We start from the raw sequence: 72,089 nt of genomic DNA on the forward strand, positions 1-72,089 counted from the left end.
TAACCAGCGTCTTTTCAGTAAGATTTTAATGTTCAATGTTATATTTCCTTTATGAAATGATTAATGAGAAAATGTATAAAAGTTGGGATTTAATCATCGTGAATATGAATATGTGAATGCTTTTGCCTCTGGGGGCGGAGTACGGTGGCCATGACTTCTGTGAAGGCTTCCATTCTAAGAATGGAGAAGCATTATTAAAAAATATAAATGTGCAGTTTTTTTTTCCCCCATGGAATAGGGCTAAGACTTCATGTAATTTAGTTCTCTGAATAGCCAAAAATGGTCTCTGCCAGTTTTTACCATCCAACACTACAAGGCTATTTTTCATAAACATTCAGCAACAGTTTTCCCAGATGGGATCACACAGCTCTCACTCTGTCCTCTCTACACATGGCAAAGAGCTCCATGAAGAATTGACCTTCACTTCCAGTGTGAAAAGCAGGTGGGGCATGAATGTGCAAAACCTCTCCCATAGGCCTAGTGACCAGGATAGTATGTCCTGCAAATGGAAAGCAGTGGCAGGAAAGGGAAAAAGACAATTCGGATAACAAAGATGAGCAGCAGAATTTCTGGTTGGTTTTCTCCCAAGATAAGTATTCAGCAACTACCTCATTTCTACACGTCTATTGTGCTTGGAAATGTGAGGATAATACTAGCCAGCTGCTGTCTACAAATCTTGGCTCTTGGATGTCAAAAACCTCTTCAACTTCACTTTTGCAAACTCACCAACTTACCATAAAAAAATAACTTTTGCCCTCACTATGTTTTCATGTCCAAAAGATTCCCAAAAGTGGATCTACAAAATTATATGCATTTTAAAAATTCATCCTTTTTGCTTTTGCTTTCCTTTTTGTAAAGTGTTGAGCTCATTTTAACAAGTATTTTGTGATATGTATTTTTGGCTTGTTCCAAGCCCTGAAAACTAAAAAATAGTTACTCAAGCCTAGGTTATACTAAACAAATTTTTCTATAAAATTGTCTATCATGAGATTAAACTATTTTGCAAAATTAAGTAATCAAAGATGAGAATCTACAGCATACATTTATTTATGTGCCTGATTCTTTCTTTTATATCTCTGATCGGACTCAAGGATATATTTTGACAGAGTTTGTTCTCCCTAGAGAGATCTGTACACCAGAATTATCCATACGCTTAAATGTGTGTGTTGGGAGCTGGGGAAAAACAAGATACATTCATTTAGTACCTTCTGTGTATAGTCACTATGGTTTATCTATGTAATCTTATTTAATACCCTCAACTAATTACCAAAATAGCTATAAATATTCTCCTCTTACACATGAGGAAATTGACACTTAGAAAGCTGAAGTAACTTCCTGAAGTTTGTGTTCAGTTTGGTGTGAATAAAAGCCTAAAAACTTTTTTACTGCTCTACACTCTAAACCTTTTACCATTTCATTTTATTCTCTCTTTTAGACACTGCAGCTACATGAAGTTACCAGAATATTTATAATACAAGTATAGTACAATAATCTAACTACTTTAATTGGGGTAGAGAGTACTAAAAAGTGCAATGGGTTCTTGGGGCATAGGGAGGAATGCCTAAACTCTGCATGAGAGTTTTCCAATCTGAGATGCAACAGTCTGGGAAACAAATTCTAGAATGAGATAGCCTTTGGGCAACACTCCTGCTCTGCCATTTACTTCTCAGCTTGCAAATTTCGGCAAAGTACTTTATCAATTTAACTTTCAGTTACATCAGTGCAATAAGCACAATAAAACAAAGTTAAATGAAGTAACAAGAGTTGATATTCAAAATATATGAAGACTGGTGCAGAACAAGGCACCCAATGATCAGAACCAGCCAAAATCACCAGCATAGCCCTATATATGTGTACAGGCACTACTTTACTCACTGCCCACAGGCCCCCTCCTACTGCTGATAGCAGTGTGTAAAGTCAGAGGTGCAGCTGATACTGGGATAGATTACTTTCTAGGAATGCAGTGATTGCATCCTAAAGCATTTGGGAGGAGACATAGTTGAAAGATATGTTAATCTACTTTGACACTATCAGTTTCCAAATGGTAAGTTTAACATAGTCATAAAGTGAATGTCTTCACATTTTCTGGTATAACCTAGGTAAGACTTGCATTTGGGGTGACTCTTGTTCAATTAGACACAGGATGAAGAATCTTCACAGGGCCAAGTGAGATCCAGTGATTTGTCAATGAAGATTTAATTATGGTAGAGAAAAGAAACTTACATATTTGTGTATTGCCCAAGCAGTATAAAATACTTCATTCTTACTCTGACCGAGAGTCACCCAAAATAAGCATGTGAGCCTCATTCTGATAACCCAATCTCGCATGTTTTGTGAAAGAATTCTGTGTCAGCCAGCGGGAGGGCTCAGTTTATCAGGGTGGACCACTAGAACCAGGCTGGCTACCAGGCCTTGGGATGACTGATATGAGTTTCAGAGCTTCCCAAGGCATCTGGTCAATACCACACAAGGGGTAGAGGTCAGAGAGTACCCTAAAGAAAAGAAACAAGAACCAGGGCCTATATGGTTCTAATTAGGGCTTGGAGTACTCTGTCTGGGTGGCATTGCCAGCCCTGGTTAATCCCAAGCCCCACAGAAGGCCTAATAACTATATTAGCCTTAGCCAGGTATGGTGGCACTTGCCTGTAGTCCCAGCTACTCAGGAGGCTGTGGCAGGAGAATCGCTTGAACCTGGGAGGCAGAGGTTGCAGTGAGCCAAGATCATGCCACTGCACTCCAGCCTGGGAGACAGAGCAAGACTCCATCTAAAGAAAAAAAAAAAAGAAAAGAAAAGAAATTATGTTAGCCAGGGTTTTCTAGAGAAACAGAACCAATAGGATAGATAGATAGATAGAAAGATAGATAGATGATAGATAGATAGATAGATAGATAGATAGATAGATAGAATAAGATAATATACTATGGCAATTGGCTCACCTGATTATTGAGGCCAAGAAGTTCCATGATGTGCCATCTGCAAGCCAAAGAACCAGGAAAGCATGATTTTGCCTTTGTTCAAGGGCCTGATAACCAGAGGAACCAATGGTATAACTCTCAGTTTGAAGTTAAAGGCCTGAGAACTGGAAGAGTGCTGATGTCCAAAAGCAGTAGAAGACGGATATCTCAGCTCCAGAAGAGAGAATTAATTTGCTATTCCTCAACCATTTTGTTCTACCTGGGCCCTCAATGGATTGGATGGTGCCTGCCCACATTGGTGAGGGTGGATTTTCTTTACTCAGTCTGCTGATTCAAATGCTAATGTCTTCCAGAAACACCCTCATAGACATACCCAGAAATCATGTTTTATTGGGCATCCCTTAACCCAGTCAAGTTGACACATAAAAAGTAACCACCACAGAAATGGTTAAAGTAGGCATTCCCAAAGTGCAAGACCCCTTGAGCTTGGGGCTTTGTGTAAGAGCCTCATGTGCCTGGATCAAAGAGCACATATAAATGGTGTGCCCTAAAAATTAACAACAAAAAAAAACCCAGTATACTTATTGCAGCACTATCATAATAACTAAGATATGGAATCAGCCTAAGTGTCAATCACTAAATGATTGGATAAAGAAAATGTAGTATATATACACAACGGAATACTATTTAGCCATAAAAAAGAACTATATCATATCTTTTGCAGCAATGTGGCTGAAACTGGAGGCCATTATCTTAAGTGAAACAATTCAGAAACAGAAAGCCAAATACTACATATTCTCACTTATAAGTGGGAGCGAAATAAGGTGTACACGTAGACATAGAGTGTGGAATAACAGACATTGGAGAACTATAAGGGTGGAAGAGAGGTTAGTGATGAGTCATTACTTAATGGATACAGTGTATGTTATTTGGGTGATGGATACACTAAAAGCCAAGACTTCACCAATATATGTGTGTAACAATTGCATTCATATCCCTTAAATTTATACAAAACAACAAAAAAGTAAGAAGCGCTTTTGGCTATTATTATCATCACCATCATGATTCTACCAATACTGTATTTTCCATTGGAAATGTGTTTCAACAATAAAAGAAGTGAGGTGCTAAAACAAAAGGTATTAAAAAACAGTTCAGAGTTTGAATTAAAGATGATGGGTTGAACCTATTCATTTGTCTCCATTCCTTCTCACTAAAACAAATGCAAGAGGATTTTTAAAAAATCATAACTCAACAGGACTAATAGAACTGGTGAGGAGCCAACAAAAACAAAATATTGGAAGCTATAACACAGATGGATGAATGGTTAATCACTTAGGAGACTTTAAAAAAAATGGAATCCCAAGTCAAGGAGCGGGAAACTCTGAGAAGCAGTCCAATTTCTACTGTCCTTAGGAATTAGGAGCAACTACTTCTGGAACTAGGATGGACTGAAAACACAAGGACTGGTTGAATGTTAGACTCCCAGACCTCCTCCTGACTCCAGAAACATCACTGTTCAACATTTCAATCAACTTGCTCTCCACTCCCAACAGAAAACTGAGTTATTTCTGGAGAGCTGGTCTTTGGGCTAGAGAACACGTGGTATCATGAAGTAAAAGTATACAACTAAACAATGAAACACAGTTCCCACTACTAGCACTACCACTAACTCAGCTTTTGTGTCCCATTTAATTCTCAGAATTCTGGCATCCAGACTTGTAGCTTTCCAGGCAGGGTTTTGGAAGAATATTTTCTGGGGGATGTAACCAGATTGAGAGAAATCCCCTAGAGGCATGACTGGCAGAGTTTTCTAGGTGTCTCCCAATATCTATTTTTCCCTTCTTCCATAATATAATTTTTTATTAAGCATATGGCTATATGCAGATTGTAAAAAAAATGGACACATTTCCCAACCTCCCTTGCCATGAGATGTGGCCAATATTTCTAGCCAATGGGATGTAAGCAAATGCTGTATGTATAACTTCAAAAGGTGGGATATATATCCTTCCTTCCTTCTTCTTATTAGCTAGAATGTAGACATGGTGCCAAGGCTTCTTGGAACACAGAATGCACAGAAACATCCTAGAGACTGTGCAGCAGCAAGACAGAAGATGTCTGAATCCTGGACACTCTATAGCACTCTACTAGCCCAGATTTACATTGAATGGAAATAAGTGTCTTTCTTGTTTAAGCTTCTCTTCTTTCATTTCTCTGTTACCCAAAACTGAACACACATTTTAACCAGTACAGTAATGTAAGATGTTTCCCACATGAAACAGCATAGCCTAATAACCATACAAAGAGGCATATAGTTGAAGAACTCTGGCCAAGCACATGGAATTAACAAACAGCTTTCCAGCGCCTCACTCTTAAAGTTAAGAAGTCAACCAAGAATTACCAAAAATCTGAGGGATTCTTGAACTATCTTAAGGACAGAGACCAAACAACTGTAATGATAACAACAGAAAAGAGTATCTTTTATAAAAAAGATAACAGCAAGAAAGCAACTTGGAGAAAATAGAAACTATGCAAGAAAAAAAATCCAAGAATTATTAAATCTTTAAATAAATAAGATAAAATATTGGGTCTGTTAAACAAGATAAAGACACTATAAAAATGGAACTGAGATAATTATTGGTTTTAAAAAGCTATATAAATTTTTGTGGAGGAGGGTTGTTCATTTTTTTCTTTTTTAAAAAACAAAAACAAACAAACAAAAAACAATTTTAGTCCGGGCATGGTGGATCATGCCTGTAATACTAGCACTTTGGGAGGCCGAGGCGGGTGGACCATGAGGTCAGGAGTTCGAGACCAGCCTGGCCAACATGATGAAACCCCATCTATACTAAAAATACAAAAATTAGCTGGGCATGGTGGCGGGTACATGTAATCCCAGCTACTCAGGAGGTTGAGGTAGGAGAATTGCTTGAACCTGGCAGGCGGAGATTGCAGTGAGCTGACATCGCACCATTGCACTCCAGCCTGAACAACAAGAGCAAAACTCCATCTCAAAAAAATATATATATACATATAAATTTTGTGAGTTGTTAAAGGTTAAAAATATGCTTACAGAAATGAAAAATTTAGTGAGGATTAGAGAATAAAATTGAAAAATATCTTCCAGAAAGTAGAGAAAAACACAAAGAAATGATAAATAAGAGAAAAATATTTTTAAAAATAATTAACTCAAGAATTCCAACATCCAAATAATAGGGATTATAAAAACAGAGAACAGACAAAACTAAGGGTGGAAAGTCTTCAAATAAATAATTTCTTAAAATTTCCCAGAATTGAAGTACGTAAGTTGCCGATTCAAGCCCATTTTGTACTCAATTCAATAAATCAAAATAGACTCATATCAGTCCATATCACTGAGAAATTTCAGAACACTAGAGAAGAAAACAGACCCTAAGAATGTACAGTGAGGGGAAAAAAAGATAACACAAAGTTCAGGAGTCAGAAATTCACCAGACTTCTCAACAATAGCAATGAACACTTGAAGTAATGAAGTCCTATCTCCAAAATTCTGATGCAAAATTATTTCCAATATAAAATTCTACACAAATTAAAATGATTTATCCCATGTGAGAGTAGAATAAAAATGTTTTACGTCATTTACTAACTAAAAATTTAATTTCCCACATGCTCAGGAAGTTAACAAAAGGTGTCTTTTACCCAGGAAAATACACCAAGAAAGAGAAAGACCTAGATCCAGAAAAAGAGAGAGTCAACTCAAAAGATGTGAAAATAAACCTTAGGATCGTGGTTGTCTTAGGTCAAGTATCCTAGAAGCAGAGACTGAATTAGAAATTCATGTGCTTGTTATTTACAGAGGGATCACTTTCAGCAGAGAGAGAGAGTGAGAGTGAGAGAGAGAGAGAGAGACAGTGGGGAGCAGAATAGGAAAGGGGAAGAAAGCAAGCAAAGATGTCAACTCAGCTGGAGGATATCTCAGCCTGGTCCCACAGGCAGCTTTGGGGCATAAATTGCACCACAGAGATGGTACCACCTAGAGGCAAGGAGAGCCAACTTTTGTATTTTTGTGTCAATCCACCATTGACTGTGGAGAGGTCCCAGTGGGAAAGGTGTAACCTTCTGGTTGAGGTTACTCTCATTGGGCTGAAAGTCATTCCTGAAGAAGAGGGCATCTTTGAGGCATTAGGCATTCACATCAGTGGGAGGGCATGTGCCCCAACCCTATAAGGGGATCTGGGTAGGTTACCAAGAGAGGCCACTTCAATAGTGAGAAACCAGAGTATAAGTGTGCAACAGGCATTAAGGGCAAGATATTCAGACAGAGCAGGTCTGAAGACTCTGGAAAAGGTATTTCAGGAAAATAAAACTGCAGGAATGCTTAATGTGTTTGAACATATTAAGAAGAGATCCATATGATTGAGAGAGAGTTTGTGTATAAATTAGTGACAGGTACATAGAGAACTTTGCAAACATAAAACAATAAAATAATTCCAGGGAAAATAAAAAGTTGTACTGAAAGAGAAATTAATCAAAGGATACTATATGGTTCAACCATGAATAGCATTTCAAGTGGTCATGATATTGAGCAACTGAATACTAATCTAATCAAACGTATTAAAAAAAAAAACTTTACTAGGAGGATAGGGCATTGGAAGTGGGGGCAGTAGAGTGAAAGAGTCCCGTAGGATTGTCCACTAGTGAGCCAGCACTTCTCGTCTCTGGTTACCTGGCAACAAGCCAATGGGACCAGTGCTCCTCTCCCCACAGGGTCTATCAGAACTAGTTTGCCACTCCCCTAGGCAGCTGGTATCAAGCTGCAAGGTGTTGGTCTCCACTGGCAACACCACTTTTATGTATGTAAAAGCCCTATTGTCACATTGCCTGCCTTCCCCAACCCCATATGCAAAGAAAGCAACAGAGGCTACAGAGGCATTCCTCTCCTAGAGTACAAACCTGGCCCAAGTACACCTCTCTATGTGATGCCAAGGGTCTGCTGGCTGGGGTCTCCATGTATTCTGCCCGTTCTTTTGCCTGTGAGTTCCAGCCTGCACTGATTGATGCTTGTGACACTGCCTGAGCCCTTCTCCAAATACTTTCATTGTCGGAAGTCAATATATAGTGCCTAAAACAAAAAAAGTGGGAGTGTAAGCAATTGTTTATGGCTATTTAGAGGCATTGAAATAAATGACAACAGAATCAATCAGTGCCTTGGGGAAGAAGGAAATGAGAAGCTGGGGTGAAGGATTGCTATTTTTCATAACACATATTGTAGAACTATTGTACATACAAAACCTTCATAAAGATAAAAACATGTTTTCAAAAAGGTTAAGCAAGTTGCTTTACCATTGTACTTCTCAAATATTTAGTTAAGTAGAAAAATTCTAATGGTGGAATAGTGTAATCAGCATTCCCCAATCTTATTTGATTCTAGAATCTTTAAAAAATTTATTTCTTAAAACAATTACTTATTAATATCCACAAAGGCAGGAATGTTACCATTTGGCAAATTATCCCTGTATAGTAAAGTACACAACTTTATAGAAAGCAGAAAATACCAAGGTCTATGGGAAAGACATCATCTAGCACTTGCTCTGTGCCCACCTGCTCTTGTCCTGGGCATTGTGCTAGAGGTCATAGTGTGTGCTTGCTCGTTTAATTAGCTTCTGATCATATCTGATGCTTTAATTTTGAGTCAGCCTCACAGCTCACTCATTCAAGAGAAATTCAGTGAGTGCCTACTATGTGTCAGGCACTTCTAGGGGAAATTACACAAAGTACATGTAGTCTCTGACGTCACCAGAGAGATTCCACAGTACTGAAGAAGAAAAGGAGAATGGATACATACATATTCAGACAATCCATCACTGTGGATCATTTTGCATTTCATTTACGCAATCCGTTTTTGTAGGCTCTAAAGTAACTTTTACATTAGCTTTCAGCTGCTGCATGATTTACTATATGCCAGCTCAGCCCAGGTAGGTTAGAGCCAAACACTATTCCCTTAATTGAAGAGGCATGTCCATTTGCATCCTACATTCAGGGCTTCAAGGGTAGAGGGCTTCCACAACTTAAGCTGTAGTCTCCTTCTTTAGTTCTCTGAAGTATAGAAACCACTGCTATACAGTAACATGACTGAGTTGATTTTACCATGAAAGCTCACAAAAGTAACAACGAGACATCTTCAGGACATTTCAGCTTTAGCTTTTCCCAGTGATGGCCCTGAGTCCTGTTTTCCTTAGACTTCGGTAATAGCTTAAGACATAAACTCAGATTTTACTGAACTCCTGAAATGTACTGAAAGGCATGGACTGAAATTATAAAAACATCAAAATTCCTTTTTCTTTGTTAGATAAAGTTTACTCAATTATTTTACCTACAAAAGTTACATTTGTTTATTTGAGCACATTTTTAAAATTATAGCAAATACAATTAATAAGCTACTGTCCCTCATCTAAAAATATCCATCTTGGTGCATTTTCTTGCAAGATTAAAAAAAAAAGCCTTTTCCATATAGATACTTGTCTTAATTTCTAACAAATTAAGAGAACAATGGCCATGTGGGAAGACACTGGTGGAAAAGCTGTAGGTACACACTGGGCCAGTTTTCCAGGCTGTGACTTACAGTGTACTTGATTTCCAGGGAGCAATGCGTGCCTCACCACTGTGTTGTTAGAGGCTATGGACCACTTTATGACTGTGAGCATCTTCCTTTTGGATATAAGTACTGGAGAGAAACAAATCGTTAGAGGGCGAGAGAAGTGAGTTTTGAATGTTAAAATACATGAAAGACATAGACTGCTGGAAATATGCTTTGCTGCATAGAGAGCTGCTCTATCCCAAGAGTTAATAGAGTGCAGGGGCAGAGGCGCGCCTAGGACATCAGCTGTCTGTCAGGTGGGGGAAGGGTGCAGAGCTATATGGATTCCTCAGCTAGGGGTCACTAGGAGCCCTTCATATGCTACAGGAGAAGAACGTTTAGCAATTGAAAACAGCTATGCTGGAAAACATGCCTTTCAATATAGTTCTTTGGCTTTTCTCCTTTGTTTAATGCTTCTAACATGTCATTTGATGTATTGATTTTCTTATTCAAAGTACATGTTAAGCATGTTCATCACAATCTGTGTTCATTTCTTCTTGGCTAAAATAACTCACCATATTTTTAAAATAATAAATGAAGGTGATGTTTTGGGTTTTTTTTCACTTTTCATATTTGAAATATTATAAATGGCTTGTGCCTTTTTCTAGGTTACATTTTAAAATAATCATAGATAGCCAGGGTTGGGAATAAAATTATTATTCTGGGAGCTGCTTTACCATTTTTAAAATATCAGCACCAATTTTAATTTGACTACTTGCTAAACAATTATAGTTTATACTATCATTATAGCTCTAGTTATAATATCATTCAGTTAACTCTTACTCCTCCAACAGGCATCACTATAGCTATACTTCATATAAAGGTGGTAAGAAAGCCAAGACTGAGAAAGGACAAATAATTCTACCTTGACTGCCATAGAAGGATACCTCGGAAAGTCCCTTTTGGGATACTATGCAGGGGGCCCTAAAACAAATGCCTCTGTTATAAAACTTATTTATTTGGTCAGTGAACTCTGCCTTAAATTAGACAAAGCCAGCAGGCCTTAAATATAATCCAGCTAATGTAACTGGATTACAATGCAGCAATTTGAATATAGTCATTAATGCCATGCTTAAAATATGAGTGGCTTCCATCAACATAATATAAAAGGATTACCTCTTCCTCAGTGGTCCAGTTCCAGAACGCATGGCCACATTTCCTACACCAATTTGACACCATAAGCAAAAAAGACCCAAAGGCCAGTGAAGCTCAAGACGACAGGACAAACACTGGGACAGTGCTGCTATTACCGCATATACCAAGAGCTGCTGGCAAAAGTGATGTTCTTCTACTATCCTGATGAGGCAACAGTTTCCACAGGGACACACAGGTTGCTGGAACAATGCTGACACCTCTTTTCTAAGGGAAGTGGATTGAGTCCTTCTTAGGTAGAATTGCCAGTTAAAATACAGGACATCCAAATATTTCATAGGACATTCTTATACTAAAAAATTATTCATTCTTTATCTAAAATTCAAATGTAAATGGGTGTCCTATATTTTTCTTTGCTAAATCTGGCAATCTTATTCCTGTGGTAGGGAGAAATTCCCTTTTTGGGTAGAAATCCTCCATTTTTCTTTGTTTAATTTAGAGAAGACAGGAAGGGATATAAATATTTTGCTCACAAGTCTGTTCTCCACGTGAAGACCCACTTATTTAGAGGAAAAATAACTTAGAAAAATAGAGTTTAGTCAAACTGGTCCAGAAGTCTAAGAACTCAAAGTGATTGTGTAGTCTAAAGTCTGAGAGTTACATATTCCCAGCATCTACTCTTATCCATAAAATCTAACAATAAATAAATCAGCATAATGGGTCATGCAAATGGGAATTAGAAAGGTTCCATGTTTGCCTTGATTTTACTATTGGAAAATAACTTCCCCACGCTTCCATTTTATCTTCAGGGATTTGAATAATGGAAGGGCCACCATATTGGATAACAGTCTAAGATGGAGTTGGGTTTTTAAAAAATCAGACTATTGTGGGGCATCTCAAAAGTGGGTAGTCTTTAAGTAAATATGTAATATTATTCATATTGTAAATGTTCTTTAAAAAAAGTATTACCTTTTTAGGGTCAGGCATATTTATAAATAGGTATCAACGTTAGTTTTCACATAATCTAAATTGAAGAATGCTGGGAAACTCCTCTTATGTCAAATTATTTCCTCTCCCTAAATGCTACAGTGCTTAAAAGATCAGCATCCAATATTCATTTTTATCAGTTTCTTTAAATCTTCAGGAAGGGATCATTACAGCACTAATACTTTTAAGTGAATGATTTTATAGGGATACTGGAGTTCAGACAGCATAAACATAATTAATCTTAATTCAGGTCACCAAATAGTGCAAAAAAGGACAAGAAGGTTGTGGTAGGAGGTGAGGATCATACCCAAGAAAAACATCAGTTGCCCCATAAATGTGCCTGCAGTGGTCCTGACTCATGCTCTTTATTCCACTCCCAAATGTGTCACACTTTTAGTTGAAGAGACAGTCATTTCTATTTAACCATTCCCCTTTTCTCCTGCTCTCTGAGTACAAGCCATTCACTCCTGGCCCTACTCTTGTCCAGTGTAGGCTGCCAAACTGGCTCAATTCAGATAACATAGTAGGGTTCAGAAGAGCTTTCCCTATTCACCACTAACTTGCTGTGTGACTCCAGGCAAATTGCTTAACATCTCTGGACCTTGGTTTCAGCATCATACAATGTTGAAGTGTCATCAGATGGTCTGTCAGTCTTACCAAGAAAGGAAAGAGAAAAACTTACATCACTGAAATCTTGTAATTGGTTCAGCAGGGGAAATATATTATCCCACCCATCATTGCTTGACCCCTTACTAGCCATATGTTCCCGGGAAATTTACTTCATCTCTCTTTGTCTCTGTTTTTGTTTTATCTGCAAACAGGGAAAAATAATGCCTACTAGACTATGATGTCATGATAATAAAAGGAGTTAAATCAGTTGACATGTAAAAGATGCTTAATACATTTTATCTATTATCATAACTAATAATAGCTATTACTTTCTCCAAGAATTATTTTTCTTTCAAAGAAAAAAATTAGTTATGTCAACAACCCTGAGATATTGTCAGCTCTAGAGTGAGTTAGTTATAAATGGCATTTCAAGAAGTTGTAGTTATCTTTGTTTCCAATTAACACTTTTCAATAATAACTTTGTTTTTAGTAAGAATTTTTAAAAAGTAAAAATTCATATTATCATCACCAATTGCTCAGAACAAAGACTCTTTTTTACATATAAGGAATTCAACAAACCAGAAAAAATAATCTTAATTTCTGCTCCCAAGTAATCCCCACATTTTAATACCTAGCCATAACACAGTTCTTATACTATTGAGCAAAATACAAACGAAAATCACACATTTAATTTTGAAATGACAAATTAAAGTTGTTACCTTCCTAGACTGACATAATAAAAACACATCATTACTTAATGGAGTAGATTGTGGATAGACTGTAAATATCTGCGGCATAAACAAAGATTTCAACCACACTTCGTTCTTTTCTTCTTCAACTTCTTTAAGAAGTCTACTGTCTGCTGAGGAGTACTTTTCCCTCTCTGGTTGCATTTATCTCCACCACCACATTCCTGGTGCTGCTCCTGAATTTATCACTTACCCAAACAATTTTTATTAACCTAAGTTTCACCAGTAGTATATTAAAACATTTAAGTATTTTTCTTAACAGAGAATGAAGAAATCATTTATGGTACAAATCCTGCTTTGTGTTGTCATGAATTTTCATTTGTCTGGCATATATCTGATTGTTGCAACTGCATTCTTTCATGTTATCATCTTTTTTCTTTTCTTTTTGGAATGTAGAAAATGTTAGTCCTGGAAATGGTTAATGTGACGACAAGCACATTAGAAAAAAAAAAATCCACCTCAATCCAAAGTGATGGCATTAAGTGGAATCCAGTGTATCATGGAGCACCTAATGCACACAAGATGTGGAGCATGTCCCCTGGTCAGAACTTTTAAATACTAAGTAGCAATGAATGGGAGAAATAAATCAAATGGGAGGATAGCTGGAATAATAAACAGTGAAGATGCTTCATACTCACACTCCAGCAAAGCAAGATGAAAAAGTGATCCTAGCTGTCATGAGCTATTACTGAATGAAGAACTTTGTTTTAGCTCTTCTAACTTGAAAAATGGAAAAAAAGAAAGAAAGAAATGAAAAGAAAAAGAAAGAATGCTGGAGGAAAATAGCTTTTTTTTCCTTGAGTCTCTCAAACTCATTGTCAGTAAAACAAACTGCTATGTATCATCTGTTTAGTGACAGAAAATATATATATATTGAGATCAAAGATAATCAAGGTACACCTGGTTATTATTTGTAAAGACTTAACTGTAAGTTTTTAATGATTAATTTATCTGCCACATAACGCTTTAATAGATCATGTGAAACATCAAGGGAGGAATGTGGTACTGCATTTCTAAAGCCTCCTTCTCTGTCTCTGAATGATAATAGGCATGGGAGTCGTCATTAGTCTTGTTAGACGATGGTTCCTTTAGGAATCTCTATGTGTTACCTTTTAGAGGGAAGGTCAAAGAAGCCACCCCTGGGGACTACCCTGCAGGATACAACTAACACAAGCATAAACTGTATGGAAATGGCTAAATTGTCTTTACTGAGACCTTAGTCTTTCGCATCAATCAAGTCCTTCTGAACTAGTAAAACAGATAAGCACCCTGCTGGCAAAAGTGTTACTATCCTTATGCTTGTCATGACTGGCACTACAAATTTAACAATAAACAGGCAGTTATTTGTCTTACTTCTTTAAAAAAACAAAATAAGTGTGCCGAAAGACATACAGTTGCAAGGAAAACTCATTTTAATGGCGAACAGAGAGAAGAAAAAATTGCTAAGTGGATTCGGTGTCACTCTCTTTCAGTCCTTCCTCAAAAGACCCTGTATCCAGGAGTCCAATTGTAACTGCTATCGTGCACATGGAGAAGGTAATATGAATCCGACAAGCCAAAACAAAGCAAACCTGGACCCCATGGCTGCCATGTGGGAGGGGACAGATTTATCCACCCTCACGTCTCAGCTTCCTGAGTGTGGAGCCTGTGTCAATGCCTCATCCTGACACCTAACTCATGGGGGAATTATAAGTCATCAATACCAATGACTGTAAAACACTTTGTAAATAAAAATGGCTTAGAAGTTCCAATTAACAACAGAAAGTAACCCTCTGGGATGTACTAGAGAGAAATAACTACAGCCATAAATAAGCAATGGTGAATTTAGGTTCACTTCTTATTTCAATGCTATTAAAAATGGATCTCCTTCCAATCTCCAATCTGAAGACTCAGCTATGATTTTTTTTCTCATTTACGCTATACAAAGTCACGCGCATGAGTGGAAGCATTGAGGAAATACAGGATTGGGCATTCCCTACTATTTTAATATGAGTATTACAAGCATACATACTCTTATCTACCTTCATGTCAAACAAAAACAAAAACAACAACAAAACAACCAGAAGTAGTATAACTTAACTTAGCTAACTGTATGGCCACCACAGATGTGCCGTAAACAGGGAGCATAGCAGGCCCAAGAAGTAGCTACAGTGCACACCCTTAGTGTACTTAATGCTTGCCCCGTTTAGAACTTTCACAGGCTGACACGATGGATTATCAATCTGACCCAGGAAGTATCCACTGAACCTGTAGCACTATGTCCCAGGCACTGTGCTAATCACTGCCAGTATATCTCACTTATACCTGTGAGGAAAAGAGGCTTGGGAAGCAGTTTGATATGACCAAATTATAATTAAATTAATAGCCATATAATACTTACTAAATGTCATGAATTATTCTAAATGGATTATAGAAAAATCAACCCATTATTACTCAGAATAGCCCTATGAAGCAAGTACTACTGTTATCCACATTTTAAGATAAAGAAACCCGGAGAGATTGAACAACTTGCCCAAGGTCACAGAGAACTGAGACTTGAACCTGGGCAGTTGGACTCCAGAGTCCATGCTTTTAACCACTTCTCAACCTGCAAAAAGAGCCCAAGTTTTTGGCTCCACACTTAGTGTCTAGGGTCTCTGCTTGATTTTAAAAATTAATAAATAAATAAATATGGTAAGACACGGCAGCTTATCCTTCAGGCCCTCACGTGCCTATACAATGACAGACAGGCAAACAACTATAGGGTGATAGAAGTTACAGGAATGTGCAGAATAGTCAGGAAATGTAAATAAGGGAGCATTTAGCTCAGACTGGGGCCTTCAAAGAAATCTTAGAAGAAGATAATGAATTGTGGTTTCCATTTCCTTAGAAAATCTAGTTATATGTGCCCCTATTTTTTGGCAGGCATTCTTGCAACCTTTGGCCTAAGTATGCACAGCATGTCCACAGGAATAATTTCAAATATAATATGAAAAAAAATTAGCACCAACCTTAGCTTCTATTAAGTCTATTTTAAGATCAGGGTCCATAGTAGCAAAACTCAGGCTGCCATAGCTTGACCAGAAACCAGGGGACAATTCAGGGTACTTAGCTGCCCCTCTGAAAAGATGTTAGCCATGAGACATCTCTAGAGCATCTTTAGCTGCCTGGTGAGTTTGGCTGACTCTCCAATCACCATAGAGGTCCCGATGGGCAGAGGTTCTGACTATCCTGCCCAGATGAAGCATGAGGGGAGATCAGCAGTTGTTCTACCCAGCAGGGACTATCTCTACAGCAAACATCACCTCCAAATCAGAGCTCCAACCTTGCAGAAAGACCCCACTTACAGGAAGACAACTCAGTGGGGAGAAGGTGTTCGGGGAAGATGAATTGTGGGAGGAGGAAGGGAGAAGGGAGTGGCAGACGCAGGCAGCATCCTCAGCTTCTGCTTGGTCCTTGATTTCTCTCTGTAGAGGAGATTGACCTCCAGGAAAAACAGACCTCCCTTCCCCCTCCACCCCTTCAGCACAGCAGTGATGCCTGCACAGGGCCTGTCCCTGCCATACAGCTACCAAGAATACACCAAAGCCATTAAACATACCGATCTTTAGTGACTAAAAGGCTGCCATCTTTTTAGCCTTTTAAAATATATGGCACATGCATACAATGAAAAGCAATGATGTTATAGATTTATTGACATGGAAACATGTTCACTATGTATCACTGAGTGAAAATAAATAGGTTATGAGAAATAAATACCAAATCCAATTTTGTAAATCGTTATATACATATAAAAAGACCAGAAAAATATGCATCAGGATATTTACAATGAAGGGATTATTACAAGTATTTTTTCTTCCTTGTGCTATCTGTCTTCTTTATGAAGACTATGTGTTATTTATTTGCTTATTTACTTTTTTGAAAGAGCTATTTTATTTTTTCCTCGGGAAAAGGGAGATTTTTATTTCTTATTTTTTATTTTTTGGAGATGTAGTCTCACTCTGCCTCCCAGGATGAAGTGCAGTTTTCTGAACACAGCTCACTATAACCCTGACCTCCTGGGCTCAAGCAACGCTCCCACCTCTGCCTCCCAAGTAAAAGGGACCATAGGTGCACACTGGGACCGTAAGTGCGTGCCACCATGCCTGGCTAATTTTCTTTCTTTCTTTTTTTTTTTTTTTTTTGTAGGGACAGGGTCTGGTTATGTTGACTAGGCTGGTCTCAAACTCCTGGCCTCAAGCAATCCTCCCACCTTGGCCTCTGAAAGTGATGGGATTTCAGGTGTGAGCCACTGCGCCCAGCCAGGAAGTAAGAGATTCTTAAATAGGTGATAATAGTATCAGTTATTATCAGTCTTGGTGGTTTGATTTGATTGAAATAGCTCAGGCTAAGGAACAATACTTTAATGGCAGGGAGAGAAGTATGTTGATGAACTGGATTTGTCGGCTCTTTCCTGATGACTAAAATCAAATGTGAAGTGGTTATTGCCATTTAGCTTATCCCCAGAATTCAGACTTTATGATTTCCCTGTAACTCACCAAATCAAAATCAGAGTATCCCAAAGTAGATATGTTAGAAGAAGAAAATCCAAAAGGTTGAGTAACTCAATCAATTTGGGAAATGTTGAGCTAACTAGTGTTAAGTAGTCATCTTTCTTGCAGGATTTCTGAGAGCCTCATTATGCTAATGTACATTGTATATTTCCCACAAAATAACAGTCTTCCCAACTTTATATTTATCCATGGAATTCATTTTTGCCAAAGCATCACATGTGACCAGTGACAAGTGAATGCTGCATTGCTTGGCAACACTGTTCTAAGTAGTAATCTAGAAACACCTGTAAACACATATACTAACTCCGTCAGGAGAATTTTTAAATCGTTATATATTTTTGCAAATATAAATTTTGTTTTGCAAATATAAATCTATTATTTTCATCAATGATGCGCTAATTTCAGAAACTATGAGATTAGTCATGATATTAAGTCAGTTTCACCAGGTTGCTTCACCAGAAGCACTGAAGAGTTTCATATCAGTGAATAAATGTCTGAATTCAAAATCTGTGACATCACTTTCAAGTAAAGGGGACCAGTCTATAGACAAAATAGAATGTACACCTGTCACTGCCATTCTTTTGAGTCATTACAGTTTATAAATTTATACACCATGAAAAGCTTTATTTATGTTCATATGGTGTGAAAATTGCAAGAAAAACTTTAAATTAATTACCTTTTTTTAAAGAAAGCAATTGAAATTTATCACAGACAGTAAGGGAATTTATTTACATGCCATAAAGCTTCTGAAAATACAGTCATGAAATATGAGTTAGGAAAAGTAGCTCATGCCCTCACATGTCCTCAAGATGGAAAAGCAAATTAGCCGGCCATAACTGCAAACCACAGTCTTGTGGCTTTGGTCTCTCTCCTCAGCTTACCTTTTGCAGGATCTCAAAGGCAGACTTGACTCAACAATATGATCTTTTCTTTTGGGTTTACTCAACATTTTCCCCCAGAATCTACATGATCTGCTCTTAAGAAGCTGAGCAGTTAAGACAGTTTATCATAGTTTCCCCTCACACCTCAGGAATAGACACCAGTTGAACCACATCTCAGAATCCATTTAGCTGGGGGTGAGGAGGGGTGCTTCTAGGACTGGGTCTTTTTTCTCTCTCTCTTAGAAGTATCATTTTATTTCACTGTGAAATAAGCTGATTAGTATGTAGAAAAGCAACAGTCCGTTGATTTCCACAAATGTGTTTTGATTTTTTATTCTGGGCTTCAAGTCTTTCCTGCATACATTTAACCGCAGCCCACTCCACCAAAGGTACATTTACTGGGCTGAGGGTTTGGGGGATGGGCTCCTCCCTGGAATTTTGCTTACATTTGCATGTGAAAAGAAAGAAATGCTTTTGAGTAATTAGTCATCTGAAATTCTGCATCATGAGGAAAAAAAATTGCTTTTGGATATTTATGGAGAGAAAAATCCATATGGACAATGAATACCCTATTAATGCGTTGGGGGGAAGGGAGGGATGTAGCACATTATGTTGAATTTCATCCAAATAATGATAAAAATAATATTGCCACTTTCTCATAAACAGTAGCTACAATAGAAAGTAGCACAAAGCTGTCTTATTCACAACTTAAATTTCTTATATTTATTCTATGATCTTAAAAAGCCCTTTCTTTTTGACCTAATATGTTCATGCCATATTGAAGAAACTCATGATCAATATGTATTGATTTGATCACTAATTGCATTAATTTTGCTTTAGAAATTAGAAAGGCTCTAATGAAAATGTGAAGTCACTTCAAGATAGTACATTATGGGCAGGCTAATTTAGCTGGGCTCTGTGCATCAGATTATTTCATTACGAACCTTCAATTACCATACAAATGAATGAGATAAATAGCCTTTTCTGAGCAGATTTACATTTTTGAATTCGTCTATAAATTTCAAGAGCTCAAGTTAATTCATAACCTAACATCATATTTAATATACAAATAGTTCAATCATGAATGCATTATCTGCATAAACCCTTACTCTGGCCCTTCACATTATGCTTTGAACAACATTTGAAACAATCACTGTTTTTTAAATACTTGCTTGTACTACATTTAATCTCTTAAAGAAAAATGTGAAATAAATATTTTTGTTAAAATCTTGCATATTATTGCTTAGCAATTGGCGCAATGAAACCAAGTGATGAAGAGGTATGCTGCTCAAGATTTATAAAACCCTAGAAATGTGAAATAGTCAAGCTGATTTTGCGTTAAGTGCAGATGCTAAAATAACATTCCAAGAAACGAGAACATAGAGCCTTTTAAATTCTTAATGTATTTCTGCTGTTTTAAAAAACCTACCTGTACAATTGAATTAAATAAAAAAGACACCAGAAGTAGATATCTTTACCATAAGATTCTACTTAATTTGGTCTTGGGGTGGAGTGGTATTGTGGTAGATGGGAGAAATGTGGCCAGAAGGCAAAAGTAAAGATAATTTTAAGGGGTGCCCAGAATTCTGAGATATCTTGAAGAAAAACAATGCATCAAAATAAAATCTAGGTAATATTTTGCAAATAAATATTTGAAAGTTCATTCTGTTCTCAGGCTGTGTATGTATATACACTGAAGAAAATGAAATAGCTAGCACTAATGGATATTTCATGTGGTCCTATAAAGTTTTGAAGTGGTGCTGATAATAATAATGGACTGAACATGCCATCTACTTTTGCTGTTTAGTATTTCATGATAAAATCATGAACACACAGTCTTGGCATCTAATTCCTACAGTTATTATTATTGTACACTTAGGAATTTTAAAACCTCTAAAATAGTCCAATGGTTCAATTTATACTTTCATTCATTATTCTTGTTCACTGACATTATAAGACCCTCATGGCATGATAATCAAAAATCAATGAATTATCACATAATTTAGGATAAAGTATATTTCACAAGCAAAGGCTTTATGAGAGAATATCGGGGCTGAGGGCTCAATAGAGATCAACTAGCCCCTTAGCACTCAATGTGCAGTCTTGGATGAGCACCTGGGAACCAACGTGGACTCTCTTTGCAGACCTTTGAATCCAAATCTAAATTTAGTATGATGCCCAGGAAATTCATGTGCATGTTAGAGTTTGAGAAGTACTTGTTTAGTCTTTCATTATCTTTTTATAAACATGGCAACTAAGGCAAAGAAAGCTCGAGAATGCTGTTCAAGGTGGCAAAAATTAACTCTTATCTATGGCTGAAAGCTATGGTGGTTCAAGCATGGTGCTTTGTAGATCCCAGTCATGGGTCAGGTCTACAAAGGATAACTTTGCTGAACTCCCAGGCAGCTTTGGGAATTGCTTGTAATGGTTATAAAGAGCATGTTTGAGAGTATGTTGATGGATGGATACTAGTGTAGCACCATTCCAAGAACAATCATTCTGAATTTCTATTTTTCAGAATCATTTAATCAGTCCAGTTCACGAGTAAGTGCCAACATCCATCTACCTTGCACTACCATCTAGCCAGAAAATTCAAAATAAGAGATAATAGTTGTATCCTTAATTTACCCATTCATAGAAAAAGTGTGAGAGTCAAGCATGACATGTTTGTCAATATTTCACCACATAAAAATTAAAACAGCAAGGGGCGATAACAAGTGGAGGAATTTTTAGTGTGGCTACCTGCAGCTGAGTATGTATAAAGCAAGTAAACAGTGGCCCAGTATAGACACAGCTGAGGGCACTTAATTAGTGACAATTACTACATTGTTCTAAGCTGCCTGCAACCTTGCTCTCTCCCTTTAGATAAACTCATTTAAGTAAATACAATGTCAAGAAAATGGACAAGCCCTTTGACTTGCTAGAGAACCATGAAAGTGCTGTATTCTATCAATTAAACATGATTCTTTCTTTTTATTAAGGGGAATTAGATCTAACATTTGCTTCAAAATTTCATACAGCTATCCACACATTATATATATTAGTTCTTTAGTGTTAAATGTGTAGCAAATAGATTTTTCTTTTCAAAAATTTATACTAATAATGATCACATACTAAATCTTAATGGTTGGAGCCTTTCAGAAATTGCTTACCTAGAAATACCTTTTAAGAAACAGTTTTGCAACTCACTGATAAAAAATATTTTTAAAGGGATAAACAATTTGGATGCTTTTCTAATTCATCACATTAAGTGAGAATGGTGTCCAGGCAATAGTTTGGAAATGCTTTGGAAAAGTCACAGATGAATTACCTTTTAAAAGTTTTTCACTTAACAAACATTTATTCAGAACCTAGTATATAAATCTTTATTTAACAAACCTCTTTTTAGCAACTAGTACATGCTAGATGCTGTAAGCAATAAGACATTGTATCAGCCTTTAATGAACTTATAATCAAAAAAGGCAAAAAGAATAGTGCATAAATAACTGTCATACAAACAGGAAGGCCAAACTACAAGTCCAACTTCTTCAGTTCTATAGCCACAGCATTCTCAAGAGACATTTTGTTCTCCTCTAACCTCTGCACCAAACAACTCCTGTGTCATCTGAGAGTCAGAGGATGGTGACAGCAGCTCCTCCAGCTCCCTGCCTCCTGCAAAAATGAGCAGAACCTTGTGCATTCACCCTGACAGATAAATGTCTTATATTTGCTGCTTTTTTCTGGGAAATGTGGTGCATGTAAAATGAATATACTTTTATTTGGGACATTAGTCATGGAATGTGAGGGAGTAGGAGATGTTTGACCTACTTAAATATACTTAAGTATACAAGTTAATTTCTTCACAAACGATTTCCAAACTTCTTTTGTTTGACTTGGCATAGACCCCAGGTGACACCAGGCAAACACACGAACATGGGAAAAAATGCTTTGTTGGTGGTGGATTCCCTCCTGGTTTCACAAAGGAAAGGCATTAAAACTCAAGGATTGTTTTAAGACTCAGTGTTTAATTTATGAAACCACATTTTAAAAATCCAAGCAGAGTAGTCATTTAATGAGGTCAGAGAGTAAGCTGTAATAACTTTAAGCTGGAATTTTACTGTTCTTCTGTGACATGAAGAAATGAACATTTTCTGTCTGTTAAGGATTTGAGATAAGCGCCTCCCACCAGTTGATACCTGACACTTGCAATCAGCTCACAAGAAAGGGGTGCTGCATCTAAAGCTACATTAACTCTTCAGTAACAGCTCAATCTCACTTATCCATGAAGTTCTGTCCATGAAGTTTACAAGCACTAGGAATATTTCTCCAAGTTACACATGAGAGTCCTGGCCCTGAGCCCTAAATTACACATGAATCTGGAGCTGAGGAAGGCCTCGAATCTCTGGAATTCACCCTCCTCATCTGCACAATAGGGGCTGCAGTGCGTGATCCCCCACAGCTCCATCATGGCCAGGGCAGAGAGTGAGATGTCCCTGTGTCAGTGGTACAGCTAGTGCTCACTGCTTGCTTGACTTCATTCCTTCTCTAGATTAACCAGTCAAGTCTACACGATGTCAGGTTGCTCTCTAAGTCTACTGGCAGGGCAATGTATTGTGGTTTTCCACAGTCTTCACAACCAGCAGAGGGAGCGAAAGTGCACAGTAAGTCAACTTTAATGAAGTATCAAATCTCTTTAAAAATTCTGTTTCATTAAAATAAAATCTGCTAAATAAATGTGTCTGGGTTGAGAAATTTGACTTGCCTGGTATATTTGCCTGCTGTCTGTTAGTGTTTGCGTGTGGGAAGTCAGAATTTAAAAATTATGGCCACTATAGTTAATAACAATATATTGTATTCTTGAAAATTGCTGAGACTGGAAGCTTCCAGCTGCACTGAGCTCTGCCTCTGCCCCAGTCATTCCCCACATTGCCAGTCAAGTCCCTGAGGAACTTGCCTCCTCCAGACGCAAGTGCATTCTGTCCTGAAGAAGTCTGGTTGTGATAGGAGCCCCGTTCTTGTAGGGACAGAAAAGAAAAGGAGTGGAACACGGTCCAGCTGCCAGAAGAAAAGTTGGATTGATGAAAAGGGTCTCCAATTTGGGCTGCTGCCTAAAAGACTTTGGAAAGTTTAGTTTTACTCCAGTCCCCACAGATGAGCTCTTCAACAACCCAGCAGTGAATCTGTGCTTAGTGGCCCAGCCAACCAGCAACTGGCTGAGTTGTTTAGCAGAGCAGTGTTGTCTGGCTACAGCTGCGTCATGGTGAGAGGAGACCCCAGCCTGGCAATTAGTACCATTAGTGGCCATGCCTGGAACTGCCCAGACCTTTGTGTCGCTTGGGTTGATGCCCAGCAGACATCAGTACACCCCTTACCACTTCATCAGGAAATCTCCATGGACTACCTGTTTCATTTCTCCTCAGAGAACTACAGGGAAAGGTACCAGAACTTCCAGGATTTCCCTGGACAAACTTTGTATCTCTTCCCCAAGTATAGTGTATTCTGATCTAGGAGGTGTGGACCCTCTGGAACATTTTTTTAAAGAACAATGATATCTAGTATTTTTCCATGAGAGACATTGATCCACTTGGTACCCAGAAGGTCATGCAACAGAAATTTGATCTGCTGATTGGCAAAAGACAAAGGTCTGTCCATCTGAGTTTTGATATTGATGTATTTGACTCTACTCTGGCTCTAGCCACAGGAATCCCTATTGTAGTGGGATGGACCTTTCAAGAAGGCATCTATATTGCTGGGGAAATACACAGTACAGGGTTGCTGTCAGCACTGGATCTTGTTGAAGTCAATCCTCAACTGGGCACTTTAGAGGAAAGGGCAAAGGCCACAGCTAGCCTGCTAGTAGATGTAACTGCTTTACATTTGGGTCAGACAAGGGAAGGAGGGCAAATTGCCCATGGCCAGATTTTCAGTTTCCCAGCCAGGTCAGAAAATGAAGCGTGTGTGAGAATTTAGGAAATACTCTGCACTGTTTTGTTTCACAATGGGCATTCCAGAGCTGTAAGGCATTTGAGAGGACAGGTATTAAGTGCTTATCTGGGTTAATAGTGCCTTAATGAGAACACTTGCACATTCGCACAATTGTAGTTTCCCCTCTCCATTTTGGTGACTAATAATACTACTGTAAGTGTGTGTGTGTATATATATATATATATATATATATATATTTTTTTTTTTTTGCAGTTCATTGGGTATTAATGCATTGTATGGCTATGTAAATTTAAAGATGCATAAGCAGCATTTGTTACCTTGGTATATCAAAAAATGGTAAGAAAGGAGATTTTTTAAGTGTTTTCACCACAAAAAATAATTATGTGAGGTCATACATATGGTAATTGGCTTGATTTAACCATTCCACAATGTGTACATATTTCAAAACAATATGTTGTGCCCGATAAATATATGCAATTTTTATTTGTCAACTTAAAAATTAATTAATTGAAAAAATAAATACCCAAAAGCCACAGAGGAAGGAGATTAAGTCCACCCACATCTACTATTCTGCTGTCTAAAGATAAAGGAGGAGCCAGAGGATGCTGGGCCTGCAGGGAAGGAGGAGACGTGTATCAGCATCCTGGCTGGGAACAGAACTCAAGCCTCTCGACTGGACCCTGCTTTCCTTTTTTCACTCACTTACATGAAAATGGGCTTGGGATCAATAAGAATAATACTGCTCAAGCTTTCCAACAGAAGAAAAACAGAGTAACCAGCCATGTTCTGCAGCCCTCACAGCAATCCTTCCCTCCAGCTAACTTGCTTCTCATCTGCTACTTTTCATGAAGATAACATGCTCCCGCATCTCATGGTGAAAGGTAAAGTCTTTAAAGTGGTCCGCCAGTCACTACACCACATGGCCTCCCTTTGCCCTTCGGACCTCTGGGTCTCCTCAATTCTCCCACAGCACCAGTGGCCAGTGTGCCTTTCCTGAAGCATGTCAGGCCTCTTCCCACTGAAAGCCTTTGAACTCGTTGTCCCCAGAACACTGTTCCCCCAGAAGACTGCATGGCTTAGTCCTTCTTTGTCTACTGAATGTCAACCCTCTTGATGCCTTATTTTAATTGTAAACTATCTGCTTTTCACTTTTCCTCCTCCCTTATTTTTCTCTACCTGACATTCAGTACATATTATATGTCTTACTATTTTCCTCGTAAGTTTAGAGGTTTCTATCATTTTGCTCACTGTCGTTCAATGAATGAATAAATGAATGAGTGAATGAATTTTAAATTTAATTACATATTCAGCATTTGAAAGAAAGAAAGCAAGTTTCCTTTAATGAAGGTATCATTATGTGCATATTATGGCTCTTTCAGCCTTACTCCCAAATAATTTTTTAATCGGTAGCTCCAAGATTGCTACATTGATTGAAATTCTAATTATTTTGCTATGAGCACAAATGTGCTCATAACTTTATCATGTTGCCATAAATATCAGTTATTTGGTAAGATAATGCTCCAGTCACCTCCTCCTACTATAATGGCTAATTATCTCTCTTGGGCTCTCACATTCCATTGTGAAAAACTAACATTAGCTCATATATAATAGTCATTCATAGTCTTTGCATGTTTGGTATGTGTGACCAAATGCCCTTTAATAGGTTCCATACTAATATTATATGACTATTAGTGAATTATCTAGTATAAATTTCTACAGGGCCTCTTAAGTAAATATGTATTTAGTTGGTTATGTTTTATGCATATTTAGAATTTGTTTGCATTATCCAACTTCACATGTATTATTTACCTGGTGGGAATATTTAGCTTTCTGACACTCTACTTTATCCTATGTATAAATTCACATATGTTTTATAAAATTCGTAACACTAATCCACCAAACGATCTTGATATCTGGTATATTATCATTTTCTTAATGAGGTGTTATCTATAGCAAAGCATTTGCTTAATCACTCACTTTTTGTTTGCTTGGTTTTGGCTGTTCCTCACTAAAAACAAGTATCTGTTGAAAAAAAAGGATGTCTCCAGAAAGTCAATGAGTCCTATAAAGAAAATTGTAGCAGATATTTTCTGAAGAAAAACTAATGTGTCAAAGGTAAGTAAAGCATAATTAATTTCTTGAAAGTGTTTTTTTTATTTTCTTCCCCAGCTTATAAAAAGAAACCTGTCTTGTATGTTGGTCAGGTTGAAACCTAATTGCATAATCTACGTTATTTCATTCTCAATTGTAGTTGAAACAACTCAAATTATTAAGTGTTTGCTTTCTATTTTCACATTTTTAAAATCTGATCTTTTGTTTAAAAAGTTGAGTCTAAAGAGCTAAAATTTGGGACAATTTAGAAGCTAAAGGAGGTGGGTTAATAATTTAGTTACATTTTGCTGTCCAATCAGCATCTCGTGGGAGTTTAGAAATAATTTTAGTTATTTGCTTTTAGCCCTTCTTATGTAACGCTAACATCGTGGACCTATCATAGGCTGTTATTCCATCTAGTCTGATGGTTTGTTTGCAGACTATTTCATTATGTTCTTAATTTTTTTCATTAAAATCTTTATGAAAGCTAAGTGGCAATTTCATGTTGGAGAAATGAAGCAGTGAAAATGGCTATCATATACCCATCATTTAAACACAGTACTTGGGGTGCCATGTTCCAGCACCACAGCTTAGTGCGCCAATACTGTGTAGTATAAACATCTCTTAATAGGTACCTGGGGTTGGAGTTTCTCTACTGTGTTCAACCTAAATGAGTACATGAGATGGCTATTGAAAGTATTTTTATATCTGTTTGGAATCCAAATAAATGTATTGTTATGGAGTCTCTGTCTTAGAAAACAGATATTTAGGGTCTCTAAACTTTTATTTTGAAATATCTGTAGACTGACAAGCAGTAGCTAAAATAGTACAGAGAGATTCTGTGTACCCTTCACCCAGCTTCTCCCATATAAAAAATCCTATGCAACCATAGTGCTTTATTAGATTTTTAAAAAGGTACTATTTTATTAGAACAGTTTCAGATTCACAGCAAAATTAAGAGGAAGGTATGGAGATTTCCCATACGCTTCTTGTCCTCCTCCCACATGCCTTCCCCGTATCAACATCCTCCACCAGGGTCATACATTCGTTAAAACTGATAACCCTGCACATCATAATTGCCCAAAGTCCATAGATTACATTAGGGTTCACTCTTGGTGTTGTGCATTCTATAGGTTTGGGCAAATGTGTAATGACTGGTATCCACCATTACATGACTATTCAGAGTAGTTTCACTGCCCTAAATCTCCTCTGTGTTTTGCTTATGCATCCTTTTCTGCTACCTTCAACCCTTGGCAATCACTGATCTTTTTGTTGTCGCCACAGTTTTGCCACTTTCAGAATGATTTGTAAAGTGAGGAGACTTTTGATGGACCCGTTCCTTCTGAGGCAGGATAGTTACAAAGATAAAAAACCAAGCCCCATTGATTATCTCTTAGAACTAGCAACTAAACCCCATGATTCCTTGGGCAGTTCCAAGAGTTCAGGTGCAGTATTCTTTATTTATATTTGCTTTGCTTAAATGTATCCAGCTTATAATTTAACAAATCAGCAAAAGAGAAAAGCAGAGAAAAATTAGCAGAGATATCTTTCCCCTAATTCCCTCCCCACCTCTTTTTTCCTCACCCAAAAAAACAGCACTCCTGGAGAGATGTTTATGAGATCTGCAATTTCTGGGCCTATCAAAAGTGTTAATTTGTGAGTTTCTGGGTCTTTTTTCTCACTGTCCTTCAGAACGGGCACCCCAGGAGCATGAAGGGCAAGTCTGTCTCAGATCTGTCTATCTATCATCTAAAGACTGTCTTGAATTTTATAGTCAAGTATTATATAACTGTTTCTGTATTAAAGATTGTGGGTTTTTAAAAGCTGATTTCTATTTTTTCTTGAATAGAATAGAGAGAGTTATTCTCTCTGAGAAGATGGGTTCTCCCTTGTCTGATGAACTTCAGAGCTTAAAAATAAGGCTGATTTGAAAGTAAATTTGCTGTTCTCTTTTGTTTTTATTTTTTGGTTCTGAGCCCAGGAACCTTTACCCTTTCTCTTCTCTTCCCACATAATGAACCTGGTCTCTTGTCTCATTCTGTATGTAATCCCCTGGCTGACTCCTAGCTTCAGCTCCAGACTTGATACCAAAACCCGTGAACAGGGGAATTAAAAGCAAGCTGTACTCTCTCACCAACTTTCTCTGATTTCTAGGCCTCCTTCAGGTTGGACCCCAGGCTTCTCCTACTTCCTGTCCATGTGGAGCAAATGCAGCTCAGCTGGTTCCTGAGTTGCTACTGCCCCGCCCCCATGTCCACGTGCTGGTCTAAGAAAAGGGCAGGGATATTGAGAAAGCAACAGAGAAGGGGCAACAGTGACAATCTCTGCCCAAGTGTGAAGGTCTCCCTGGCCCTCCAAAGAGATGTACAGACTTGATGAGGAGATGCAAAGGTCCTTCTGGTTGTAGGACTTCAATTATGATCTCTGAGGATCTGCTTCAAAATAAAGTCCCCCATATTGAAAAATCACTGATCTCACTTCAAAGGATAAAAGTAATCTTTACTAGAAAAGTCACACACACACACACACACACACACACATACTGCCCCCCTGCCACACACACACAATGGTAACTATGGGTGGTGTTATATGTGTTAATTAATTTTGTTGTGGTAATAATTATACAGTGTATATGTAATTAATTCATCCCATTGTATACCTTGAATATATGCAATTTTAATTTATTAAATATTTTCTTAAGATCTCCTTAAAGTATGTCTTTTAACTCTTTAACCATTTCAGCAATATCATCTTTTCTTTCCTTCATGTTCTTATTCTTGCCAATTAATTTTACTTTTAACATAATTTTTCTCTCTGACTTTTCAGGAATAACAATCTTAAAGGTTCTCTCTTTTTCCTTTAAAGGCAGTGATTGCAGATAAAGAAGCTGAAATTTTTGCTCTTATGACACAAAACAGCATGGCTTATAAAGAATTTTCCAGTGTCATTTGCCCGGGAGGTGCCATGTCCCCTCCAATTTTGTATCAGCTCTGTATTTTTTCTCTGTGACCTTGACAACAATTCTTCACATATTCATTCAATACTTCTTAACTTTCCTGGGTGTCAGATAAGGCACTCAGGACACAGTGGTGACAAAATAGATAATTAAGGGAAGCTTACACTGTAGTTGGGTGAAACAGTCCATAAATAAGTAATTGAACAATAAGCAAGATACTGTCAGAATGAAACCAGGATCATGAAGAAAAGGAATCAGAATGATTTCAAAAAGCATTTGAGGGCAGGGGAACCTGGGACTCTTTTAGATGGGTGCATCAAAAAGAGGGAAGACCTCACGAGCATGTGAAGTCTGAGCTGAGTCCTAGATGATAAGATAAAGCAACCATGAGAGGATTTTCTCTGAGAGCATGAGAAACAGGCTGCAGAAACATCAAGTGTCTGCCTTCTTCAGACATCTGTTTCCCCACAAATAGCAATCTATTCTACCTGCAGAGAATTTTGCAGTTATTCTCCTTCCCTCTCCCTCTGCGTCTTCCTCTCTCTCTCTGCCTTTCCCTCTCCCTCTTCCTCTCTCTCTCTCTCTCTCCCCGTGTGTGTGTGTGTGTGTGTGTGTGTATCTGTGTAACTCTATGAAAAACACTTCATCTGAGAAGCCAATGCATAAGTTAAATTTAGGGCAAATACAGAGGATAATAAGATTTGAGGGTGTAACAGAGGTAAAATAACCTTATTTGATTAACATTTTATTTCTACCTTAAAAAGAAAAATGTTTCTATTTATAATTATTTGATACATTTCTGTAAGTGCGTAAAAGCCTATAAGCTATCAAAGTTCATTCTATTAACTAAGGAGAAATCATAAGGGCTACATCTGGATAATAATACAAATTCATAAATTAGTAATTTATAATTCCCCATTGTAAATGATCGCTCAGCTGATCCACATGGGGACATCTGGCAATCAAACTAAATATTCCCATTTCCAGATGCAAGACATAACTAACTGGTTAATTGCCTTAAAAATTTTGGCCTTATGGTTTATTTTTAAAAAATCATTAGAAAATAGATAGATGATGAAAAAAATGTGGTTCCAAAAGTTTTTTATTTTTCTGAAAAATACTTCCATTATCACTGTTTTTAGCAAATTTGATTTAAAAATCTTTTTTTTTTTTTTTAAGTTTTGAGTTAGGGAAAATTTTTAAAGACTATAGGAGTTGGGGGGATTTTAATATTAGCCAAAAGGGTTTGAAGCAGAAAACTAGGATAAGAAAGGAAGTGAGGGGTGAGCAAAGGTCTCAAGCCAAATGGGGCAGAAGAAAGAGCCCAACTAGTTGTGACAAATAGAGGGAGAGCAGCTGCTGACCAGCCTCATGACCTTATTTATTACATGGGGAGGAGAGTTGGCCAGTGATGGAAAAGGAGGAAAACCATATCCTCCCTTGGGGACAAGGTATAAAGATCAAGGGATCTGTGAAGTCTAGCATGTCCCACAATGATGATGATGGTGATAATGACCACAGCAGTCCCTAGAGTGTGACACCAAAGCAAAGGGGAGGACAAACATACTCTCACGGAAATGAGGAGCACTGTGCAGCAGACGGAAAGCCTTCATTTGATTTCAAGCTTTTTTGACAAGAGACCTGTGTCTATTCCAGATTGGAATTGTCTCTTTTCTCATCACATCCTTTGGAGAGAACAAAAGTTAGGGAATGTCCATGGGGTTTTTGTGAAGATTCTTTGTACTGGGGATGGAAGGTACCGATGCATTGGCAGCTCTTCACTTCCCCCATGAAAATATACTATATCCCTCTCAATAAAAAAAAAAAAAATCAGGGAGAAGAAAGTTATGGTAGATGTTATTATCATAATGCCAAAATTCTGAGGAAAAGAAAAACCCACTTCAGAAGTATGCTCTTTCTTAACTGTACAAGGTGTCAGAGGAAGCAGATGTTTTGGCTGTTACTCAGTCTCCTACTCTCACTCTCTTTCTATCCTTTTCATCTTCCCCATCACTTCTCCATCATAAATTAATAACAGCATTGACTAATTTTATCATGTTTTGAATCAATTTTCATAGATCCATCTATTCATTTAAATAAATGCCTCTGATATACATCACCTTACAAACACTCCAAAATGTAAAACCTTAAGCACAAGAAGAAAGGCACGTGGAGAATTTGTGTTCCAGGACTAATGCTATTATTGTGGATTTTTTCCAGAAGAGGCTGAGCTGTGCACACCAAAAGATAGATTCGGGGATAGGGCTTTATTTATTTTTGTTTTTTGGTTATTGCAAGAAAATTAATTATGAAACTGGGTAATATTTTGTCTCTTATTTTACAAAAAATAATACCCATAAGGCGTGTTAAGTGTAAGTAACAGGAAGCCAGCCGTGCACCGATGTGTAATATGAAATGAGGACCCCACAATTTATGCTTCCTATGTAAGAGCATACATGATGGCTGCAAAGGCTTTAAGATCCGAGATACAACTGAGATGAAGAGTTTAAGGAAGGTGGTCACAGCCAGTGTTATACTGAGCCAAGCAGTTGCCACTGAGTCTCTACTTGTGAAAGGTGTGAAAGCAAAACTAAGACTTTAGTTCCCTCAGCCACAGTCTCCCTGAAGGGCAACAGTTAGCGTCAAGAGTCACTTTCACAAATGAAATGACTCACACTAAGTAGAAACAGTCAGCCAGGGCAGGAAGGGCTGTGACTCCTCATCAGTATCTCAGGGACCTTGGTCTCCTTCCTTCCTCTCCCAGACTTTTGTAAAAGTCTAGATGTTTTTCTCAGTATGATAAATTAAACTCATGAAAATAACACTTAATTTATATTTCTCCTATCATCATTCCACTTACTTTTACAGACTGTTAAATTGGATGATACATTGCTGAAGCAACAAAGAGTCCCTAAATAGAAAATGCCTTTGAAATAAGGCATAAGTTAATAAATACCAATTTAATTCAATTGGTATTGAAATTAAATCAAATCAAATTTTGCTGTCTTCCCTGCAAGATCATTGGATTAGAGAAGTCAGAAAACATGGGTTTTATTTTAGGATCCCTTATTAGACAAGTGACCTTAAACAATCACTTTAACCCAAGGCTCTGTTTCTCATTTATGATATAAAATTAGTCACATTGGTCCTGATTACCTATCAGGGCTATTGTCAGTATTGTATCAAATAATGTGTGCAAAAATTGCTCATTATTAATAAAATACTATTTAAATCCAAGGCCCTATTCTTAAAACAAGTTCTCAACTCAAACCTCACTTTTCTTGCAAATCCTTCGTGGACCTCTCTTTTGCCCAGGGTGGTAGAGGTTCACCTCTCCTTTGGTTGCACTATCCTGAGCTGGGAACGTCAACACTCCACTGAAGATGACACCGCTCAGCCTCTCCAGTATGGCTGTGTAACGAAGTTCTTGCCAGTGGTACGTGATCACAGGTGCTGTATACCACTTTCAGGTCATTTGAAGGATGGCTCTAGTCCTCCCCTTCCCCATCTCCCCTCTTGCTCACCGGATTATAGCCATTGTAGAGGGAGCTGAACAGCCATCTCAGACCACAAAAATAGAAGCAACAGATGAGGCTGGCAAAGCAGTAGGACTCAAAGAGCCTGAGTCACCCACACTGTGGAGCAGTTATTAACAGCCTCAGGGTGTCTTGTTCAGTGAGAGAATAAACTTCTATTTGTTTAAGCTACTGTATTTTGGCCTTTATTATAAAAATATCCTAATGGATATGTTCCAATTAATTTTGTCTATCTGTATTGTAGTACTCATCACTGTATATTGTCTTACTATTATCTTCTTAGCTTACTTGTTAAGTCCTTTAGCTGAACTCTGAGAGCAGGCACCATCCATTCTTGTGTGCCCAGCACTGAGAACAATGTGTAACTCAGAATAGACTCTATAACATTTAAATGAATTAAAAATCATTTTTTTAAAATTAAGAATGAACAAATAAGGCTTTTGAAGGAAATCTACAACTTTGCATTCTAGTTAAAATAGTAATTAAAAATTTTCAGGACTTCAATGCTGTTTATTTCCTGTCATTTAATTTTCATAATAATGCTACAGTTTGATGCTTCTTGAAGCCCAGTCAACTGTTTCATATTATATTTCCCTATTTCACTAATTTTAATTTTTGACAAAATTTAGTAGTTATCTAAGAATAATATTTCTAGGAGAGTGATAGGAACTCAGTTCTCAGTGGGGTAGGGAGACAAGTTTCTATAGGGTAGTACATAATATATTGTGAAAATGCTGCAGTAAAATTAGGTATAAATTAGTTAGGATTTATCAGTTAGGATACTACTATAAGAAAGGCCAAAATAATAGCATCTTAAACAAAAAGAACTTGTAACTACAGTGATATGATATTGGTAAAAACCCAACTATTATCAGTGTTTACAGAACAGGATTTAAACGCTCATTTTCTACTTGTAACTAGAGATATTCATACAAGAATTACCTGTAATAGTGAAAGAAATAAGGGAGACTGGGAAAGAGAGAGAGAGAAACAGAGAGAGAGAAGGAAGGAAGGAAGGAAGGAAGGAAGGAAGGAAGGAAGGAAGGAAGGAAGGAAGGAAGGAAGGAAGGGAGGGAGGGAGGGAGGGAGGGAGGGAGGGAAGATTCATTTAATAATAGAGAAATGGTAGTGTATCTATCCAATGGGATATTATTCTGTCATTTAAATCTAGCCGTAGAGGAGCTGTTCTGCCTCCTGAAGCCAGTTCCTTCACTTGTGCTTTAGATTTGGCCCGTTATTCTCCCTCAGGAGCCATACATTACCAATTACACCCTTTCTCCTTAAATTGCCCGCTTCCTCTAAAATGGATTCTTTCTTTGGCATTTAAATACTTCAAGTCTTGTTATCCTAAAAATAGCCTCTCTGCCCAAGAGCCTCCTCTAGCTATGCCCTACCCCCCTAACCTTTCTTAGCCAACCTTACTGAGGGTGCTCCACACTCATGGTCACCATTTTCCCATCACTTTTATGCTTTGAAGTGACCTAGGAAATGAAGCCTTCAGAAATCATAAGCTCTATACCCGCTTTAAGAGATTCTTCCCAGGCTCAGCCATAAATTTCTTCAGTTGTAAAATAGAGCAATTCAGCATTAAAGCTTAAAGGGCTCTCAAAGAGTCTACCTCTCAGTATTATTCAGTGGGATGATGAGGTTGATTAGTTCAGTACTAGCCACATCTTCTGAGTTTCTTGTGTGTTTCATCGTTGGAACCACACTTTGATGTGATTGCATCCAGTCCCATGGCTTTAAATACCATCTACATGATGGTCTATATGATCATCAACCACTCTCCTTAACTCTGGAAGTGTGTATTCAGTTTACACCTATTCTTTGTTGCTCCATGCTTCTGAAACATAACATGTCTAAAACTGAACTCTTAATTTTCTTCCTTAAACCTGCTTCTCCTGCAGTAAATGGCAACTCCATCTTTCGAATTGATCTACCCCAAAATCTCGGCATCACTCTTGATCATTTCTCATGATTTCACTACTATTGACCTTGTCTAAGCCAATATCATCTATCTTGTCTACACTATTGCAATAATCTTTTAACTGGTGTTCCTGTTTCTGTTCTTACTTTCATCCCTTTCAGTATCTTCATAGCAGCAATTAAAAAAAAAAAAAAGTCATGTCACAGCACTCCTCTGCACAAAGTCTTTCAATGGTTTTTTTATTTCACATAGAATAAACTCTAAAGTTATTTCCTAAATGGCGCTCCATCACATTGGACAGCCTTTGATTTTATCTCTCACCTACTCTGCTTTAGTCACTTGGATATGGCTATTCTTTAAAAACAGCCTCACAGTCCCCTGACTCAGAGCCTTTGTATCTGTTATTTCCACTTCCTAGAATCTCTCCCCAGATATTGGCATGGCTTACAGCTTTACTTTCTTCAAGACTTTGCTGAATGCTGTGTAAAATATCATACCTATATCCTGTTTACTCTGTAGGCACGATCTTTATTTTTTCCATAGCACATATCACCACCTGACGTATTCTATTATTGATTTATTTATGTGATTTTTGCTTGTCTTCTTCCACTGAAATGTAAACTCCCTGACAGCAAGGACTTTCTTTGCTTTTTAGTTTTTAAATAACTGAGCACATAAATATTCTTGAATCAATAAATGCATTTCTCTTCATCTAGGGTTCTCCTAGAACTGATATGTACATCACCTCATCTGACAGTCTGTTTTACACTTAATCATTTTAATATATAAATATGTTCATCTTATTTCAAACTGTAGCAAAGTAAAGAAATAATAATACCTTGAAATGGTGTCAGAATGCCTTTGAAGAAAATAACTGTCTTTTGTTTGGGAAATACCTGATAAACTGGTTGGGTTGAAAAGTGAAATCATGACAGCAAGGTTTGGCAGAAGGCAAGCAAAAAAGGGATTAAGTTGCTATGCAATTGCAATTTGGAGTGATGAAAAGACAAACAAATAGAGTGGTGGAGAAACAGAAGAGTATAAATAAGGAACAGTTGGGTGAATTGGGAGGCATGGCAAAGGGTTTATGACATCTAATTGTTAAGTTTATGTGGCTTGAGTTTCTCTGGTATAAACCATTATCTCCCCAAAGTCTTCTATAAAGTCTGCTGCTTCCAAAAGGGTCTTTCATTAATGGCTAGTGCGTGTGTGTGTCTGTGTGTATGTGTGTAAATAAGGAAACAGATTGCATTGTGTTTGGGCCATGCCAGGGTGAGAGTAGAGGAAGGACAGGGTATGGTGGGAGAACAGATAGTAGTGCGGGCAGGACATAAATGCCATAGATGACCCTGAGTGATTGAGCCCTGCTGGAATCAACAAGTATTTTGGTGAGAACATTGGGGTCTGAGCCAATCTTCCATCATACTTATGGGGAAGAAATGCCCGAGGAGCCCTCTGTGTTCCTTGACCAAACTTTCCTTGTATTTGAAGACTCTCCTTTTATTTATGCTAATCTTTACAGAAATGTAGTGACTCGAAGACAGAAATTGTTACTCTTGAATCCTTTCCAGACTAAATAAATAAATAAATGACCAATTTCACCATTATCATCTAGAAAGTTATTTTTTTTCTTTCTTTTTATCTTTCCTCTGTACTTGCTTCAATACCTTCAGGCTCCTTTTATTTCTCTTAAAATAGAGAAGAAAGTTAGAGTGAATGTGCCAAAGCAGGTCTCAAACTGAGTACATGAGGACTATTTCTCATTGCCTACATATATCCCTTCCTCATAAAAGATAACAATGGACTTTTCACGTATTCCAAAAGGTCTTGCCTTGCCAATTCACATGTAACTTTTGGTCCTCCTCTAATTATTAGACCTTCTAATTAGATCAAGAGAACTATTTTTCTAAAAATTAGATGCGTAAACAATATTACTTTTGCTACCCCATCCATGACAATGTTCTCCACCAGAATTTTCATATGAACTGTGCAGTAAACTCGTGAGTAATTTGAATCTCATTGCAGCAAACTCTCTGGAGCCTTTCTAGGGAAATATAACGGGAAACATTATTTGAAACAAGCATGCCATTGTCTGGAGCTCAAAAATCTACTTTGAAATAATAGATGTTGCTGCAAGACAATTTGATGCCCTAATATGTTTAAAGTTATAGTTAAATAAACTTAACCCATCACACATCTCAGAATTAGATAGTGTCTATATGCCACGTTTATACTATTGTTTAAAAATACATTGTGTGACTTGAAGGTCTACAGAGGTGGCCTGAAAGAGAGCCTCTTCCCTCTTCCCCCTGTGTGAATTGTGCTGTTGATTAGCTGCTCCATGAGCCTAGAAAAGCTGCCAGTTAATGCCAGGAACCCCAAAGCTGAAGGAAGATTTGCAGCTGTGACTGGCCTAGATGCTGGCAGTGCCAGGCTTGTGATCTGTTGGAGCTGCTGCTGCCTGTGCTGCCTCTTCTAGCATTTTCGAATTGGAAAAAAGATGGAACAGGGAAAGCTGGAGATCAGAAAAAGGAGGCTTGGCTCACATAATAGCTATTCCCTTAATCTATGCAGGTTTGAGATCTTCCCTTTCTTTAAACGATTCATTTCTGTGACCATCACTCCCCCACTGCCAGTATTCTTTTTCGCCCTCATTTACTTGGCCCTCCAACTTAAGAAATAAAACATTTAAAACAAAGCCATATTTCCCCACTTCCAAAAAACTTTCCTCTTTGTGCAATGCTACCTATTAGAACACTCTAATCCAAAGAAAAGTGACTGAAAAAATTTAGATTACTCAAAATGGCATCTTGATTTTTATCAGTTGGCTCTATTCAGAAATTAGATTCTTACCTTGATCTATGTTGGACTGAAACCTCCTGCCCACCAAATAAGGTCATATTTAATCACCAAATTATGCCCTATGGTTGTGAAAATCACAACACTTGTTTTCATAGGCAGGCTCTCCAATGTCCAAATCTTAATTTGGCTAAATTATATCTGTTTGATATGTTTGTTGGTTTGTATTAAACTGAACTGAATGAGGAATGAGAGATCTGGTCCTTTACTTATTGTCACCATCTGTAAACTATTTCATCTATAACCAAAAGAAAGACAACACACACATACACACACACACACATGCACACATACACAAACACACACACATTAGTCATTACTCTGCTCATTATTTGAGGGGAAAGAAATTTATTCGTTTATTATTAACTTTATTATTCCCAGCTGAAAACCTTAAATCAAATTATACAAATACATTCAATCTCTCAAATTAAAATTAGTAGGAACAAAATAAAACTATAATTCATAGACTGAAAATCTTCTACATTCAAATAATAATTTTTGTAAATAATAATTTTTGTAAAAATGTAAGCAATATTATTTTTTCTGCCCAGCTTTAATTCTTTTAGGGACATGAAAGGAGGAGGTCACACCAAAAAAAAAGCCAATTTACTTTTGAAATGTTTTCAAATGATGAGAGGAAGGAGACTATACTATAAAAACAGGATATTGAGCTCAAATGAAGATGAGTATAGCTGTGGCACCCAAGGGGTGTTGGTTCTTGGAAGCAGCGTAGGGGCAGGTTTTATTTGAAAATATGTAATGAAGTTTACCAGAATACAACAACCTGGGGGCTATAATTAGGAGGTAGCATAATAATAATATTGATTTTTAAAATTATAATAATTTCTCTCTTGGCAAGCCCTGCAGGACAAATTACCAAAACTCCAGACAGCTCTCATTTTCCCTTTCTTCTGAGTAGATTCGATCATGAAGATCACTCACCCATTATAAACTCTCCATCTCGTAAAAGCTTCAGGAACATGCAGTGTGGCTTTCCTGGCCACCATCTCTTCAGCAGTGTTCTCTTTATGCTGTGACATAGCCATTTGTTCCCTGTTGTTAATCCATCTCTCCAGGAATGGTCCTAGAGACCCTTCCTCTCCATTGGGCACTATCCTTTGGTGGGGATCAGGTTCTTTCTTCAACCAGAGGTGAAATTCTCTGGACCAGAGGAAAACATGGAGCACACTTAGGGGTCCTAGTCTCCAGCAGAAGCTCCAGTATTGAAGTTCTTTATCTGAGTCATTCTTTCCATTTTTTTTTACAGCAACCCATCTCTCTAAAAATATATATACAGTCTTCTGCAAGGGTTATATGAAAGTAACATTGGTTTGTTCATTATTTCTTTATTATACAATGTTGATTTAGAACCTACTATGTGCCAACCTCCTTCTCACATCATTGATCAAGACAATAAGCTCCCCTAAATCTTATTTTCTAATGAAGGGAAGCAGGTAGGAAAAAAATAAATGCATTAAAATGATCCAAATAGTGACATATCCAATGTAGGAAATTAAGTATGGAAGGAGAATTTTCAAGGGAGTAGACATGCAGTGTCTTCGAACAGGTGGACAGGGAAAGCATCTCTGAGGCCCACCAGCGCTGAGGCCTGGGAAAGAGCAGGTGGCAGCATGCTTACTGCTTTCCTTTGAGAAGCAGAAGGTAGGTTAGTGTGGCTGGAGAACAGTGAGGCAGAGAAGGGTGCAAAAGGAGGTCAAAGCAGTCCAGACCAGGGCCTAGGAGGCTATAGCAGGGAATTTGATTCTTGGTTAGCAGTAGTGTGAAAGAAGAATAACCATATCAGCTAAATCAATATGATTATATGACTAAGTCATTTGAAAAGAGAATTTGCCAATAGGGTTTACATATGAATGCATGGACTGAGATAATGCCACACCTGAGCAATTGTCCACCTTAGCAATTACCACACCTTAGCGTTTCTTAGAAAATGTATACAGAAAGAGTTTCAGGCACAGTTCAGCTGATGTTCCTATTCAAAGAAAAAGAGGAAAAAAAAAAAAAGAAATAAAATTATAAATATGGCAAAAAATACAATTTCATTTTTCAAGAGCAAGGTTACATGCATCAGTCTATGAACTGGTATAAGAAAGTATAGTTTCTACAAAACGTGTCACATACAGTAAAAATTTTCATTCATTTAAGCAATGCATGTCAATATCACTGAAAAACGTGCCAATGTGCAATGCCATGATGTACCCTAACCAAGAAAGCCCTAGGTTAAGCTATCTTCACAAAGGAATAAGTCAGTTTTGACTACTATAACAAAAAGAACATTTTTTAAATAGAGCATGTCATTGGGCAAATTTTGTTCCATTAACTACTACTTCTGCCTATGAATGAATGCTTATACAGAAACTGTTCTTCTTTTTTTTTTTTTTTTTTTTTTGAGACGGAGTCTCGCTCTGTCGCCCAGGCTGGAGTGCAGTGGCGCAATCTCGGCTCACTGCAACCTCCTCCTCCCGGGTTCACGCCATTCTCCTGCCTCAGCCTCTCCGAGTAGCTGGGACTACAGGCGCCCGCCGCTACGCCCGGCTAATTTTTTGTATTTTTAGTAGAGACGGGGTTTAGTTTGAGGTGATTGGGGAAAGGGATCTAAATTTTGATTTTTTTTTTTCTTTTGAGACGGAGTCTGTCTCTGTCACCAAGCTGGAGTGCAGTGGCGCGATCCCGGCTCACTGCAACCTCTGACTCCCCGGTTCAAGTGATTCTCCTGCCTCAGCCTCCCGAGTAGCTAGGATTACAGGCGTATGCCACCATGTCCAGTTAATTTTTGTATTTTTAGTAAAGCCGGGGTTTCATCATGTTGGCCAGCATAGTCTTGATCTCCCGACCTTGTGATCCGCCCACCTCGGCCTCCCAAAGTGTTGGGATTACAGGTGTGAGCCACAGTGCCCAGCCTGAATTTTTATTTTCTCCATTACTTCATTACTATTTGGAAAGCCAGTAAGTAACAACAAATATTATGAAGCACTCTAAGAGCTTGCCTACAATGTTAAACCAATGAGCATTTAGGAAGAGAAATATAATCCACATGTTCCTGATTGACTTATAATTAAATCATTTGTAAGAACCATTTGATGTCCAAAATGCCGTGTAAGATTTTTTTATAAGCTTTGTTTCCTTAAAGCAAAAAGATCTATTATTGCCAAGAGTAAACAAAGCTTAAAGGCACATCTACTTTAACAACAACAACAACAAAGCCTAAAAATCAAATAACCAAACAAACAAACAAAAAGCAACAAAAACAAAAGCCATTCGATTGTCCCGGTGGAACGCCTCACCAGAGCAGCACGTAGCAGGCCCCGGCAGAGGATTAACACAGTGGCTGAACACCGGGAAGGAACTAGCACTTGGAGTCCGGACATCTGAAACTTGTTGTTGGCTGTTTGAGAAGCTTCCAGCTTTTTGGCTATTATAAACAATGCTGCCATGATCATTCACATCTTTGGTAGACATCAGTTTTCATTCCTCTCAAGTAAATGCCTAGGATGGAATTGCTACCTTGTATGATTGTTGGAGCCAAGATGGCCGAATAGGAACAGCTCCAGTCTCCAGCTCCCAGCCCCAGCGACACAGAAGACGGGTGATTTCTGCATTTCTGCTTGAGGTACCGGTTTCATCTCACTAGGGAGTGCCTAACAGTGGGTGCAGGACAGTCGGTGAAGCGCACTGTGCGCGAGCCGAAGCAGGGCGAGGCATTGCCTCACTCGGGAAGCGCAAGGGGTCAGGGAGTTCCCTTTCCTAGTCAAAGAAAGGGGAAACAGACGGCACCTGGAATATCGGGTCAGTCCCGTCCTAATACTGCGCTTTTCCAACGGGCCTGGAAAACGGCACACTAGGAGATTGTGTCCCGCACCTGGCTCGGAGGGTCCTATGCCCACGGAGTCTCGCTGATTGCTAGCACAGCAGTCTGAGATCAAGCTGCAAGGCGGCAACGAGGCTGGGGGAGGGGCGCCCGCCATTGCCCAGGCTTGCTTAGGTAAACAAAGCAGCCAGGAAGCTCGAACTGGGTGGAGTCCACCACAGCTCAAGGAGGCCTGCCTGCCTCTGTAGGCTCCACCTCTGGGGGCAGGGCACAGACAACCAAAAACTCAGCGAGGACCTCCACAGCCTTAAATGTCCCTGTCTGACTGACAGCTTTGAAGAGAGTAGTGGTTCTCCCAGCACGCAGCTGGAGATCTGAGAACGGACAGACTGCCTCCTAAAGTGGGTCCCTCACCCCTGAGCAGCCTAACTGGGAGGCACCCCCCCAGTAGGGACAGACTGACACCTCATTCAACCGGGTACTTCTCTGAGACAAAACTTTCAGAGGAACTATCAGACAGCTGAATTTGTGGTCTCACGAAAATCCGCTGTTCTGCAGCCACCGGTGCTGACACCCAGCCAAACAGGGTCTGGAGTGGACCTCTAGTAAACTCCAACAGACCTGCAGCTGAGGGTCTTGTCTGGTAGAAGGAAAATTAACAAACAGAAAGGACATCCATACCAAAAACCCATCTGTACATCACCATCATCGAAGACAAAAAGTAGACAAAACCACAAAGATGGGGAAAAAACAGACCAAAAAAACTGGAAACTCTAAAAAACAGAACACCTCTCCTCCTCCAAAGGAATGCAGTTCCCCACCAGCAACGGAACAAAGCTGGATGGAGGATGACTTTGATGAGTTGAGAGAAGAAGGCTTCAGACGATCAAACTACTCTGAGCTACGAGAGGAAATTCAAAACAATAGCAAAGAAGTTAAAAACTTTGAAAAAAAATTAGAAGAATGGATAACTAGAATAACCAATGGAGAGAAGGGCTTAAAGGAGATGATGGAGCTGAAAGCCAAGTTTCGAGAACTACGTGAAGATTGCAGAAGCCTCAGTAGCAGATGCGATCAACTGGAAGAAAGGGTATCGCTGATAGAAGATGAAATGAATGAAATGAAGAGAGAAGGGAAGTTTAGAGAAAAAAGAATAAAAAGAAATGAACAAAGCCTCCAAGAAATTTGGGACTATGTGAAAAGACCAAACCTACGTCTGATTGGTGTACCTGAAAATGATGGGGAGAAGGGAACCAAGTTGGAAAACACTCTGCAAGATATTATCCAGGAGAACTTCCCCAATCTAGCAAGGCAGGCCAGCATTCAGATTCAGGAAATACAGAGAACGCCACAAAGATACTCCTCGAGAAGGGCAACTCCAAGACACATAATTGTCAGATTCACCAAAGTTGAAATGAAGGAAAAAATGTTAAGGGCAGCCAGAGAGAAAGGTCGGGTTACCCACAAAGGGAAGCCCATCAGACTAACAGCTGATCTCTCAGCAGAAACTCTACAAGCCAGAAGAGAGTGGGGGCCGATATTCAACATTCTTAAAGAAAAGAATTTTCAACCCAGAATTTCCTATCCCGCCAAACTAAGCTTCATAAGTGAAGGAGAAATAAAATACTTTACAGACAAGCAAACGCTGAGTGATTTTGTCACCACCAGGCCTGCCCTAAAAGAGCTCCTGAAGGAAGCACTAAACATGGAAAGGAACAACCGGTACCAGCCCCTGCAAAAACATGCCAAATTGTAAAGACCATCGAGGCTAGGAAGAAACTATAGCAACTAACGAGCAAAATAACCAACTAACATCATAATGACAGGATCAGATTCACACATAACAATATTCACGTTAAATGTAAATGGGCTAAATGCTCCAATCAAAAGACACAGACTGGCAAACTGGATAAGGAGTCAGGACCCATCAGTGTGCTGTATTCAGGAAACCCATCTCATGTGCAGAGACACACATAGACTCAAAATAAAGGGATGGAGGAAGATCTATCAAGCAAATGGAAAACAAAAAAAGGCAGGGGTTGCAATCCTAGTCTCTGATAAAATAGACTTTAAACCAACAAAGATCAAAAGAGACAAAGAAGGCCATTACATAATGGTAAAGGGATCAATTCAACAAGAAGAGCTAACTATCCTAAATATATATGCACCCAACACAGGAGCACCCAGATTCATAAAGCAAATCCTCAGTGACCTACAAAGGGACTTAAACTCCCACACAATAATAATGGGAGATTTTAACACCCCACTGTCAGCATTAGACAGATCAACGAGACAGAAAGTTAACAAGGATATCCAGGAATTGAACTCAGCTCTACATAAAGTGGACCTAATAGACATCTACAGAACTCTCCACCCCAGATCAACAGAATATACATTTTTTTCAGCACCACACCACACCTATTCCAAAATTGACCACATAGTTGGAAGTAAAGCTCTTCTCAGCAAATGTAAAAGAACAGAGATTATAACAAACTGTCTCTCAGACCACAGTGCAATCAAACTAGAACTCAGGATTAAGAAACTCAGTCAAAACCACTCAACTACATGGAAACTGAACAACCTGCTCCTGAATGACTATTGGGTACATAATGAAATGAAGGCAGAAATAAAGATGTTCTTTGAAACCAACAAGAACAAAGACACAACATACCAGAATCTCTGGGACACGTTCAAAGCAGTGTGTAGAGGGAAATTTATAGCACTAAATGCCCACAAGAGAAAGCAGGAAAGATCCAAAATTGACACCCTAACATCACAATTAAAAGAACTAGAAAAGCAAGAGCAAACACATTCAAAAGCTAGCAGAAGGCTAGAAATAACTAAAATCAGAGCAGAACTGAAGGAAATAGAGACACAAAAAACCCTTCAAAAAATTAATGAATCCAGGAGCTGGTTTTTTGAAAAGATCAACAAAATTGATGGACTGCTAGCAAGACTAATAAAGAAGAAAAGAGAGAAGAATCAAATAGATGCAATAAAAAACGAAAAAGGGGATATCACCACCGATCCCACAGAAATACAATCTACCATCAGAGAATACTACAAACACCTCTATGCAAATAAACTAGAAAATCTAGAAGAAATGGATAAATTCCTCGACAAATACACCCTCCCAAGACTAAACCAGGAAGAAGTTGAATCTCTGAATAGACCAATAACAGGTTCTGAAATTGTGGCAATAATCAATAGCTTACCAACCAAAAAGAGTCCAGGACCTGATGGATTCACAGCTGAATTCTACCAGAGGTACAAGGAGGAACTGGTACCATTCCTTCTGAAACTATTCCAATCGATAGAAAAAGAGGGTATCCTCCCTAACACATTTTACGAAGCCAGCATCGTCCTGATACCAAAACCTGGCAGAGACATAACCAAAAAAGAGAATTTCAGACCAATATCCTTGATGAACATTGATGCAAAAATCCTCAATAAAATACTGGCAAACCGAATCCAGCAGCACATCAAAAAGCTTATCCACCATGATCAAGTGGGCTTCATCCCTGGGATGCAAGGCTGGTTCAACATACGCAAATCAATAAATGGAATCCAGCATATAAACAGAACCAAAGACAAAAACCACATGATTATCTCAATAGATGCAGAAAAGGCCTTTGACAAAATTCAACAACCCTTCATGCTAAAAACTCTCAATAAATTAGGTATTGATGGGACGTATCTCAAAATAATAAGAGCTATCTACGACAAACCCACAGCCAATATCATACTGAATGGGCAAAAACTGGAAGCATTCCCTCTGAAAACTGGCACAAGACAGGGATGCCCTCTCTCACCGCTCCTATTCAACATAGTGCTGGAAGTTCTGGCCAGAGCAATCAGGCAGGAGAAGGAAATAAAGGGTATTCAATTAGGAAAAGAGGAAGTCAAATTGTCCCTGTTTGCAGATGACATGATTGTATATCTAGAAAACCCCATTGTCTCAGCCCAAAATCTCCTTAAGCTGATTAGCAACTTCAGCAAAGTCTCAGGATACAAAATTAATGTACAAAAATCACAAGCATTCTTGTACACCAATAACAGACAAACAGAGAGCCAAATCATGAGTGAACTCCCATTCACAATTGCTTCAAAGAGAATAAAATACCTAGGAATCCAACTTACAAGGGATGTGAAGGACCTCTTCAAGGAGAACTACAAACCACTGCTCAATGAAATAAAAGAGGATACAAACAAATGGAAGAACATTCCATGCTCATGGGCTGGAAGAATCAATATCGTGAAAATGGCCATACTGCCCAAGGTAATTTATAGATTCAATGCCATCCCCATCAAGCTACCAATGACTTTCTTCACAGAATTGGAAAAAACTACTTTAAAGTTCATATGGAACCAAAAAAGAGCCCGCATCGCCAAGTCAATCCTAAGCCAAAAGAACAAAGCTGGAGGCATCATGCTACCTGACTTTAAACTATACTACAAGGCTACAGTAACCAAAACAGCATGGTACTGGTACCACAACAGAGACATAGATCAATGGAACAGAACAGAGCCCTCAGAAATGATGCCGCATAGCTACAACTATCTGATCTTTGACAAACCTGACAAAAACAAGAAATGGGGAAAGGATTCCCTATTTAATAAATGGTGCTGGGAAAACTGGCTAGCCATATGTAGAAAGCTGCAACTGGATCCCTTCCTTACACCTTATACAAAAATTAATTCAAGATGGATTAAAGACTTATATGTTAGACCTAAAACCATTAAAATCCTACAAGAAAATCTAGGCAATACCATTCAGGACATAGGCGTGGGCAAGGACTTCATGTCTAAAACACCAAAAGCAATGGCAACAAAAGCCAAAATCGACAAATGGGATCTCATTAAACTAAAGAGCTTCTGCACAGCAAAAGAAACTATCATCAGAGTGAACAGGCAACCTACAGAATGGGAGAAAATTTTTGCAACCTACTCATCTGACAAAGGGCTAATATCCAGAATCTACAATGAACTCAAACAAATTTACAAGAAAAAAACAAACAACCCCATCAAAAAGTGGGCAGAGGACATGAACAGACATTTCTCAAAAGAAGACATTTATGCAGCCAAAAAACACATGAAGAAATGCTCCTCATCACTGGCCATCAGAGAAATGCAAATCAAAACCACAGTGAGATACCATCTCACACCAGTTAGAATGGCCATCATTAAAAAATCAGGAAACAACAGTTGCTGGAGAGGATGTGGAGAAATAGGAACACTTTTACACTGTTGGTGGGACTGTAAACTAGTTCAACCATTGTGGAAGTCAGTGTGGCGATTCCTCAGGGATCTAGAACTAGAAATACCATTTGACCCAGCCATCCCATTACTGGGTATATACCCAAAGGACTATAAATCATGCTGCTATAAAGACACATGCACACGTATGTTTATTGCGGCACTATTCACAATAGCAAAGAGTTGGAACCAACCCAAATGTCCAACAACGATAGACTGGATTAAGAAAATGTGGCACATATACACCATGGAATACTATGCAGCCATAAAAAATGATGAGTTCGTGTCCTTTGTAGGGACATGGATGAAACTGGAAAACATCATTCTCAGTAAACTATCGCAAGGACAAAAAACCAAACATCGCATGTTCTCACTCATAGGTGGGAATTGAACAATGAGAACTCATGGACACAGGAAGGGGAACATCACGCTCCGGGGACTGTTGTGGGGTGGGGGGAGGGGGGAGGGACAGCATTAGGAGATACACCTAATGCTAAATGACGAGTTAATGGGTGCAGGAAATCAACATGGCACATGGATACATATGTAACAAACCTGCACATTGTGCACATGTACCCTAAAACCCTAAAGTATAAAAAAAAAAAAAAAAAAAAAAAAAGCCATTCAATAGCATGATGAAAATGCACTGTACCTCAAAAGGAGACAATATTCCGGCTCCAGAGCCATGTACATTGACAATCCTCTTAAGTTTTGACCCAGGTATAAATTGCTGGCCAATCTCATCTCATTTACCCTTTTATGATTGGATGGGTAGTACATGGAACAGAAACTTAACTTTAAATGCAAACAACTGCTACAACTGACCTAACCCCAAACAACTCCAGAACGCCTACTCTCAGACCTTGCTTTGATCTTGGACGATTAACAATAAGACTAAGAAATTTTTGACAGGCGGACAAATTGAAATTTTCCCACATATGTAATAAAAACAGAGTTCTCTTTTTTAACTATACTTTTTACTATACTTTTAAAATTTACTTTGTTCCATGTAGGAACAAAGTAGGAAGTATTTATTTCACTCGGTATGGGACTTCAGAGTAGATGGTCCTAACCAACCCTAAAATTTAATAATCTTCTTGTGACCAGCTTGCCAATAGAAAAAGCATCTTATAGTTTGGCCTGTAAGTGAACTTGGGCAAAGAAACAAATACAGGGACAAAGATTCAGCTAGAAAGTTGTATCTTTTTCAAAAATAAGGAATATGATTGTCAAATATTTAATGACTCCACATTTAGAATCAAATCATTGAATATGTTTTTGGTAAAGGATGTATGTGAAACTTAACTCTAAATGTCCTATATTTTTAAAATAATGTATACAAAAATACATTTTTAAAACCAAATTGTTTACTATTCATTCTCAAAGTATTTGCAATTCACTAGAAACCTAAAAATACTATTTTCAAAAATTATTACATAACAAATTCCTATTCATTGTAGAAAATTAGGAGATAAAAATAAATTTAAAGAAATAAATTCACACCATGGAATACTATGCAGCCATAAAAAAGGATGAATTCATGTCCTTTGTACGGACATGGATGAAGCTGGAAACCATCATTCTCAGCAAAACTATCGCAAGGACAAAAAAACAAACACCACGTGTTCTCACTCATAGGTGGGAATTGAACAATGAGAACACTTGGAGACAGGAAGAGGAACATCACACACCAGGGCCTGTTGTGGGGTTGGGGAAGGGGGGAGGGATAGCATTAGGAGATATACCTAATGTAAATTATGAGTTACTGGGTGCAGCACACCAACATGGCACATGTATACATATGTAACAAACCTGCACATTGTGCACGTGAACCCTAGAACTTAAAGTACAATAAGAAAAAAAAGAAAGAAATTCAGATCACCTGTATTTCCACCATCCTGTAGTAACTATTATTCACATGTGTATATGTATGTGTGTGTATATCTATATGTGTGTATATACACATATATACGTACATGTGTATATACATATATAAGCACATATATGTATATATGCATATATACGTCCATATATATACACACGTATATATATGCATATATACGTATATATATACACACGTATATATATGCATATATACGTATATATATATATACACACACACAGAGACTTTTTTCCACCCATGCTTATAAATGTAGCTTTTCTTAACAAAAATAAGATGCCACTATAAATGTTTTTGTAATTTAATTTTTTTTCCTTCATTCCACAGTCTTTCAACAAATATTAAACTTTCCCTTCTTTACAAGATGGTGTCTGAGTACAGGGTAGCTTATGTATTCAGATAGCTCTACGATCCATAAAGACCATCTTTCTGGTCTCTTGTACGAGTTTGAAGTCATGCATCCCCACTTGCCAAGTTTGCAGATGATAAACCCTTGATCTATTTTCTGGCATGGGCCATTCCCAGGGGTAGATTTTGTGGCTTGATGATGCCCCACCCTCGGCACACTGATGCTTACCTCTGAGTCCAGCTTTGGGCTGCCTGTTTGCCTGGTATCACCTCTACTCCTTTGAAGACACAAAGTCTTTAAAATTAAGACTTTAATTCTCAGTTGTGCCCAGTGTTCTTCCCTGGGCCTATGACAATCTCTGACTCTTTGTCAACCACATACAGCCTATGGAGCCCTGACCCCTCTCTGCTTTAAGCTAGCCATGTTGCCATTTCTACTCTCCTGTTGGTGCAGGCCACTCTGCAATTCTCCTGAAGGGGTAGCAAATGAGAATCAAAGCACAGGCTTTTGGCTTCCCATTCAAAAATGTGCGCTTTCTGTGGTGTTCAACCGGTAAGGGTGGAAAAAAGGACATTCACGTTTGACTCCTTGCTGCCCCTCCCTTTGTCTCTGGGTCCTCCTCTCTGGCCCCAGGAAAGTCTTGCATAATTTTCCAGATTTTTTTCTGCTTTATCATCTACTCTGTGGTCAGTACTTTAAGCTCTGACTCATTGAAACATGCAATTTTTCCCATTTCTCATTAAAGCCTGGCTTTTGAAATTCAAAAGTATTTGCTTTTAGGCTATTAACTCTCTGTGGATTTAATAACCTCTATTTTGAAACTTAAAGTCAAGCAATGATTCCCTTGTTCTTGGCAGCCCCCCACCCACTTCCACATGGCAATGAATTCCTCTGATCCATTGGGTAGGGCAGCTGCCAAACAACTCTAAAAGGGGATTACCACAAAACACATTGGTTTGGTATCTCAAAAATGGCATCCTTTATATCATTGGAAGTAAAACTGTTGAGTCAAAGAAAATGTATATTTTAAAGACTTTAAGTACATGTTAATTATCCTCCAGTAGACTATTATGAGTGGCCTTTTAAACCTAACAAAGTTAATATAAAAAATGAGTATTAGCATATTTTCATATTTGTCAAATAAAAAATAATAAATAGTATCTTATTACTTTAATTGCTAAAAGCATGAACAAATTTGATAGACAACTTAGTAGTTATATTAACTCAATCATTTGATAAATATATATAGGTTCCATATGTGTGTTAGGTAATGGGAAAAAGTCTGCAAGACATATTCTATGACTCATAGTCAAGAGGTTCACAGGCCAATGGGAACACAGCTTATAAATAAGTAATTGCCGCTGAACGTCAAAGTGAAGAGTGATAGGAATAAACTTTTACACATTCAATGTTTTAAAAAATTCCATGAGTCATTGGGTGTGGTGGCTTACGCCTGTAATACCAGCACTTTGGGAGGCTGAAGCAGGCTGATCGCTTGAGCCCAAGAGTTCAAGACCACCCTGGGCAACATGGCAAAACCCCATCTCTACTAAAAATACAAAAAATTAGCTGGGCTTGGTGGCATGTGCCTGTGGTCCCACATATTCAGGAAGCTGAGGCTGGAGGAGCACCTGAACCCGGGAAGTCAAGGCTGCAGTGACTCTAGAGCACGCCACTGTACTCCAGCCTGGGCGACAGAGTGAAGCCCTGTCTAAAGAAAGAAAGACAAAGGCATTCCATGAGTCTACACTGATACTTATAAAGGGTTTTTCTTTTCCTTTGCTTTTAGGGAGGGAGAAAAGGAAAAGTTTTCTTTATTCTTTTAAAAAGTCGACTAATATTCTTTTAAAAAGTCGACTTTTTATTCTTTTAAAAGGTCGACTAATAAATGTAGAAGGAATTAAAGAAACAGGAAGTAATTCATTTACTGGTATCTAGCATCATAACAATAATTGACTCAGTTAGGAATCATCATTAGATGCTAGAATTATGGGATGAAAACTTGTTGAGAGCAGTACATGGAAAAATTGAGTTGAGGGACACTTTATTATTAAATTACCAAATTTAACATCAACAGTAATGGTAAAAAACTGACATTATGTCCCTTTGATGTGATATGATAAAGAGTATACAATATCATCTATGTATATTCTTGCCAAAAATGTTTAACCTAAATTAATCATAAGGAAACATTCAAGTCAGACAAATTCAAATGGAAGCACATTCTGTAAACAACTGCCCAGAATTCTTTAAAAATGTCAACACCACAAAACCCACTCTGTGTCAGTCCATTTGAATTACTATAAAGAAATACCTGAGACTGGGTGCTTTATAAAGAAAAGAGGTATCCTTTGGCTCATGGTTCTGCAGGCCATAGAAGCATGGCACCAACATCTGCTCAGCTTCTGGTGAGACCTCAGGAAGCTTACAATCATGGCAGAAGGCCAAGGGGAGCAGTCATATCACAAGGCAAGAAAGGGAACAAGAAAGAGAAGGGGAAACTCCTAGACTCTGTTAAACAACCAAATCTCGTGTGGACTAAGTGAGAACTCATTCATTGCTGTGGGGAGGGCACCAAGCTATTCATGAGGGATATACCTCCATGGCCCAAACACTTCCCACCAGGTCCCACCTCCAACGTTTGGAATCACCTTTCGAGATGAGATTTGGAGGGGACAAATATCCAAACCATATCACACTCCCATTATGCCCCCTCCCAAAAGGCTATGAAACTTTTCTAGAGCAAATAAGACAAAAGATATACACCAACAAAATACGACAAGTGACTATTGATTGGATCCTGAATCTAAAAACACCTTTAAAAGAAATTATTGGGCAATGGAGGAATATTTAAATAGGAACAAATATATTAGATAATAGTTTCGTTTCAATATTAAATATTCTGAATGTGGCTGTAAAGGAAAATGTCCTTGTTATTAAGAGATGCACTCTGAAGTATCTAGTGGTGCAATACAGTGATATTTACAAATAACTTTCAAATAGTGGAGAGAGAAAAAGAGGAGATGGAAGGAAAGAGAAAGCAAACATAGCAAACTAGGTGAATCTAGGTGAAGGGTATATCCATTATACTATTTGGTCACGTCCCATACTTCTGAATTATTTTGAAATAAATACTTGGGGAAAGAAATTAAATGATTGCAAAAAAAAAAAATAATTCCCGTACACCATGAAAATGGCATGAGAAAGGCAGTAATTACAAACAGAGATGACATAAACCTTTCTCCTCTTTTCTTCTCCATGTACTTCTACTTCTTGGTGACAATACACTATCCTGTGCCTGAAACACCATCTGAGGCCAATGACTGACAAAGTGATATCTCTAGTTCTGTCTTGTCTTCTGAATTTTTTACTCTGAATCCCCATTGCTTGGCACCTAGTAGGTCAAATGCTTGAGAATGAATGAATACATTCTGCTTGGAGGAGAGAAGGGCAATGTCATTGAGTAAGAGATTCTTTATCTGGATCTTTAAAAGTGAGTAGATGTTAGTAGTAAGGTGAATGGGAAGATGGCCTGTACATCCTTAGTTGACTCTTTCTCCAATGCCTTGGTCTAGACAATAAATGATCAACACAAGCTGAGGCAGAGAGGTGGGGCAGGGGGCGAAGTGGAGCGTGCCCATCCTGTATGATAGTAATGACAGATCCTCAGCCAGTTGTTTTTCTGTGGTAAAGTAGACCAAGAATTTCCAACTCTGATTTTAAGAAGAAACTGAAAATCTACAGATTTCTGGAAATTTTCTCAATTATTAAAAGTCTTCTTTTAAAATTTATTTTAAGTTCTGGGATATATGTGCAGGGTGTGCAGGTTTGTTACATAGGTAAACATGTGCCATGGTGGTTTGCTGCACCTATCAATCCATCACCTAGGTATTAAGCCCCTCAGGCTCAAACAAAATAAGTATTCTGGATGAATGACACAGTTTGCAGTCCCAGATCTGAAACATGATTAGTAGCAAAAGATAAGCAGGGCCAACAGAAAGAACAAATCTTGGAGACTCTTGTGAAAGATATGCTGTAAGAGATAGAATGAGGTTTTAGGGGAAGATTAAGTATGTTTGATGAGAGAGACAGAAAAAAATGATCACCAGTCAAATCAGAAGAAGGGAGACAAGTCCTAAATAAGACGTTTAAAAAAAACCTGTTAGTCATTGGGGCACAAAAAAACGTAACCTCAAAAGAGGGTCACGCACATACACAAGATAGCTTCACCTTTAAAAGTGAGCTCAGTATAGTGTTCGCTTCCCAGAGCCCCTCTGCTCTGGAGGGAACTGGGAGTACAGTGGAGCCTGGCAGAAGAGGTGTTTGTAGTAGGAATTGGAGAGTGGGGCCTGTCCAAGTGGAGCTGGAGCAAAAATTTCATGTTGAATCTCCCTGGGTTCGCAAAAATCGTTCCAGGAGTCCTGCTTCCACTGGAGAGGGCAAGAACTGAAAAGCAGTGGGCATGGGCACTGGAGCTTGATAGCACATTCCCAACTCTGTAATCTTCCCTCAATCACCCCTCTCACCAATTTTGCCTTTTGTTTTCCCTAAGAAACATAGAAATGTTTGTCCAACTGGAGGAAACATTGATAGCATCTGTAATTTGCATTATTTTGCTTTTTTGGTCTCTATATTTACAACTATTCAATAACTGTTTTTGAGCATCTGCATGGTGCCAGGCACTGTATTAGGTACTAGAGACATAGCAAAGAGCAAGACAGATCATTAAATAAAGATATTACTTGTATATAAAAATAAATCTTATAAAAGTCAAGGCATGATTTTTTTCAGGAAAAAAAATAGAAGTATGTTTAGACAAAATCTACAGGACAAGAAGATTGCAGTGAGTTAGTCTCAGAGAACACCAATTTAAATTTTCATTCAATCACTCACTATTTTTACAATAATTTATTGATTATTGACTATTGCTCAGCTATAGAAGATACTAGAGAGAAAAAAACAAATTTTTACTGTTTGAGAGTTCACATTCTAAGGAGGAAGTTCAACATTTATAGAAATAAATAATTATGATATGTATAATAAGAATAGAGGTTTGAGCAAAGTGTTTAGGATCTCAGTGAAGGAAGAAATTAATTCTACCTAAGGGTCTGAGAAGTCTTCTCTGAAAAGTAGAGAAGAAATCGGGATTTGTTTGGTGATGTACTAAGAAATGATCGTAAATTGTAAATACTGAATAGAAAATACATTAGAGAGACCTGTAGAAATTAAGAACTGAAGGAGAGTGGTCTTGGGAAGAAGTTTTATGAAGTGGGAAAGTGGCCCTGTGCTGTACAGTACTAGGAAAGAGACAAAGTTGACTGTGGAAACTGTACATAAGTGGGATGTCTGGCTTTACCCTTCCAACACATGTGAGGCTTTTGGAACAAAACGTTAATAGAAGATGTGGGGATATTGATACAAATTATATCCTGATAACTTGGGAAACAATTTGCATCTCATCATTTTAAAATCCCCATAATCTTCTCAAATCAGGGCGAGAACCCTCAGGATCTGTTACACTTGTGTAGGAAGGTGGTGGGATACAACTCCCTGTGATGGATTCAGGCAGTCTTTTCCCACACTCAGTGGAGTACCAAGGGTGAAAGGCAAAGCAGCCTTTAACACAGGCAGGAAGAGGCTGCATTGTAGAGAATTTTTTAAAAAATAATAAAGCTGGCCGAAAATTAGTTCACTTTTTATTTTCACCATGAGTGCACAATTCTTACCCATGTCAGTGATAAAACACTTCTTCCCAAAATATGTTCTTTAAGTTCCAAACAATTATTGTGATTGCTGTTTGAGTTCCAATGTGAAAGCTGTAAGTGATCACATTTTTTGTTACTCCTCATTTTTGACATGGAAGTTAACATAGAGTTCCCAGTTTTACAGCTATACTACAACACACACACAGACTCAGCTATACATGTTCATTTAGAAAGTAGTTCGTAACAGGTTAAAATTATTTGAGCCTGTGTAACTTATGTCTGCAACCCCTAAGAGACTACAAAATCTTTCATTTAAATAGTAGATATGAACTAAACAGGGATAGCTGTGTGGATTTTTTTCTTCTGTGATTTTTTTTGTTGTTGTTGCAAATGAAGTTAATCACACACACATAAAATTTGCAAATAGCTAGTGTTAGTCTTGAACGATGAGCAGTGAAAACCAAGCTTTAAAATCCTTTCTTGATTGGCTTTAAAATCCTTTCTTGATTGGCTCACAAAAATTGTGAAATATTCCATTTACCATTTCATGAAAAAAGAGAATCAAATTTTGAGAACAAAATTCTCTTCATTGTCTGTGTTTATTTTCTGGCCATGAGTTATTGTTTATTTCTTAATTATTCTGAAAATAATTATGTTGCAATGAGGAAGGGATGTTCATAAATGATTCCCTCTGAGTGTCAAGAATGCTGGGCACATTAGTACCTATTCATAAAGTTCTCTAGCAGTGAGCTGAAGCAGCTAGGGGAAGTTTAAGCCAAAGAAGCAAAAGTCAGCCCTTCCCCAAATGTGGCTGTCTTCAGACAACTTGGTTTCCTAGAACTCATGGACTCAGTGGTGAAAGTGGTTGGGGGACTCATGGTTTTAGTGGAAACTGAGTATTAAAATTTTCAAAACACTTGAAACTCCATTTGTAAAATTCTCACAGGTAGACATTCCATAAACAAAAGATGTTAGTATATTACCATAAATAACTTATTATGATTACTCAAGTTATATTGTATGCTGATTTAAGGTACCTTTTATCATAGAAGAGAAATAAAAGATCTTTTGCATCAATGAGAATGCTTGAATAAATCACTCCTCTGAATTAACATGTCAGAGAAGAGAAGCAGACCCTGATATAACAGATTCAATGGATAAGAAGGAGGGACAAAATTCTGCATCACCAGTTTGAGATGTACTTCCAAAATCCACCTTCTAATGGACAGAAAAAGCAAGGCCACGTGGAAATTGTCTATAACACTATTTAAGGGATATTTTCTGTCGTTGGTTACATTCAGCATTGATTTGCCATTTTGATTTCATTAGTGGTCCCTATGACTTGGATGCTCACATTCTGCTTGAGGAGCTATAATCACATTTTGTCAACCAAGCTAATCTGATTTTTGCATATACAATAACTTCCAGATCTTACCTACTTCAAGAGTCCTATGCTGTTGCTGCTGCTTCTACTGCTACTACCACAAATAATGATGTGTCCCACAACTTTAAAGAGTTTTTAAAAGTATTTAGATAATCTCTCACCAAGTTTCTTAAAATTAGAACTGTGGGTGATATAAAAATAATCAAATCTGGAGATATACATATTAAGTGCTCATGCTGGCACTTCTCTTCCCACAGCAATGCAGACATTACTAACCACTCTTTAGCACTAAGCCTAGGTACCCCTCTGAGTCTTTCACAATTATCAGTGGATGTCCAGGCAGCCACTAACCTATCATCTTGTATTGGCATGACAAGATAAAATATAGTTTCTATTCCTGATATAGTGTGATTTATCATTTTACAGGTAAAGAAATGCTCAAAAATGACTGCACAGCAAATTAGTTGCAGAGTTAGGACAAGAACATGTCTTATCTCCTGACTCTCAGCCCAGTACCCTTTCTACTGTCTCATGTGTAGTTTTCCTTAACATAACACCCAAATGACTAATCAGATTCTGGTTTCAAAATTTAAAAGCTCACAATGACTTTTAAATTTCATTATTCAGAAAGCTGTTCTAATAAAGAGACTTTGGTCCAATATATTTACTACCTCATCTGGTCACCATCCTTTACACAGCAAGTATAATCAGTTATCTCTAGGGGGCAGAGGGTGATTTCAGCAGTTGCTGAAACACATGCATTTACAAAGACTGCTAGCATTTTTACATCCTACAAAAATGCACAGAACCAATCCCAAAACATCACCAACCCTCAAATACGATTCTAGCTACATATGAGGGGTAGCTGATCAAAGTCAGCTGAGACTAATAAACATGAAAAAGAAGAGCTGAAGAGAAAGACAGATGCCGATGAGTACTTCTTACCATTTAAGACAACTTATAATTCTAACCATTCTGCTAAAAACAGACAACGGACTGATTGCTATTGTTTTACTGATTAACTATCCTCTCTGCTTTTTCCCAAAAGGCACCCTGGCAAACTTTGCTTAGTAAATATTGACACCTGTACACCAAGCTGGCTAATGCCATTGGCTCTTCAGCAATCTTCCCATCTGTTGCCTGAGAATTTTAAGCAACGTATTTTGGGAATCTTGCTCTCTTTCCATTGTAAACTGTAAAAAATGCTACCCAGAAGCTAATCCGAAAGCCACATGGCCCTAGAGGGCCCTGTGGTAAGTAAAGGGAAATGTAGTCTAATATGTAAAATGCATATCCCACTGGCCTCCGCGGCCACCCCGTCTTTAGTTAACAGCATGCCAGGGTAATCTGCTTAGTTACCAAGTGGGGCTTTTTTCCCTCTTCCCCATGAGATCACCCAGACCACGATCAAAGCCCAAACACACTCTCTGCCAGCTCTATTGTTCCCCAGAGTGGGATTAATGGCTAATTATGTCAGGTCACTCATCCAGATGGCCTCTCAGATGTTCCTTTGTCATTGTCTGACCTTCCATATGCCCCTTTGACCTTGAGGTTTATTTCCATGGAAACATGAAGCCTCAGTTTCCTTGCTGAGATTGCCAAGAATTGGCCAAAAGGAGGGATATGGGATAATCTACCCATAGTTTGTATTCTGCTTCCATCTCATGCCTTGTTAAATCCAATGAATAGATAAAAAATGCTATCTGGTCCCAGCTGAGTGATGACCATGGTCATGATTCTATGTTACATGCTATGTTTTTTAAATTAGCAGACAGCTTTGTACATGGAAATGTGCATTCAATTTGCAGAACATCAATCGCCATAATGTGATCTTTTTATCTCATTAATGTTAAGCAAGGGTAATAGAATGGAATTACAAAATATCACTGTGAAAGGAATACAATTCAGAGAATTATAGATATCCTCCATTAAAGCCCTAGAGATGTTTGGATAAGTCAACTTGTTCAGTTTCATAAATTAAAGATTCTTTACTCACTACCTTTTCTGGGGTTTAAATTCTAGCCTCAGATGTTGATCTTAATTTGAAGAAGGATTTTAAGGTGGTTAGTAAAACAGAAAAAATTTCCTCAAAACTACCAAATAAGTAAATAAAAATAGAATAGGAGACTGACTCATGAACTCGATTAAATAAAAAAGGTTGGATATGTATTTGCATGGGATAAAATATATTTCCCCTTATAGTTTAAAGAGGACTAAGGAATAATTTAAATGCCTAAAATGGGAGGCTAATTTACCTCTTCCAAGTTCATCCAAGAATAAAACGTCTGTCTCTTCTATACATGAATTCATACAAGCCCAGAGGTCTCACGGAGAATGCAAGCAGAATGGGAAGTAGTCACACGTGCCCAAGTTTCCCTGGCAGGGTGGCAATTTACTAATCTTCCCTCACCAATGGTCAGGAAGCTGCAGATTCCAGCTGAGAGTTTTCAGTGTATTTAAGAAGAAAATTAGAGAGCTAGGTGAAAGAAAGGATTTTGTTCCTTGCATTGTTCTTGAAGGGCCATTTTTGCTTTCTGAATCCAGAAAGGAAGACTGGGTGAAAAGAAAAACTCACCCTGGTTAATGGCAACCAGTCCCCTCCACTCCCCTTCCCAGGGTTCTAAGGCCCTTTGGAAGCAGTGACGGTGCCTTGCTCGTTGCTAACTATAGTCATCTTCAATACTTCATTGCCCAGCGCAGTGCTTGGCATAATCTAGATTTCTAAGAGCTCGCTGAAGGAGTGAATGTGAGATAAATGTTAGTGCCAGACTAGGTGCACCAGAAAGCTTAGCCTTTCTCTTCTTTTTTATTCAAATAACATAGTCAGAAATTGTCTAATTAAAAAACGTTTCGTATATCCAAGTTTAGCCTAAAGGAACACAAAGTCAACATGTCACAGAGAAATCCTTTCTTTCCACTAGTAGAAGACAATTGTGCTTAAAGAATGGTAACCATACAGTAGATTTCCACAAAGTATAAAAGGACACCATGTTCCTAATCATTTGAGAATGTGGCCAGGAAACTCCTGCCATGTTTCAGACCCCATGCTCTAGGCTTTTGTAAAGTCCCCATTCCACATGAGATATTCATTATATCTTCTGGGTATGTCATCACTACTCCCAGACAAAGATTCTCTCCCTTCTCAGAATAGCACCTGCTAGCTACATGGCTAACCAAGAGCCTACACTATGGATGTAGAGTGGTGGCAGGTGACGTGTAGACAGTGGTACTATAAATCTGCTACCTTCCAGATTATTCAATAATGTAATTAAGTGGTGTTTATTATTTCCAATATGTGGAAGAGAGATTCCCCCACCCCCCACTGGGACCATATCTATTGAAGTACTTTTTAAAATTCCCAGGGAGAAATGCTTTGTCTTTCATACGACTCATAGACAAAGAATAATCTTAATAAGAAACATGTCCCAAATGTTGACATTCTGCTTCAGTAAAATCATTACCTGAACATAATTTCAAATGTCCCATTGTCTGAGGCATCAGATCTGACACTTGTCTAGGTTTCAGTTTCCTCATCTGTAAGTTATACAAATGCACACTGCTAGTCCTTGCAATAACTACAAGTTGAAATAATTCTCTCAACAGGTTTTAGAATTCTTATGTACTGGAACCAAAATACTCATGGTTGCCTAAAAGATTCATGTGAGTCAGCTAGTCTATTAGAATATTACATCAAGGGGGAAATTACTGTATCAAGGAGTAAGGAACTGGAGATCAGTATCATCCAAGTATTGCTTGTTTGATATTTATGGTCCTTGTAAATTGCCTTGTAAGTAGTTTTATATCAATGAAAAAAAATACTTGTGAAGTATCTATAATGTGTCAGGCACTGGCTTAGTTTTTGGAGATACAATAATGACAATCTCAAGTTGCTCTTAGCCTAGTAAGGAAACTGAGACGTAAACCCAAATGCCTTGGGAAAACATGGGACAACTTCCTGGAGGAGGTGATATCTAAGCTGAGTTGAGCCCTAAATAAGGGCAGACATAGAAAATAGGGGAAGAAAGAGTGAGAAAAATCATCCAGAAAGAGGGAGCAGTTTATGCCAAATTCTTCAGAAAAACATGGCAGGCCAAATTTAGAGATTTGCAAGTAGTTCCACATGACTGAGGTATGCAGTGATGAAGGTGAGGATGGGGAGGTGTACAGGAGTCCCATCATCAGAAGCCTCATCTTAGAGAATCTGCAGCAACAAGAGATCGACGCAGGCCATACCAGGGTATCCACAAAAGGAGTGAACTGTCATCAGCTGGAGTGCCTCAGACTCCTGGTTGGAATTCAAGGGAAGAATTTCAGTCCAGAGAAAGAAAGGGATAACTGGGCTAAACCAGGGACCCAGTCCTAGAAGGCCTAGATTACTAGGCTTTCCAGGCAGAAACTTGGGCACTCTGAACAAGAGGGCAAAAATTATCATGTGGGAACTGTGTTTTAGGGACAAGGATGAAGCTCACATCTCACCTACTTCTCCCAGACAAGCACTGGAGGTAATTTGGAGCTGTGTTTCAGAGTGCTGAGCTAGTTTCCTTGTTTTTTTGTTTCGTTTTGTTTTTTTTGTTTTGTTTTGTTTTGTTTGTTTGTTTTTTGAGATGGAATCTCACTCTGTCACCCAGGCTGGAATGCAGTGGCACGATATCAGTTCACCGCAACCTCCGACTCCTGGGTTCAAGTGATTCTCCTGCCTCAGCCTCCCAAGTAGCTGGGATTACAGGCGCCCGCCACCATGCCCAGCTAATTTTTGTATATTTAGTAGAGACGGGGTTCCACCATTTTGGCCAAGCTGGTCTTGAACTCCTGACCTTGTGATCCACCTGCCCTGGCCTCCCAAAGTGCTAGGATTACAGGCGTGAGCCACCGCACCCGACAAGCTAGTTTCTTAAATCTCTCCTTTCTAGGACATGAAGAGACACTTCTCAAAAGAAGACATACACGTGATCAACAAGCATACAAAAAAATGCTCAGCATCACTAATCACTAGAGAAATGCAAATGAAAACCACAATGAGATCCCATTTCACACCAGTCAGAATGGTTATTATTAAAAAGTCAAAAAATGACAGATGTCGGTGAGGTGCAGAAAAAAGGGAATTCTTATACACTGCTAGGGGCATGTAAATTAGTTCAGCCACTGTGGAAAGCACTTTGAGATTTCCCAAAGAACTTAAAACAGAACTACCATTCAACCCAGCAATTCCATTACCAGGTATATTCCCAAAGAAATATAAATAATTTTGCCAAAAAGACACTTGCACCTGTATGTTCACTGCAGCATGATTCACAATAGCAAAAACATGAATCAATCTAGATACTCATGAATGGTGGACTGAATAAAGAAAATGTGGTACATATACACCATAGAATGCTGTGCATCTATCAAAAAAGAATGAAATTATGGCCTTTGTAGCAACATCATGGAGCTAGAGGCCATTATCCTAAACGAATGAATGCAGGAACAGAAAACCAAATACCACCTGTTCTCACTTATAAGTGGGAGGTGAACACTGAGTACACATAGACACAAAGAAGGAAACAATAAACACTAGGGCGTACTTAAGCGGGGAGAGTAGAAGGAGGGTAAGGGTTAAAAAAACTACCTATTGGGTACTGTTCTCACTACCTGGGTGATGAACCCATTTGTACACCAAACCCCAGCAACATGCAATTTACCCATGTACCAAATGTGCACATGTACTGGCAAACCTAAAAAGTTGGAAAAGAAAAAAAAACTCCTTTCCAGAGTGGGGGGATTGAGTGAGGTTGGACAGAGCATAATGAACTCTTGAGAGTCAAGTGAAGGGGGCCATGGCTGTAAAAATAAGAGAAAGGCAGAGGCAGGGACTTACTAGGTTTGTCTCTTGCAAGAGTGTGAGACAATGGAACACAGATAGTGGAGATACAGATTGAAATCCTGGATCTGGATCTGATTAGCCATGTGATTTTGAGAAAATTACCTTCTTCACCTTTCTATGCCTCCATTTTCTCATGTATAAAATGAGAATAATAATACTTTCTTTGCTGGATTGTTATATATTAATAAATCAGAAGTAACAGAAGCAAAGTGCCAGGCATCTGGAAGGCAGTCCATGGTGGTAGTAAATAAGCAGTAGTTTTATTACGAGAGTGTGTTAATAGTTATTCTCGGCTGGGTGCGGTGGCTCACACCTGTAATCCCAGCATTTTGGGAGGCCGAGGCAGGTGGATCACCTGAGGTCAGGAGTTCTAGACCAGCCTGGCTAACATGGTGAAACCCTGTCTCTACCATTAATACAAAAATTAGCCAGGTGTGGTGGTGTGCACCTGTGGTCCCAGCTACTGAGGAGGCTGAGGCGGGAGAATCGATTGAACCCAGGAGGTGAAGGTTGCAGTGAGCTGAGGTCGTACCATTGCACTCCAGCCTGGGTGACAGAGCAAGACCTTGTCTCACAAAAAAAAAAAAAAAAAAAAAAAAAAAAAAAAAGTTATTCTTTGGGAGATATTGATTGGCCACAATGGAATATAACTAACAATTATCTTTACACTTTATCTGGGTCTCTTCCATAGCATTTTCATCCCAATTTTCACTAGTAATTATGCACATATTGTGATAATTCAGTTACTATTATGTTTTATATTATGCTTTATCCATTTTACTATCTCCTAGAGTAGATATTACAGCTTTTCATGGGATGGGTGCCTAGTTAACCCCTTTGGGCCCAAAATATGGAGGAATCATAGGGCCATTTGAAAAAGTTGCTTAAGTTATTGATAGTTAAGTATTTATTTATCCACTCCTTCAATACTCATTGGGATTTATTGAGTAGCAATTTCATGCCAAGCCACCCCATCCATCACTAATTCCTACTTTTTCTTTTTACCAAAGCAGTTAGGATTTGTTTTTGTTTTGTTTTCTTTCACTAATATTACGGTTCTAAGGAAGGATCAGTTTATGAATTTTGTAATGTGCATTTGTTAGATACATCACAAATGCATCTCTGATTTGGCTGTTTAAAAGAAAACAAAGAATGAAAATTATCTGCCCAGGTACTATCGTAAGAACCCAATGGCATGGGAAACCAGTGGTGGGGATAACCCATAATAACTCAAAGTCAATGAACCCCTACCCAGTGCACAGCTCACTGACTCTGCATCAAGGCATTATTATTGTTTTAGATGCCTTAAATTTGCACTATTAGCTTAGAACATAGCCCAGAATAACAGTTTAATGAACTGGCTTTACAAACGGTCAGTACAAGAGCAACAGGCCCTATAAGACACATTACCAGACGTGTTTTTCATTCCATTTTTAAATGATGTCTTTTTGGGCTGGGAGAGATGTTTTCAAGGTTTAATACAATTTTATTAAAGTTTTCTCAATGGTAACTTTTAAATTATATAGGCAAATACTAATTTCATGATAAACTTACTAAGTTAAAAAAATTGATACAAAGTATCCAGGATGATTTTATGTTCGATGCAGTGAGTACAACACTAAAAGTAATGTAATTACATTCTGCAGAAATGTCACTTATATTAGTCTGTTATACCACCTTCCATAGCAGGGTAACTTTCAACTCTCTTCAGCTGCTCAGACTGTTCTTTGGTACTTTATTTTATTTGTTGTCTAATATAAATAAACTTATTTACTTATATTTGAGAGATGAAGAAACAGCAGAGAGAATGATTCAAAAGTCACCTTTAAATCTACGAACAGAATAGTTCCTTTATCAAAACTCTTTCTTTCATAAGTTTGCTAAAGCCCATGTGCAGATACCTAAAAGTTCAGTATGATGAGTTTCTAGCTGCTATGTATGTAATCAACTTACTAACTTGTTATATCTTTAAAAAATTACAGGTATCCAATAAGTCCACAATAGACTGGATTTCTCCATAACAAAGTCTGCCTCTTTGACATGGAAGCAATTGGATTCTCAGTAGTTCTTCACTTTTAAAGTTCTTATTTTGTTAAGATATCAGGTTTGATTAGTGAAAAAGAAAGGCCATATTTTAATGGTAACATTTTTGTGTGAAATAAAAACATTCACTAGAAAAGAAAAAAAATTATGAATAAATGGTACTCCAAGCCTCAAGTAGAAAAGAATCTGGTGAATTTAACATTGTACATCCTAGAGATGAGTTACACATGACTAGCATGTTTAAGATAAACAGCTTGTTAAATTTCACTACACTCAGTGCTACAGGAAAAAGTTAAGAATGTTTTTTAAACAGTGAACTTCTCAAAGGAAAAGAATTATAAAATGGACATAATTGGTTATTTGGCAAATAATCTCCAATTTATTTAATATCACACTCTTTGTTTAAATATAAAACACAAACAAAATTTTCATTCATATTTTTTCTTTCAGGAATAAAGATATCAGTGCTAATTCACTACTGATTACCAGGAAATTTTAATATTTTATCAGACAACTTTAAAAAAGTGCTGCAATTAAAAATGTGCTTATGAAATGATTGCTCTTCCCTCCATCTCCTTGTGCCTACTTCTGCAGTCACATCTGCTTTCCTTGCTAAAGAAATAAGCCTGTGGAAAGAAGAGCTTACACAGCTGAGGAAGAAAAGTGCATTCCTTTTTGTCTGGTGCATCATCAAACAACCTGTCAGCTACATTCCAAATGCAGAATCTTTATTTTGCATGATGATTCTAGGAGGCAGAAAGCACAGCTTGGCTGACTGATCCCAGGTGGAGTTTGAAGTGCTGACAGCAAGAGAACTAATGTTTAGATTTATAAACTGAGTGAAGTCGATGTGGAAATCATTGCAAATGAATAAATATAAAGCCTTGCATTATCATTTTTATCAACTCACTTTGCCCACTATAACCCTTTCTATGTAATTACTTGCAATGAATGTGAGTTGTACCTACAACAGACATATGTACCTACAACTGCCACATATGTATGAAATACGTAGCCTCTTCAAGGGAAAGAAATACACCAATTTATTCGGCATACAGATTGCAGATACAAAAGGCAGGCCAGCATCCTATGTAACAGGGAAGGAAGAGTTCGTGGCTTGTATAATTCATATCCTTAAATGAGTCAAGGAGTATTCATACCCAGGAGGGAAGATAAAACTGGCATTTTATTGATGGCATTATATAGATGTTAAAATGTATATATTTTATATACTAAAAAAGGAAGATAAATAAAAGCTAAATCAAAGAAAAATAGGTTGTTGGTATAGTACTCTATCTTTCATATTGACTGGAGTATCTATTAAGCTGAACTATTGAAATTACATTGACATAATAATTAAAAGTGCATTCATTTGAGTGAAAACCTATATTTACTAATGTTGATAGTTTTATCCATCAATGGCTATCAACCTTCTTATCTGTTATTTGTATCTGTTGTTTCCATGAGTTATATGCATTATTTTTTACAAGATTTCCTTATGAATAGTTTTGTATTTTTTATGCCTGGATAAAACCACTGGTGGCCAGATTTCACTAATAGTCCTTTGATGTGAGGAGAGAATTCAGCCATAAAGGACAAAGCTACTCACAGATGCCACTGAATCTCTGCTATCCACACTGTGCCCGATTTTCGCTGCTCTCCCTTGGCACCTGCTGGTTTGGAATGTCAAGGCCAGAGTGCGTGATGACAAGTAGAATGAAGTTAGGGGCAGATGCTACGCACTCCTAGCTTTGCTGAAAACATTACTTTCAGGTTATTTGAAGGTGTACCCAAAGGCACTATCCCCACCAAATACACACATAAATGCACGTGTAAAAGAATCGTACCTTCCTTCTGATGCATAGATGTATTAAGCAGTAATATTAATAACATTTTAAATATAAAATTCTATAACTCAGCTAGGATGACATGAGGTTTGATAGATGACACCATATATATTGAGTACATACGCTTTTTCTTGGCACATTATCAAAGAGTCTCAACACTTTATGAAAGGTATAAAAGAAGTGTATATCTCTTCCTACTACTTCTAATTAATCCTAGGACATCATTTTTAAAAATCTTTATAATGGGCATTATGATTCTTTATTTCTAATATAACACATTTCAAAAAGTTTGTACTTACTAAGAAACTATAATTACCAACTAAGTATTAATATAAGTAACATAAATTATTTATTTTAAAGTAATACAATAACTATGATTCCCTTCCTGGGAATATGAGAATATTTTTATAATTTCTGTTCTCTAGCTGTTAGATGTCTTTCCTGGTTTCAAACCATAAAATCCTACTGGATTTCATGCTGTTGTATTAAAAAAAAGTTATGTCTTAAAGCTTTTCTACAATTAAAAAAAAGTTGAATGGTTTCAACATTCATTTTATCAATTAAATCTGTGCCTAGACTAAAACAATGTTACGTCTTAAGGCTTCTCTGCAATTAAAAAAAAAAAGTTGAATTGTTTCAACATTTATGTTATCAATTAAATCTGGGCCCAGACTAAAATGTGGAATGTTTTCAGAATCTAGTGTCATCTCGAAATTCTGTCTGATTCTATAGAGATATGTCCAAGACAAATTAAAGATACAGTAGTGAAATGTATTGGGAAAATAATCACTACTAGCCTAACAGGGAAGACATCATGGTTCTTTCCAAGTTTATTTAAGAATGTGACTTTGGACAGACACGAACTTTCAGTGTCTTGGTTGCCCTTGCATAAAGCAAACACCTGATAAAACTACAGCTTTCTTCTTCACAAGGTTAAGCAGCATTTAAATTAAAATACAACATAATTATGAAGCATCAATATCTTTAAACAACTCAATATTTCTTAATCAAGAATCTCTAATAAACAAATAGTGATCAATAACATCATTAAATGCATGCTGGCTGTGCATAAATTAAATATGAATACAAATACACACTATAAAATTGTGGGTATACCTTTTCTTCTGTATGGACAAAGAAAAGAATCTAAATAGATTTGAATTTGAAAACTTTAGAGTTACACTGCAAATAGTCCTAAAATTATAGACAAAATTACCAAGTGTTATTTAATTGAACATTTATTAATATCACTACTTCAAATTGCCTCTTGCCTTTTATCTTTGCAGAAAACAAATATATATGTGTACATATGTGTGTATTATTTCATTTTAATTTAAAGAAAACTACAAAGTGAATCACATTTCCGAAATATTTCCTTAAAAATGTGGCTCATATGCATTTTTTGAAATGCAAGATGTTTAACTTTCTCCAGAAACTTCTGCCCAAGTCCAACGGATACGAATATTTGCTGTATTTTAATCCTGAGCAAAAAAAATCAACACCAAGTGGTTTAGATGTTTGGTGCTTGGTTGTGTAGATATTTTGAAGCTTGATTTTTTATTTTACAAATAACAATTTTAAAATGGATGTAATTTTGGTGGATATTGTTAATTTTATAATCAACACCTGTCTCTTTGTAAGTGGTCATGAAGATTATGAGCATGACGAGTCCCGTACCTCTGGAGCACTTCAGTAAGAGCCCAGGTGTTCTAGAGCTGTTGCAGAGTGGAGAGTGGTGGGAAGAAGTAGAAAAGATTACAACTGTGAAACAACTGTAGAGCATGATTTCTGCCTCAAAGGGCTTACAATTTGGTGGAGTAAATAAGACAGGTTAGTAATGATGACCTTGTCAGCCAAAGTAGGGAGCAAACGCCAGGAAAGCTCAGGAGAAGGAGAAAGGACTTGTTTGAGGAGGGATCAGGAGCCACTTTGCTGAGGGGATGGTGTTGGATGCAGAGACCGTGACGGAGAGAAGGGTTTAGGCTGCAACAGTTGAAGATCTCAAAATAGGTTGAGAAGAGAAAGGATAGGAAAGGCACATGGGAAAAAGATGAAGCAAATTGTTCAAAGGCAGACATGGAGGTCTAGTATTATTCCCGCTGTGAAACATATCGGCTGTTTCCTCTCTGTCCTGTTCCAGCGGTGCCAGCTCTTTTTCTGACTGGTCTTGCCTACACTGTTTCTTTTCCAGTAGTACAGGAGTATAACCCTGAAATGTTACCTTTGCTTTCTTTGTGTTTAATTTTAGGGCAATAATTTAATGTTTAAGCCAAAAACCTGGAGGTTTCCCTAATTCTTTCCTCATCTTCATCTTCCTCCCACAGGATTGATCACCAAGACCTGCTGCTTCCAGCCTCTAAAACTCTCTCAAAATGTCCAACTTTCTTTTTCCCCTCATCCCCTATTCTAGTCCAAGTCCTCCTCTCTCACTGTATAGAATTTTTCCTACGTCTCCTCACTCCAAATAATTTCACCCCTTTAATATATTCTCCACATAGCTACCAGAATAATAGACTGAAAACATTACATTTTCAGGCCATTTCACTTCTCTTACAAAAATTTTAAAATATATAACCGTCCTTGAAATCTTACATGATCTAACCCCTGCCTACCTCTTCAAGCCACCTTCTCAAAAATTCTCTCCTCCCTTAGTCCACCAGCCCTTTAGGGCTTTGGGCAATTCCCTCAACTGGAAATACTTCTCCCACCTACCATACTGGGCCCCTCCCAACCTGGATGACTGTTCCACATCTTGCAGGTCTCATTTGGGTGTCCTTTCTCTTGGGGAAACTTCCTTTGCCCCTGCTTCCTGTACCTGCAGCCTTGGTTGGTCCCTGTGACACTGTCCTACAGAACACTGCATTTCTTTTTCTCATAAAGCTAATCACATTTATGTATTTCGTGTCTTCTAGGTCATGCTTGTTGTGTGGAATGTTTTGTACCCACAGTTAGCACAGCGCCTAGCCCAGAGTGGGTACTTAATAAATATAAATTGATTAAATAAATAGAAAACCTAATTGAAATACCAATGCTTTAAATACTTGGCTGGAATATTTGCGGATTGCATTAAATATACTTGCATATTTCTAAATTATGTCTTTCTCCAAGTGTTAATTATCTTCAGTATAACTACTGAAGTAGCGCTCAAAGTCTGATATTAATTAATTTCCAAATAAACTCAAAATATTCAGTTTTGACAAGCTTTGAAATAGCTGGGGGTTAAGAGTAGAGGGTAGAAATTATCTTTAGTTGGACCTGAAAAGAAATTGGAAATGAGCAATCTGGGAAAGCAGAGGTCTTTATGACAGAAGTATTCAAAGACTAGCATGGAAAAGGCATTGCTTTGGAGTAAAAGGAGACACCACAGTTTACAAAACCAAATTAAAGAAAAATTCAAAACTAGAAAAACTTAACAGTGATGCATATGTGGCAAAGATTGGAATTTCCACTTGTTTTAATCTTTAAAAGAAAAAAATAGGCAATTTACATTAACACAGCCTATAATCCAGCATTTTCTCCTCAAACTGCATCTCTTTTAAATTTTTATTTTACTTAACGTTCTGGGATACATGTGCGGAAAGTGCAGGTTTGTTACATAGGTATGCATGTGCCATGGTGGTTTGCTGCACCTATCAACCCGTCATCTAGGTTTTAAGCCCTGCATGAATTAGGTATTTGTCCTCATGCTCTCCATTCTTTTGTCCCCTGACCCCCAACAGGCCCCGGTGTGTGATGTTCCCCTCCCTGTGTCCATGTATTCTCATTGTTCAACTCCCACTTATGAGTGAGAACATGTGGTGTTTGATTTTCCATTCCAGTGTTAGTTTGCTGAGAATGATGGCTTTCAGCTTCATCCATGTCCCTGCAAAGGACATGAACTCATTCTTTTTTATGGCTGCATAGTATTCCATGGTGTATATGTGCCACATTTTCTTTATCCAGTCTATCATTGATGGGCATCTGGGTTGGTTCCAAGTCTTTGCTATTGTAAATAGTGCTGCAATATACATATGGGTACATGTGTCTTTATAGTAGAATAATTCATAATCCTTTGGGTATACACCCAGTAATGGGATTGCTGGGTTAAATGGTATTTCTGGTTCTAGATCCTTGAGGAATCACCACACTGTCTTCCACAATGGTTGAACTAATTTACATTCCCACCAACAGTGTAAAAGTGTTCCTATTTCTCCTCACCTCCTAGCATCTGTTGATTCCTGACTTTTTAATAATTTCCATTCTAACTGGCGTGAGATGGTATCTCATTGTGGTTTTAATTTGCATTTCTCTAATGACCAGTGATGATGAGCTTTTTTTCATATGATTGTTGGCAGCATAAATGTCCAACCCCATCAAAAAGTGGGCAAAGGATATGAACAGGCACTTCTCAAACTGCATCTTAAAAAAAAATTTGCACAGTGCAGCAGGTGGCATGCACGAGAATGTTCACAGCCCAATGTTAAGAGTAGTGAAAGAAAAAATACTTGAAACAACCCAAATATACATCAACAGGAGAACAGATAAATATGTTGTAGTGTGTCCATGCAATGGAATACTCTACATCAGAGAAAAGTTAATAAAACTACAGTTACCATGTGAAGACGGGTGACTATAAGAAACATGATGTGTGGAAAAATCAAGTTGCAGGCAATATAAGCAATATAGTACCATTTTAAATATTCAAAAACAAAATAAAAACAATACATTTCTTAGTGTTTCTGTTAATCAGAATTTTTCAAAGAAACAGAACCAATAGGATATAGGGTCATGTGCTATATAATGACATTTTTTCAATGACATACTACATATAGATTGTTGGTCCCATAAGATTATAATGGAGCTGAAAAATTCATATCACCTACTGACATTGTAGCCATCATAACACCATAGTGCAAGGAGTTATTCATTATTCACATGTTTGTAGTGATGTTCGTGTAAACAAACCTGCTGCACTGCCAATTGCCTAACAGTCTAGCACATACAATTATCTATAGTACATGATAGTTGATAATGATCATAAATGACTATGTTACTAATTTATGTATTTACCATATTATACTTTGTATTGTTATTTTAGAGTACACACCTTCTAATTATTAAAAATAAAAGGTTTACTGTAAAACAGCCTCAAACAGTTTCTTCAGGAGGTTTTCCAGAAGATGGCATTGTTATCATAGGAGATGACAGCTCCCTGAGTATTATTTCCCCTGAAAACCTTCCAGTAGGACAAGATGTGGAGGTGGAAGACAGTGATATTTGAAGATCCTGATCCTGTGTAGGCCTAGGCTAATGTATATGTTTGTGTCTTAGTTTCTAACAAAAAACTATAAAAGGTAAAAAAAAAAAAAAATTTTTAAATAGAAAAGTTTATAGAAAAAGGATATAAAGAAAGAAAATATTTTTGCATAGCTGTACAATGTATTTGTTTTCAGCTAAGTGTTACAAATGGTCGGAAAATTAAAAAATTTAAAAATTTCACCATGGAATACTATACAGCCGTAAAAAAGGATGAGTCCATGTCCTTTGCAGGGACATGGATGAAACTGGAAACTATCATTCTCAGCAAAGTAACACAAGAAGAGAAAACCAAACACCTCGTGTTCTCACTCATAAGTGGGAGTTGAACAATGAGAACACATGGACACAGGGAGGAGAACATCATATACTGGGGCCTGTAGTGGGGTGAGAGGCTGGGAGAGGGATGGCATTAGGAGAAATACCTAATGTAAATGATGAGTTGATGGGTGCAGCAAACCAACATGGCAAAATATACCTATGTAACAAACCTGCACATTCTGCACATGTACCCCAGAACTTAAAGTAATAATAATAAATAAGTCAAAAAAAAAGTTGCAGTAAGCTAACATTAATTTATTATTGAGAACAGAAAAATTTTAATGAATTTAGTACAAGCTAAGTTTTCAGTGTTTATAAAGTCTACAGTAGTGTACAGTAATATCTTAGGCCTTCACATTCACTCACCACTCACTCAACCTCCCAGAACAATTTCTAGTCTCGTAAGCTCCATTCATAGTGAGTGCCCTATATAGTTGTACCATTTTTTATTTTTTATGCTGTATTTTTGATGTACCTTTTCTATGTTTAGATATGATTGAATGCAGAAATATTTATGACTGTATTACAGTTGCCTACAGTATTCAGTACAGTAACATGCTATATAGGCTTATATTCTATGAGCAATAAGCTATACCATACAGCCTAGGTATATAGTAGGCTAAACCT

General features: G+C 37.8%; 1 pseudogene; it reads left to right on the plus strand.

Moving 5' to 3' along the window:
• The first annotated feature begins 19,637 nt into the window (after positions 1 to 19,637).
• LOC129462228 (arginase-2, mitochondrial-like) lies at positions 19,638 to 24,328 on the plus strand (annotated as a pseudogene).
• The last annotated feature ends 47,761 nt before the right edge of the window (positions 24,329 to 72,089 follow it).

This window comes from Symphalangus syndactylus, chromosome 2 (genome assembly GCF_028878055.3).
Source record: "Symphalangus syndactylus isolate Jambi chromosome 2, NHGRI_mSymSyn1-v2.1_pri, whole genome shotgun sequence".
Taxonomy (NCBI): domain Eukaryota; kingdom Metazoa; phylum Chordata; class Mammalia; order Primates; family Hylobatidae; genus Symphalangus; species Symphalangus syndactylus.